The 72089-nt window shown below is 38.0% G+C and overlaps 4 protein-coding genes across 4 annotated transcripts; 2 read left to right on the plus strand and 2 right to left on the minus strand.

Moving 5' to 3' along the window:
• Positions 1–18520: 18520 nt before the first annotated feature.
• Positions 18521–20350, minus strand: LOC115919878 (toll-like receptor 3). Its single transcript, XM_030974452.1, has one exon. The coding sequence runs from the start codon at positions 20348–20350 to the stop codon at positions 18521–18523; it is 1830 nt and encodes a 609-aa protein (XP_030830312.1).
• Positions 20351–27097: 6747 nt separating this feature from the next.
• Positions 27098–28468, plus strand: LOC115919879. The gene has a single exon (XM_030974453.1). It carries the CDS (start codon positions 27098–27100, stop codon positions 28466–28468), a length of 1371 nt encoding a protein of 456 aa, XP_030830313.1.
• Positions 28469–28513: 45 nt separating this feature from the next.
• On the plus strand, positions 28514–30634 carry LOC115919880. Its single transcript, XM_030974454.1, has one exon. The coding sequence runs from the start codon at positions 28514–28516 to the stop codon at positions 30632–30634; it is 2121 nt and encodes a 706-aa protein (XP_030830314.1).
• A 19678-nt stretch (positions 30635–50312) lies between these two features.
• On the minus strand, positions 50313–53838 carry LOC105446013. The gene is made up of 4 exons (XM_030974886.1): positions 53622–53838; positions 52267–52314; positions 51632–51771; positions 50313–50977 (listed from the first exon to the last, which is right to left on the minus strand). The coding sequence occupies exons 2-4, from the start codon at positions 52295–52297 to the stop codon at positions 50606–50608; spliced, it is 543 nt and encodes a 180-aa protein (XP_030830746.1). The 5' UTR covers positions 52298–52314; positions 53622–53838; the 3' UTR covers positions 50313–50605.
• Positions 53839–72089: the final 18251 nt, after the last annotated feature.

Here is a 72089-nt window from a genome sequence, read left to right on the forward strand (position 1 = left end):
ATTTGGACAATGGTCAGAAAATCAGACTATTACTTACGGTTCCATGACACATGCTCCGCCGACGATTGCTCCGCCGACATTTACTCCGCAAAACGCGACAATTGCTCCGCGACATTTGCTCCGCGACATTTGCTCCGACGTCAAATGCTCCGCCGACAGGTGCTCCGCCGACAGTTGCTCCGCCGGCAGTTGCTCCGCCGACAATTGCTCCGCCGACAGATGCTCCGCCGACAATTGCTCCTCCGACAATTGCTCCGCCGACAATTGCTCCGCCGTCAATTGCTCCGCAAAACGCGACAATTGCTCCGCCGACATTTGCTCCGCCTGAAGCGACACTTGCTCCGCCGACATTTGCTCCGCCGACATTTGCTCCGCCGACATTTGCTCCGCCGTCAATTGCTCCGCCGACAATTGCTCCGCCGACATTTGCTCCGCCGACAATTGCTCCGCCGACAATTGCTCCGGTGACATTTGCTCCGCCGATAATTGCTCCGACGACATTTGCTCCGCCGACAATTGCTCCGCCGACAATTGCTCCGTCGACAATTGCTCCGCCGACAATTGCTCCGCCTGAAGCGACACTTGCTCCGGTGACATTTGCTCCGACGACATTTGCTCCGCCCAAAAAGTGTCCCATTAAATACAAATGCTACTAGTACTACGACAAATGCTTCGCCGACAATATTTTTTTTTCACGGGTTGTTTTTGTTTCTTTCTTTTTTTCTTCATTTTTTGAATGCATTTCATGACATTATGTAAATGAAATGAAATGAATGAATGTTGATAATGTGGGAGGAAAAAGCAGTTGCCTAAAAGTCATTTTGAATATACTGAAATAACTTTCCATCTATCACTGTACGTCCCACATAATGTACACTAAACACTCATTACATGTCATGGGAAGTTTTTTTTTTTTTTTAAGTAGAGCAGCAAGCCACATTCCCCAATACGCGCATACCTCCTAGTTAATTTCAAACAGGTCATCAATATGTAAGACCTGAAATTACCTCAATGAAAGAAGACTAATAACATGAGAGGAAAGAAAAGAGCAAAAAAGACAATCGTTTTTTGCTATTCCCCATAATGTTTGATTTAAAAAAATAAAAAATAAAATTATAGCTCCTTACGCAAGTTCTCCGGCGAAAGATAATTACTCCGCTCAAAATCTGTTTCATGTATTACTCATTAGCTGATCCAAAGCTCAAGGCTATCTCTCTCTCTCTCTCTCTCTTTCTCTCTCTCCCATGCTCCTCCTTTTCCTGTTTACACCGTTTTCTTGTCTTCTTTGCTCTTTTCTTTCCTCTCATGCTATTAGTCTTCTTTTATTTCCATCACTTCTTTTCTGCTCCCCTCTCGAGTTCTATTTCTCTCGTGAAATTGAAACATAAAGTAATACAATCATGTAGTACATTCTTGTTTAGAATAATATGTTCAATAATATCCAGTCCATTTTCTAAAGGTTTCTTTCCTTTAGTTAAGTGTATGTAGCTTTAATATATATATGTTAGTGTGCAAAACACTCCGTTTCATTCGAGTACTTTGTTTTCACTAAATAATTTAAGGGACTCACGAAGCCACCGGAAGAAGAGCAATTGGCTTATCATGAAGAACTAACATCAAACTGCAACAAAATGACTTGTATAAATGTGAATAAGCAGAAAGGCTGCCATCTCATTTTCCCGTCTGAATGGGTTCTCTTCCTTACGTATATAAGTGCCCTTATTTTCTAAACTTTTTTTTTTATATTTGTGTGTTTATTAAATTTTCAATCATATAAAAATTACATATTTACAAGTCATTGGTAATAATTAGACAAACAAAAAACCAATATGTATAAGAACAACTAACAATAATGAAAGGACAAGAAAGTTATAAAAAAAAAACATTATAGTAAAAAAAATACACTGTACACATATAAATCATAGTTTGAACTCCAGTGCATAAAGGGGAGTGAGGGGGCACAGGAATAAAAGTTAAATCAACATGAGTATCATAAGTCAAATCGCCATTTCTTAAAATGCGAAACAAGCTTGTTCCTTTTTTTCGCTGAGAAATATTCAATATCTTTTTGTTTCTTTATAAAACTCTTAAAAAGATCAACACTTGGTAAATCCCCCTTACTTATTTTCTAAACTTCCATGATGACCTATTACATTGTATAATGCTTTACCTAGTAAGATGCATTGATCGAGGTAATTTCAGGTATTACATATTGATGAGCTACTTGAAATTAACTAGGAGGTATGCGCGTATTGGGGAATGTGGCTTGCTGCTCTACTTTTTTTTTTAAACTTCCCACGACATGTAATGAGTGTTTAGTATAGTATTAATGACTGCTTTGAGAGAAATAGTTGTTTTATTACGCTCAAGGGAAGGTTAGAATTGTGCTATTCCCCGAGGCTTGCCGAGGGGAATAGCCCAATTGTAACCTTCCCGAGAGCGTATGAAAACAACTATTTCTCGAATATTAAAGCAGTCATTAATACTTTTATATGCCGAAAAAAAATAGACTAAAAAATAAAAAATAAAAAATACTTTTTTTTTTTGTCGAAGGTGAGAGTCGAACTCTTGCGTACAATGAGTGATGAATCTTACACCAACGCCTTACACCACTCGGCCATCGCGCGCTGTTCACATACTTGGCAGTTTCGTACAATATATAGATTAAAATGGATTGAAACCGGCTTCGGCGTGATGAATGCCCGATGAATGCTTCGCAAAAGCACACTTCTTTTACTTTTGCAATGCATATTGGCACGAACTTAGATCAAGATCTATCGGCAGATGTTGATTTTTTGTTTTTGGAAGTTTATTTTCGTCTTCATGTCAACAATGCAAGATAAAATTGTCGGTAAGATCGATCGAGATTCAATTGTATTGAAATTACCGACCAATCCTTCGCACACATACGGTATCCTCGATCGCTCAAACCATTTTTTAACATGTAAACCTATGGGGTAACCATGGAGGCTGACCTATTTTTTTAATAACCATGGTTATTAAAAATATTAAATGTTTTATGCATGGTTACCGGGAATTTTACAGGAACAGTTGAAGTTTATGAATGCAATTCGACCAATCAGATGGCTGGATTTCTTAAGTGAGGTATATAATATACATTATATGGGACGTACAGTGATAGATGGAAAGTTATTTCAGTATATTCGAAATGACTTTTAGGTAACTCCTTTTTCCTCCCACTTCATCAACATTCATTCATTTCATTTCATCTACATTATTTCAAGAAATGCATTCAGAAAATGAAGAAGAAAAAAAGAAACGAAAAAAATAGGTGTAAAGAAAATATTGTCGGCGAAGCATTTGTCGTAGTACTAGTAGCATTTGTAGTTTATGGGACACTTTTTGGGCGGAGCAAATGTCGCCGGAGCAAATGTCGGCGGAGCAATTGTCGCTTCAGGCGGAGCAATTGTCGGCGGAGCAATTGTCGGCGGAGCAAATGTCGGTGGAGCAAATGTCGGCGGAGCAAATGTCGGCGGAGCAATTGTCGCTTCAGGCGGAGCAATTGTCGGCGGAGCAAATGTTGGCGGAGCAATTGTCGCTTCAGGCGGAGCAAATGTCGGCGGAGCAATTGTCGCTTCAGGCGGAGCAATTGTCGGCGGAGCAAATGTCGGCGGAGCAAGTGTCGCTTCAGGCGGAGCAAATGTCGGCGGAGCAAATGTCGGCGGAGCAATTGTCGCGTTTTGCGGAGCAATTGACGGCGGAGCAATTGTCGGCGGAGCAATTGTCGGCGGAGCAATTGTCGGCGGAGCATCTGTCGGCGGAGCAATTGTCGGCGGAGCAACTGTCGGCGGAGCAACTGTCGGCGGAGCAACTGTCGGCGGAGCATTTGACGTCGGAGCAAATGTCGCGGAGCAAATGTCGCGGAGCAATTGTCGCGTTTTGCGGAGTAAATGTCGGCGGAGCAATCGTCGGCGGAGCATGTGTCGGGTTACCTTACTTACTCGCTCTATAGCTCTTAAGTCGATTCGACAATTAATAGTCGTTATTTTCCCACTTAAAGACATTTTCAAGCCCCCCCCCCCCTTTTTTTTTAGGGAAGGTCCAAAATAGTATTATCTTTCAAATGCCTTTGGAATTTAACCTTTTCATTTTTTTGGCCTGCAAATGGGACAAAGTACCTTGAAAGTAATTGTTCCTGGCTTGCAAGAAAAAACAAAGATTGGATGAATTCATCTGTTAGGCTTTGAGATTCAACTTACCTGCCGTCTTTCACCAGAGGATATGTATATTGTTTTCCTGCTCTCAATAATCCAACTACAATATGTCAAAATGTGGACAGTTCGCTCCGAAGAATATACGTGCACGGGTGTTTGATTCCCTCTTCCTGCACCCCTTGCCTAGCTCTTCCCAAACACCCTCCTCTCGTGGTCACCAATGACAAAGAAACCCTTTACATTTTTGAACAGCATCTATTTCGATGATTCATACCAGTGGTGAATCCAGGGGGGTGGGGGGGGGGGGGGGCTTCCCCGGCCAAAAAAGTAGGTTTAAAAAAAGATGGTTACGTTAATTTTACCTTTAAAAAAATGTATTTTTATTTTTTTGCTCAAGGGGGGGGGGGGGGGGGGGGGGGGGAGTGTTGAGTAAAAACAAAATAGAGCTCCATACCCCCACCGGTGACCCCACCCCCTCGACCCCCCCCCCAAAAAAAATAGTGCTCACTTATCCCCTCCCCCCCCCCCCCCCCCCCCGATTATTCGGCCGGTCGGCTGAGTCGCCGCGAAATATTTTCTCGGGCCCCTTCCCTTACTGCCGGCTGGATCCGCCCCTGATTCATACTTATCATAAGTATTACCCCTAGTAGTCTTTAACATCACGTTTTCAATAATGTAATATTTAAAGGTTCAATAGTCATGCTGATAACAACACCACTCAGGGCCATGCACGGTCATGCGCCAGGTGCGCCACGTGCCAGTGTGCATGAGTCACAAAAGAATTTGGTGGTAAAAGTACACTGACGCCTGATGACACAGCTGTGGTTAGAAAACAACATCACACTATGAATATGACAGACAAAGAAAGCGGACACAATATTATACAGTTCCTCAGATAGACAAAGGAACATCCCTTCACTGCTATTATGTAAAAATGTGAATATGCATGTGACACCTGTTCTACACATTTTTACATAAAAGCAGTGAAGGGATGTTCCTTTGTCTACTTGAGGAACTGTATATTTTGTCCGCTTTCTTTGTCAGTAATATTCATAGTGTCAATAAGCGAGTTCGTAATTAGGATTTGCGCATGTGCAGATAAAGGTCATTCGTACCCGAATAGACCAGTTCACGGTTAGCACATTACTGCAATGACCCCGAATATCCACAGATCCTAAAAACATGAAGAGGTCCCACTTTTTACATTTTGAAATAATCACTCCTACAGCGATGGAGGTGCTATATAAATAGTCTTTGTTTCCCCTTTTCAAAGAATACTTCCACCTGTGTATCATGGATGGCACTGAATGTGCATAAATGAATAATGTTACATAACTTTCATGATCACGTATCCAGTATTTCGTCTCCGTGTATTTCAAAATTTGTTCTGCAATGACCTTTATCTGCTCATGCTCAGACTGCAACCGTGAACTGGCTTATTATAAAACCATTGAGACGAATACTCGTGTCGTGCTCGATCATGAAAGTTATGTAATTAGTATTCATTTATGTACCGACAGTACATTTATCTGATACACAGGTGGAAGTATTCTTCTCAAGAGGGCAAACAAAAGGTATTCATGAAGCACCTCCATCACTTCGACAGTAAAATGCACAAGTGGGACGTATTCACCACCCCCACTCCGAGAACGGACGGACCCCATGCGTGTTACCAAAATGTCCTTTTCATAACAAAAGAAAAAGGTCGACCCGTATTGACTTTACACACCGGACTTTTGCTGAAAGGGGGGGGGGGGGTGCTGAAAAAAGGCTCGTATAACAAAAGAAAAAGGTCGACCCGTATTGACTTTACACACCGGACTTTTGCTGAAAAGGGGGGGGGGGTCACTTGGAACACGCATATGCGTACCCTAAATAACACTGAGTGGGGGGGGGGGGGCGGAATTTTGGGAACACGCATGGTATCCCTCCGTTCACGGAGTGGGAGGTGGGCGGGATAGTCCTTAACTACAAGGTAACCTCGAAGTGTAAAACCTCAAGCTAAACCTAAATGTTACGGACTTTCGTGTGAACCTAGCTACTAATAGCAAAGATTGGTGAATAAAGTTCACGAGTTCACTGCCCCGACCATTGACGTCTCTTTACACTCAATACGTTATTGTTCATTATTGTGTGACGAATTTCAGTATGATGCATAAAACACTTTGGACTCGAGCTGCGAATCAAATATTGCGAGAACAAACCATGCTTAACATATCAAAATAATTATATTTATCGTATTAATCAGTGTATCGTTACTTTGTTGTTAAAGTGACTCGGTAACATTGTTGAAGGTTGATCAAAAAATTGCTTAATTTGTGTATAAAATGTGTTACTTACTACATTCCTTTTACTGTACTAACCGGTACTAACCCTCTGACATGCAAAAAATTCTCAAACCACGAAGATATCTATGGTTTTATTTGAAGGCGTCACTGTGCAACACCTTCTACCAGTGATTGACAGTAAATTCTCCCAACAATTTTTGAATTTCCCAAACCGTTCTCCATGAAAAAAAAGACTTGAAACAAGCTATTAAACATCTGTCAACACTCTTTTTCTTCTTATCGAGTCACTACACAAGTCCCGTCCAGTGGTCCACACAGGCTTTGGCACGGCAATTCACGGCTTCCAGGTCATCTTGGGTGCATGGCTCTGGCAGGAGTGCGCAGACTAGCAGGTGTTCCATTGTCTGTTCCCGGCCGCATTCACATGCTGTTTCTTCGTCTCCTAGACCCCACCTCTGCATTCACCTTAAATGCCTCAGTCACACCTTTGCGTATTTGGCTTGCGTATTGCTGCGTATTTATGGCAAGCTGTTTTTACATTTATTTTCTTTTTTCTTGATATCAAGAATTACCATTGCTTTGTACAACAGAAAATTATTTCTTGATATCAAGAAATAGGAATAAATGTTAAAACGGCTTGCCATAAATCTGCAGCAATACGCAAGCCAAATACGCAACGGTGTGACTGAGGCATAAAATGTAATTAAATTGTAATAATATAGTTGGGAGAATTAAGGAATCGATCAGATCAGTTTTTCCCAATTTGTATCACTAATAATGGTCCGTTTTCACTCATATTTTCAGATTATCTTTAATTGTACATTTAGCATTGAAGTCACTACCTTAGCACCACTATCTCTTATCTGAACAATGTTACCAAGTCCCTTTGATACAGTTTTGGTATGGGGTCATGAATTTGGTTCAAATCAACATATTAGAAGCATATGTGATTTTACAATATTCAATGATTGTTGTACCGGTTGAAATCGAGTCTAAAGTGATGCAATACACCAGTTTACGGATCCATCAGTGCGCATGCGCAGACATAGGCGCCATTTTAATTGAATTCTACAAAAAGCCAATACACCAGTTTACAGTTGTATCAGTGCGCATGCGCAGACAGAGGTCAGAGGTTATTGGCCCAAAAATTGGGGCCAATAACCTCTGACCTCTGGTATTTATGCGTAAATTAAGATTGCGCCCATGCAAATGATGATGTGCGCGCACAACGCAGCGCGTAGGCAGTGATGTCATCATAATTTGCATGGGCGCAATCTTAATTTACGCATAAATACATGACCTCTAGGTCATTGGCTTTGTTTAAAATGGCGCACACAACTGTAAACTGGTGTATGACCTAGATGTCAGTGGTATTTATGCGTGAATTAAGATTGCGCCCATGCAAATGATGATGTGCGCGCACAACGCAGCGCGCAGGCAGTGATGTCATCATAATTTGCATGGGCGCAATCTTAATTTACCTATAAACCACTGACCTCTAGAGGTCATTTGGTTTGTTTACTCGCCAATTAAAATGGCGCCCCTAACCGTAAACTGGTGTATTGTAAATAATAAACCTTTTATGTTGTATAGCGCCCTCTCAAGACTGATATTTCTTAAGCTTCAAAACAATTTTTTGTTTTACTACAAGCGACCGATTTGCTATTCCCGTTTGGAAATTATATATTAGAACCGCAAATTCTGATATTTTCAAGGTCGCAGCTATTATGGAATGGCCTTAGGCGCTATTTGAAATTTACCGGGAGCACCAGTAAATGTTTGATTATACAATTTCTCAAAAGCAGGAATGTTTTAAGGGGCTGAATTTTCTAGTGCTTATTTTGCATCTACAGGGGCATCCAAATATATCAACATTTTAAAGAATTACTATCAATCCAATTTTAAAACTTTGCATTACCTTTAATTCTTTTCCAAAGAGTTTTTTCTCTATTTGGCTCGCAGGCCGCGAATAAGCGACTTTGGAGATATAAATAACCCCCAAATATCCACCGGTCCTTTAAACATGGAGAGGGCTCACTTTGTGCATTTTAGAATACTCACTGTCAACAGCCATGTACAATCTGGGGCTTGCTAATCGGCGTAAAATAATCCCTGCAGCAGTAAATATCTCATGTATATTTTACTTACACCATTAATTGTCCACACCCTCTTACTCGGACCAAGTTGACACGATTAGGTTAACACGACCTTCCACCGACCCAGTCTTACTCGCGTAACGTCTGAAAGTGGTGGCACCCGCACAAGTCGACATCAACCCACCTTCCGCATTTTAACCGTACGAAATCTAATTTCTAATTTTCTAATTGTCGATTGTAAAAAAACAGCCATTTTGAAAGGTCAATCATTTTCCCCGACGACATAAATATACGAATTATTTCGTCAACTTAGTCAGCATCATAACTATATATTTTAATGCAGGCGCGGAGCTAGGATATTATTTTAGGGAGGGCAGTAGTAAGCAAGCGAATCACTTGGGGGGGGGGGGGTGGGTGATAGGCCTCCAGCGCGATGCGTCGAAGCTTAGACGTTTCCTTAAATTATTAGGAAAAGAAGACGATTTATTGTATCGTTCTCGACTGTTAATCCTTGTTTGAATGAAGTTTCCCCCGTTTGGCGTTTCATTAAATTATTAGAGAAAGTAGACGATTCGTTGAACCGTGCTCGACTCTTAATCCGTGTCTGAATTCAGTTTCTCCCCCTCCCGCGCAAAGCGCGGAAGCTTTGACGTTTCATTAAATTATTAGAGAAAGAAGACGATTCGTTGGGCGTTTTCGACTCTTAAAGGTACTATGTCCCTTTTGCAGCCAACCTCAAATTCTGTAGAACTTTGCAGGAATTATGAATATGTCATGTATGTCCTATCTGTGAATTTTAAACGTTAGCAGTGTCCACATATTCAAATTATGCAAGGAAACCCGTTTACTTGCTAGACTTCACTGTCAGACACTATTTAGTGACTGACTGGCCTTTTTCTTCTTTGGTAATAACATACATGGAAAGAGTTGTGAAGGGTACATGAGCATTTGTCTACATCAATAACCCACTTCTTGTGATGGCCAAGATTAAACTGATTGAATCTTTGCGCAGCATAAAACGTATGACCATTCGGTACAATTGTCTGAAAATCAAGACTATTACTTTTGGGCTCTATAGCCCTAAAGTCGATTTGACAACTAATAGTCATTATTTTCCCACTTGAAGACATTTTCAAGCCCTACCTTTTTTAGGGAAGTTCTAAATTAGTATTATCTTTCAAATGCAGTTGGAATTTTAATTTTTCATTTTTTGGGCCTGCAAATGGGACATAGTACCTTTAATAAGCCCTAATAATTATTGTATGAATGAAGTTTCCCCCGCCCGAGAAGCGCGGAAGCTTTGACGTTTCCTTAAATTATTAGAGAAAGCAGACGATTCGTTGTACCGTTTACGACTCTTAACCCTTATTAGTCTGAATTTAGTTTCCCTCCTTCCGCACGAAGCGCGGAAGCTTTGACGTTCCCTTAAAATATTAGATAAAGAAGACGATTCGTTGTACCGTTTTCGACTCGTCTAAATGAAGTTTTCCCCTCCCGCGTATAGCGCGGAATTTTTGGCGTTTCATCAAAATATAGAGAAAGGAAGACAATTCGTCATACCGTTGTTGACTCTTAATCCTTGTTTGAATTTAGTTTCCCCGAAAATTTTAAACCTCTGATTTCTTTAGCTGATATTATAGGAAAGTGAAACTTCGAGAAAATACAAGTATTGTAGTCGTAGTCACTCTCGAAGTCGTCACAGCGGATAAAAAGCCACAGTTCGTAAGGAAAAAAACTTGTCGGCCGACCGACAATATACATCTCACCGACTTCAAACTTCTGCATTTAATATAGTACACAAGGATCGAGCAAGAATACCGACACAGCTGACCCGACACCAGGCGCGGATCCAGGATTTCCTAGGGGAGGGGGCCCAACTTTTTTTTTTTTTGCTCCCGAAAATTTGAAAATCGCGCCGGCCGAAAATTTGCTCATGGGGGGGGGGGGGGGTGTTGTTGGCCCTCGAAAATTAACAAATTTGCACCCCCCCCTCTCCCTTGAGCGCCAGGGGGGGGGGCATCCCCCAAAGAAGTAAAAAAATCACGTGTTTTACACGTTTTTTTCCCCAGGGAGGGGGGGTGCGGCCCCCCGGTCCCCCCTCCCCTGGATCCGCCACTGATTTATGGACCTGAGCAAGGCATTTGACACTCTTGACCATACAATACTTAAACGTAAATTGGAATACTATGGATTGAGGGGTCTTGCTATACATTGGTTTAAAAATTATTTAACAAATAGAAAACAATATGTATGTTATGATTCAAATGAATCAGAATTAGTATCTATAACATGTGGAGTGCCGCAAGGGTCAGTCCTCGGCCCTTTGTTATTTTTGATATATGTAAATGATATTTATAATTCATCAAATGTACTACAGTATATTGCATTCGCTGATGACACCAATGCATTTTGTTTCAATTCAGATTTTCAGATCCTTTTAAGAAATGTTAACGCTGAATTACCGAAATTATCAAAACGGTTTAGAAGTAATAAACTGTCTCTTAGTCTTAATTTAAAGAAAATAAACTATATATATTTTCAGAACAGAAGAAATAACGATATTCCTGACATTTAAATTACTTTGGATGGTGAATTATTGGAAAAAAGGATAGGAAAAAATTCCATGGTGTTTGATCAATGAAAATCTGAGATGGAATAATCATGTGCAATATATTTCTAAAACTATTTGACGTAATATTTGTATTCTCTGTAAATTGAAATAGTATGTCCCTTCAAATATCTTGTTTATATTATATAATTCATTAATACTGCCTTATATTTCATATTGTAACGTTATATGGGCAAATTCGAAAAGCAACGTTGACGCCATTTTACTGTTACAAAAGAAAGCCATGCGTATACGTACTGATTCTTCCCATCGCGACCACACCAATCCCTTGTTTTCAAAACTAAAAACTCTAAAAGCTGATGATATAAATATTCTACAAATAGCACTTTTCATGTTTCGCTTACAACATGGTCTACTCCCTTCATACTTTCCCCTATTGTTTAATTTAAATAAAACCATCCACTTTTACCCTACAAGGCAAACTGAAAAATTCCATTTAAGAAATCCAAAACCGCATTGGCTCTCAAATCCATTACACACGCCGGCCCGGACATCTGGAACTCTCTGCCTATTGTAATAAGAAACCTTAGGACAATGTATTCTTTTAAGAAGGCAGTTAAAACTATGTTATTGTCTAAGTATTGATCCTGTCGTGTGTAATTTTACTGTATTCATGTTCGTGTAAACATTGACCGTATATTCAACAATGATGTGTAATCGTCCATGACCTAGCATCGTTTATCCATTCATGAATGAACCTGCTTTCAATCAGCAGGTGTATGAGATTTATTGTATTATTACCAACGCTCCTTCTCTCCCCTTCCCTTTTCTTCTCTGCAAGTCACACTCTTTTTTATATATATTTTTAATTGTTGTATCTAATGCCTGGATTACTTTTGGCCTGCGATTAGTCTACGGAGCCCGCATCCTGCTCGTATCCCCTTTTCCGTGCGGCCCTTGTGCGGAGGCAGGAGGCGGTCGTGAGATTTTCGTACGGATTCACGGTCTCCGCAGCCTTTACGATTTGTTTCGCGAGAAGTTAAACAAATTTGAAAAATCGTAAGCCCGTAGCCCGTATACATGTCGTAGGTGGCATTGCACAATCCCCGCACGGGTATCGCCCGGAGGCCTCGCACTGATTGTGCAGCAAACGTACGATTTTTCGGTGAACATGGGGGCAAAAAAAATCGTACGGAGATTGTAGACTCGTGGGGCATTCGCACGGAAATTGCACAGCTATCGCAAGGTTGCTGTACGGTCACCACGCCTTCTCCGCGCAACCTTTGCACGGAAGCTGCACGGGCTCCGTACGATTTCCGTGCGGAGGCTGCGGAGACTGCACGGCTACTGCATGCAAATTGCACGATTTCCGTACAATCTCCGAGCAGCCTCTGTACGGATTTGCCCCGGCCTGCCCCCGAGGGCCAATACAATAAATTGCACGATGCTCTTAGATAATGTAAACACAAACATCGTAGCCCGTAGCCTCCTACGATGTCTACGAAAAATCGTAGATTAATTTATCGTACGGCGCCCGGGGCAAATGTAATCCAGGCATAAGTTGAGGGCTGAGGGCACGTCAAGCTACTTTGCTTATTTCTGTAGCCCTCCTGCATCTAATGTATATTAATTATGTTAATTATGCATTCAACATATTTGTTTAGTTTCGTTTATTATCTGTATAAAATTATATACACTTAAAATATTGTATCAAACCATATTATGTTCATGAAAATGTATGATAAAAAAAAAAAGATGCAGAAGCCAATAAATCAAATCAAATCAAAATCAAATATACTACTAGGCCTATATCTCAGAGACGGGGCTAGCTTTTTGCTGGGGGGGGGGGGGCAATTTTGGGGGGGTATTTTGAATTTCCGTGGGTGATGTTTTTCTGGCATCTACTAACATCTACAGATCTACTAATAATGTGTGGGTCTGGACACATGATGGCGTTTTTCTATGCAAATCAAATTTTCACTTGGCAGCCCAGGGGGATTTAAACCCCTAACCCCCTCCTCGTAGGGCCGTCCCTGTATCTGTATCTACTTCTACTACCACCACCACCACCACTACTACTACTACTACTACTACTACATGTACAACTTAAATTTACTTTGCCATTTAGCAGAGTAATACCCCAATGAATGAGCCTATTGAAATTTATTTTATATGCATACAACGCCGTGAGCACCATCTGAGATGTGAGGTAGTGCTTCATAATTATGTCATTGCATTTTTGTCATTATCATCGTTGTTCTTGTTGTTGATGTTGTTTTCCTTATCCTAGATCCGCCACAAAAGTTAAAGTTGATGTTTCTTTGTTCTACATGTTCTTTCTTTTCAAATACGATTAATTGTACTATTGATTATTTATATTTATTTATTTGTGAATTACTACATGTATTACTTATCATTATATTGCTAAAATGTATTCATTGTTATTTTTGTTATTGTTTATGGAAAATGCAGAAATGAAACTTGAAACTGAAAACTGAAACATAAAAACAAATCTGATTTATTCAAACTGTAGAGTAACAACACGACACGGGTGGATAACTTAATGAAGTATAATGTAAAGCAAGTTGTTACGAGAGAAGTGTGGATATATGACAGACAATATACAAAAAAATACAATGTAACATGTGAGGAGCCTAAACAAAATGCAAAGCTTGTACAAGATCGGGCTCATGTGAATACAAGCTTATAAAGTCTGATTATTCAGTAAGAGGCGAAACGGTAATGAAGTACCCAATTTAAGAAACAGTTAAATAACGAAAAAGGGAGAACAAACCTCCGAGTAAGGAAAGAAAAGAAGAAGAAGAAGAAGGAGAAAAAGAATCAAATTAATTGTCATGGCATGATAATCTCTAGGCCTATACATTACAAACAAAATTGTCTCAAATCTTTTCAACCATGGCATGGTTAATGCATAACAAAAATGAAGAGATTGCCACGACAGCCTTCTTAACTACACTGGGTTTGCGAAAAAAAGATTGTGTATTAAAAACAAAGAATCATGTACAATATCGAAATGAAATGTATCAACACATTGCACTTTTGTTTGTATGATATGTACACATAATTCATTCAATTACGGTGTATGGTACACAAATCTATACAGGCCTACCACGATACAGGGAGGGCGATATTTTGTCACAGTGCCATCTCCAGATAATTTTAGAATACTATATCATATGTGTTTAAGTACGATATAACATAGAATGTGCTCCCCTTCTTCTCCCCCTCTACCCTGAAGATGACTGGACATGCCTGGAAATAACAGACCAACCTCGTGATTATTACCCTTTTTTTCACTTGTCAATGATAACACTTAAATCGAAAACGAAAGTGGTTGACACAAGTCTGCTTTATCTGTGTGTTAAAACATATTCAACTGTTTTAAGTAAATTCATTAACTTCGATCTGTAGTAAGTCATGTACAATATTGAAATGAAATGTATCAACAAATTGCACCAACTATTTGTAAAATATCAATACATAATTCATTCGATCATGGTGTATTGTATACAAATCTATACAGGCCTACCACGATCCAGGGAGGGCGATATTTTGCCCCAATGCCATTTCATTCGAATCATTATCATCATCGTCATCTTCATCTTCATCATCATCCCATCTGCATTGTCAATTTCACCATCATCAAAATTTGTATTTTCAATTACCTATCCGTTTCTGCTTAGTAAATGTGTTAATATATTTCATGAGTTTTGTCTGGGGCTGTCGTATTATCAAGCAATCCGCTTACAATGACAGTCCTTCTTCCGCAAATAATTTTTATAATGTTTGAGGAAATTTAGTATTTATGACAGTTTTTCAGTTAATCATTTTTCAAAATAACAATTTATATATATATATATATATATATATGTGTGTGTATTTGCTTATTTATGATTCATTGTCATAAAAATACTTATTGTACTTTATATTATTATTGTTATCGAAAAACTGTATACTGACATGAATGCAGAAGAAAACTAAATCAAATCAAATCTCCAGATAATTTCAGAATACTCTATCCTATTATGTGTTTAAGTACGATATAACACAGAATGTACTCCCCCTCTCCTCCCCCTCTCTACCCTGAAGATGACTGGACATGCCTGGAAATAACAGACTAACCTCGTGATTATTACCCTTTTTTCACTTGTCAATGATAACACTTAAATCGAAAACGAAAGTGGTTGACACAAGTCTGTTTTAAAGTGCTTTAAAAAATATACAAAAGATTTATGTGAAGTCATTAACTGTGATCTGATAAACATTTGTGGTGTACAAGATAATATCGACTCTGGAACTCTGATAAATCATTTTGTCTCAATGCAGTATAGGTAAAAGGAAATAATTATATTAATATTTTGGGTTTATGTAGTTCTTAAAGGAGAAACACACCCTGATTAAAAATTGGTTTTAATAGAAGCACAAAAAAATAGAGAAACAACAAAATTAATAAAAAAGTTATGAATCTTTCAAAATCATGACAAAAAATTATGGAATCTTTGAGACAAATTGGCAATGTGGTCAGAAATTGTGATATCGCTCCCCTTGGGTTTTTCTTCAATATTTGTCCGCCGACAGTTACTGTCAGCGCTGACTAAATTTGACCAATCAGAGGCCTGGAAAATAGTCAATGACAATAGAAATGAGATAGGAATGAAAATCAAATCAAAACAGATCAAATCAAATCGAATGCATGTAGTCAGTAAACTTGATAAATGTTCCTCCTTCTTAATTTGGTTTTTGCGCTTTCATTTATCTTGATTTGTTACAATGGGAAGCAAATTCCGATGTATTAATGGATAATTATTGTGAGAGAGAGAGAGGGGGAGGGGGTGGTAGGGAGATATATGTCAATAATAATTAAAATGTGCAACATCTTATACGAAATCACCCAATATTGTTATTTAAATACTCATTTAATTTTATTGAACAAATTTTTCGATTTAGATGAATGCTGTTATTACATTTATTAGGGAAAACGGAATAGAGATTGTCATTTTGATTTTAAGGTTTAATTTCATCTCTTCCAATACATATTTTTATGCTTAATTTTAATTTTTGTGATAGAAATGTTTTTATAGCAAATGTTAAATACTTTTTCGCTCAAAAATTCTTTCGCTCAAACAACTTCCATTCTCTCCTTTTCACCGTCTTGGTCTTTAATTATAATAGTGTATTACTAAATTAAACAAATAACTTTGTTTTGCAATTTCGATTTAATCTTGCCAACGCTAAATAATTTCTGCAAAAGTTGACTTACAATATGTATTTTAGTTTTGTATATGTTTATATATCTCTATATTCTAAATTTGTTTGTAAATTGAACATTTTCAGACTGCGAGCTGCATGTTTGATGTGTTTTGCACTAAACCAAACCAATTCAATTTAAACCAAATAGTTTGAATGAAATCCTTGAGAGTTCACTGCTTTCGACTATGATCGAGAAAGATGGTTCATAACCTATTTCTGTTAAAAACATGTCAAACTCTGTTTCCTTATAGCAAACTAAAAATGATAACGAGGCAAAGTGTTTTTGATATCTACAATAAAGGCTATGAATATCATCAACAAAGTTCACCAATTAATTCATTACTTCAATACGTAAATAATAATATCGTGTCTAATGCTGCGTTTTCCACTTTGTATTCTAAAGGGATAGTTTAGTTCTTGTTTAAGACCGCAAATGCATTCAAAGTGCATGCTCATATTCTTATTTATGACATTTCTAGTGCCCTTTTAGAACCTAAAATTGGTATGAGTGTAATTTTAGACCCTGAATTGGGTAAATTCAGATTTAATACGGTCATACCAATTCAGCTCCACTATATAAAAAAAAAAAAATACAAAATACAAAATTTAAAAAAAAAAAATAATAAAAAAAAAAAAAAAAAAAAAAAAATCGCTGACCATTAATTAATTTATTTATTAATTATAATACAAGGGTCGGCTAGTTGTGCGTATTATAACCAACATGAAAAAGCCAACAAAAAGCCTATATTGGCATTGGCTGGATTAAAACGTACAAGGCGCTCTCTCGACTTTCAACGGCTGGTTCAAAATTACCGAATATTCGTGGGGCATCACAATATTAGAAATGGTTATATTTATGGGTATTTTAGTCGTCTCTGAACCGATTTTGATCATACAAAGATGATTTTGTCATTTAAATTGATATTCTTTCAAATTTGACACTCAGTTTTTTTATTATCTCACAAAATAATTATTTTGTGTAGCGCCCTCTGCAACAAAACTCAACTTTCCCTCTAAAGATACCATATCCCTTTTGCAGCCAACATCAAATTATGTAGAACTTTGCAGGAATTATAAATATGTCATGTATGTCCTATCCGTAAAATTTAAACATAAGCAGTGTCCTAGTATTCAAATTATGCAAGGAAACCCTTCTAGACTTCACTGTCGGACACTATCGAGTGACTGACTGACATCTTTTTTAATGTGGGAATAACATACATAAATGAGCAGTAACACGTACACGATATAACTACCACCTCTCTATAAAGGCCAACTGTCTATTGTGGTCGTGTATTTTGTCTCAGTCGAGAAAGGCCACATCTCTACATTGGCCACCTTTTCCCGTTTCCTTGTATTGGATGGCCTTAATGGAAAGGTTTGACTAAAGGATTATATCGAACGTAAACAAAATATTTTTCAAATCAAATGTACACAAAATGACATTGTTTAGTATGATAATGTAAAATGATTTGTAATCAATCAAATTACACATGATATAAAATAATGTATACAGGAACCTCACTGCCGAATACATTAATAAGAATATTAGGTCACCTCGATACAAGGACATGACGACAGTTGGACATCTCGCTCTCAAATAGAAGGACATTCAAGCATATTTGTGCCCAAATATGGAGATATTCCTGCCAAAATGCAATTCGAGCGAGGAAGCCTCAATTATCTTGAATGATACCCGTATCTTATAAAGCACTTTTCCATCAAAAAAGTTTGAACAACAACAAAAATCGATTACAAATATTAGCTCCTGAAGAAAAAAAAAATGTTATAGCATTTTGTTTTCATGAAAAATTACATTATTCTAAAATATTTTGTAATATGTAAATTTTTTCTCGCGGCATTCCTATAGATGTCTTGCGGCACCCCGTTTTCAAACGCTGGTCTAATATAATTGAAATATATAAAATAAAATCAACGTTATAATGAAGGCTTTTGAGTTACAACATGTATCTCTGGACTACAGTTCTTTTTTTCTTCTTTTTTTTGTTGGGGGGGAGGGGGGAGGGGCTCGATGATTATTGTTTTTAGCCCCCTTCCCCCCCCCCCAATCCCAACAGCTACATAGTCTATTTCAATGTCAATTTTAAATACGGATCCACATCAAACATGTTGTTCGTATTGGTTGCATAATGGTTCGTCACCGGCATTTTGTTCGTCGTTGGCGCCCCTTTCGTCGTCACTATTCCCTTCCGGCACCATAGTTCGCAGAGTAGCTATAAGTTGCCCCCAACATCTGTCTTCTACCGTAGGATCCCACTCAAGGTAAGCCACGTGATTGAGAAGCATCCTCAGAGTGTTGTTCATCAGGTCTGGTTCCAGGACTTCCATCAGGATCAGGATGAGACGTTGTACTCCATGATCCATCTCATCTTCCAGCATTCTCGTCGAAGCCATCTCAAGCTCCAGCTTACACTGTCCATTCTGCATGAAGCGTTCATTGATGATAAATATGACGGCACGACTGACATCTTGGGCCGAGGAAACATTCTCCAGGAGGTTAGAACCCAGACGGAAGTTGCGGAAGGAGAGGCAGAGATCGAAGCCGTTCTCATCTTCGAGACGAGGAAGCATCTCATCTTGGACGAATGGCTTATCGTCTTCGTGATGGCTGACATAGGCATCGAAGATATATTCGAAGTTATTCCTCTGCACAGCTCCGTTATTAGCACGGCGTTGAAAGTGGATCCCAAAGTGATGGTGGTATTGGTTAATCAGACGAAACTTCCATATTACGAAGGACACAATGACAAGGACAAATGCAACAGGGATGAGAGTAACGGGAACTACTATCGCATACCATGGAGTAGAATCGTCAGCAGGATCAGGAACATTGGACGGGGTAAGATCGGGAGCCGGCAAACAATAAGAATTGCTGTAGAACTCCAGGAGGGGCTGTCCACTACTCTTACACCGATATGGTCCTTTGCCAGGGGGAGGACTTACGGTTATGAAAGGTATGTAGTAAGGACTCCTCGTTGTACTTGGTGGCTCGGGTAGACTAAGATACCAACTTGCAAACGAGCAGAGATCTTTTGTACAATTAAACGGATTTCCATCGAAATTTGCGACAGCTAGATCCTTAGATGTCATGAGGTTATCAACAGCATCTGAAGAAATTTCAGAAATGGCACAGGACCCCATTTCGAGAGTCTGGAGCTTTGGCATTCCCACCAAGAACAAGAGATTCCTTGGATTGTCCAAGAGCTGATTATGAGACAGGTCTAACTTTTTGAGAGACTTGAGAGCGTGTATTGCAGTTGGAACTGCAACAAGTAGATTGTAACTAAGGTCTGATTCTTGTAAATTATGTAAACCCATAAAAGTGGTGTCGTGTAAAAGTCTGATGCCATTATTCGACAAGTAAAGGTGTGTTAAATTTGCAAGACTGGCAAATGCATTAGCGGATATATCTAGATCATGGAAATTGTATTTGATAGTCAATTTGCGAAGACTGCCGAATTGCGCAAATGAATTCGCTGGGATGTTCGTTATTTGTTGATGTACCAGATGTAATTCCTCCAGAGGTGTCTTCAAGCGGGATAGCGCTTTAATAGGAACATTTGTCAAAGAGTTCAATGTCAGCGAAATGTACCGTAACTCATTAAGCCCTTCGAAAACAAATTCACTTACGAAGGTAACTGGGCAATGATCTATGACAAGCCTTTGTAAAGCATTGAAGCTTTGGAACGTGTCGTTACCAAGTCTTAATGTTTCGTCAAAAATTAAAATTTCAAGTGATGTGGTGTTCGCGACTTCGTCAGGAATGGTGTAATTCAATGCTTCTGTGAAGTCAACTCCGCTGCAGAGTATGTCAGGAGGATAACAATCGCAAAATTCGTCACAGAAAGAGACAGACCTAACTCGTCCGACAAAAAGCAGATAGCATATACCAAGAAAGATTTCTATGACGATGTTCTTGCCGATGTTCATGATGATATTTGATTGTTTGTGACGATGTCTATGACGATGTTTAGATACCTTTGCCGATATTTACAACGAAACTTGTGTAAATAAACTGATAGCGCATCGATCTGTTCTGCTGAGCGTCATCTGTAAAATGTAAAACAATAAGACAAATTGTGTCAATGGGAGTGATCTGGTAGCAAATGAATAAGTTAGCAGAGTAACAGAGCGTGCAAGGACACAATAATGGGGGGAGGGTGGGACTTATACCAGGTGGATGAATGAAAGGGGGTATGGGTGCGACCATTGAGCTATATGACTATTTTTATCCGCTCCTTCAAATTTTGCACTCTTTTGCATATCGTAATAATGCACGACACGTAGCTGATTCAATGTTCTCACAATTTTTTGATTACAACCCACTTCAAGCAAGCATAGGTTCGTCATAATGAGATATTTTGTTTGTGCACATGGAAACTGACGACCCTTTAACTAACTTCACGTGATAAATAACACAGTCATTAATATTTGTAAGCGCCAAGTAAAACCTACATGAATTATCATATCCCTTTGTAATAAAAGAAAAATTTATAAGGATTCTGAACCAATTTTCTTACCCGAATGTCATCAAACGAATCTGGCGAATCCAATTAGGCGCTTAGACGAGCCACGAGGAATGGTGTGAGAAATAAGCATAGCGTGTCTCAGTATCGACGAAATCGGAAGTCACAATATTATTAGCTTTGTCAAGTGCTATAGAGTCCAGACTGGCGGTCACCTATTCGAAGAGGGCAGATGGGTAGTCGCGGCCCCGTTTAATTAATAACAAGAATTAACAGTTTTGACTTTTTTAAATGTTGATGACATTATTGTCGAAAGAATAACTATTGATGTAGTAGGAGACCAGCCTGTAGGTCCCGTGACCAATCTCTGGGAACAAAGGTTTGAAAGTGTTTTTGTGTTGCCTGATGAATACCAAACAATTTTGACTTGGGCTGCCTGCTTTAAAATCCCAGGCATTTTCGTGAGGGGTCAACAAAGGTCACACAGGGATAGAAATTCAAATACGTCCAATCGTGTCAATATTCATATCAAATTACTCGTCTGGTCATGAGGCTTCCAAAAATGTATAGTTTGCTATACCTCCGACCTTAAATGAGGGCGCTATGGTAAAAAAAACGTTGAAAGGTCAACACACTTTTGACTGGTGGTCAAATTCACCAACACAGTGAACCTTATCAATATGCATTCCAAAAATGTATAGGTTGTTATACCTCCGACCTTAAATGAGGGCGCTATGGTCAAGAAGGTCAATGCACTTTAGAAATTCACCAACACAGTTAACATCGTCCGATTCTAATGATGTTAGTTTCTAATAATATGTTTTCTGACATAACAAGTTCAACTAAGCAACTTTTAAAATTAAAAGTAGTTGCCATAACCTTGAAATTTCTGCCAAACCCAAGGATAAGAAGTTGTTAGATGTTTGTCACCGAAAAGGCAGCCATTTCTAATGTACATGCTCAAGGTAAGCACTTTTACTTTTGAAAGTTGCATAGTTGAATTTGCCATGTCAGAAAACATAATATTCGATGTTCTGTGTGAGCTACGGCTCTGATCCTCCCTTTTGGACGGGGTTGGGGGTAATAGTGAGCACTAATTTTTTTTTTTTGGTCCTCGAAAATTTGAAAAATTGCCCCCCCCCCCCTTGAACGCCAGGGGGGGGGGGAGGGGGGGGGGGCATCTCCAAAAAAGGGTAAAATTAACGTTAAAAAATGTAAAAATACACATTTTTTTCCCAGGGGGGAGGGCCGGGTCCCCTTGGTCCCCGCCCTGGATCCGCCACTGCCTGACACAGTAACATATTTAACCGTGTCTTTCTTGCTTCCTCGATGAGACGACTCCACCCAACAACCCCCTCTCTCTTTTACTCCCACTCCTCCTCTCTCAGGCTCTTACCTCCCGTCTCTCTCCTCTCTTTCACCCAGTTTCTTCGTTTTTCCTTTTCTTTCTTTTCTTTCTTTTTCTTCTTTTCCCTTCTTTCCTCTTCTCCCTCTTTTTCTTTTCTTTTTCCCGACGGCAGCGCAATTTTACCAACAATATCTTGACAGGTGGGGGGGGGGGGGGGGGGGTGTCGCACCCCACACCCCCCCCCCCCTTTGGATACGCCCCTGAAAGGGAGGCGTAGCTAAAACGTCCACCATCGTTAAGGCTGTCACTACTCCGATCTTTACACCGACCTCACCATATTTACCCCCGGCTAGCTCTCAACACAACCTTTACCCCGGGGTAAATTGCCATCGTCTGAACAAGACTGTAGTGATGGAGGTGCATCATGAAAACCTTTTTTTGTTCTCTAGAAAGGAGTACCTACACCTGCGTGTCAATTAGCCATGTTCAGACGGGGGCTTCCTAGTCGGCGTAAAGCTATGGTAACAACCCAAAAAAGTAGCCTGCTAGGCGGCCGGGCTGCGAGTTTTTAGCCAATTTCGCCCGGTCACCGCTTGTTTTTAGGCCTCCTCACTTTTTACTCGTCGCCGAAAATTCTGAGATGCAAAGATGCAAAGATTGCTGAGCGGTCGCCGACCGGCCGCCCAGTGACCGACTGATCGCCTCTCGGAGATCAGTCGATCACTGGGCTGCGAGTTCAAAATCGGTCGGCAGGTTTTGTATTGACCTAGCGGCTTCGATATTTGGCTTAAATCGCTCGATTAGGTCAGTGCTCGGGCGGCGACCGCCCGGGCACCGAGCGTATTTTGGTGCCCCGCCAATCACCGGCCGGCCGCCGGGCAATTTCTTTAAAATCAACCGGTGGCAGGTGGGAGACCGCTCGGGAATCGATGGGTCATCACTCGGTCACTGCCGGGACGCCGCCTGGAGATGCTCCCCGATTTCGCCCAGTTTTACCTAAATTCGATCGGCAACCGGCGGGAAATCGACAGGGCACCGCCCAGGGATCGCTTGGGCTCTACAGCTTGCCGGACTTCTCCAAAAATCGTTGGGCGATGCCTAAACTTCAGCGGCGACCGAGCAGGCTACAAATCGGTCAGTCGCCGCTCTGAGTTGTGACCATAGCTTTAGTTAATACCTGCAGCAGTAAATATCTCATGTACACTGTTGGTCATAATGGTGGAATATTTTTTTTTTACCCCGATTTATGGAAAGATTTCAACAATGATTTATTCCTAATAGATCTAGATAATACACTGTCGCTCAGAAAGGTGGAATTTTTTTAAATTCTATCCCAATTCATGGAATTATTTTAAAAATAACTTAAAAATACTAGATCTAGATAATAGTATACATCCTCAGATTTTATTGAATAATAATTTGCCAATGTGTGTTTTGCGTGACTGCTAAAGCATGTATATGCTACTTTGCTTATCAACTAGGGGACCTATGCCCTTAAGTCATAAATGAGAGTAATGAGGATTAATGCCCCACAAAAGGGCACTAATATAGCACATCGATACGGTGTTGATCCTGGGGCCTCACAGTTACAAGGCCATTGCTTTGTCACTGAACCATGACTGTACGCAGCGGGGGCTAGGGTAGGGGGCAGTTTCCATTAATAAAATTAAAAAAACACAGAGAATGCAATAAATTTTCAATAATTTATTGCATTTTACCCCGGTCCCCAACATAAACAAATCCTCTGGACGGCCATGTATTATGGCTCAAGGAATGGGCACACAGAAGATGTTTTTTATGTTGGGGACCGGGGTAGAATGCAATAAATTATTGAACATTTATTGCATTTTCTGTGTTTTTTTAATTTATGGAAACTGCCCCCTACCCTAGCCCCCGCTGCGTACAATCATGGTTCAGTGACAAAGCAATGGCCTTGTAAGTGTATTTGATTTAGTCCATTCATTCATTCATTTGATTTAGTCGACCAAAAGGTTAGAGCGCCATCTTCGGCGACAGACTTTTATAGACAGAGTTTCAAAGTCAAACAATGATCAATGAAGAACAATGGGAAATCAATGATTAATTGCAACATATTCTTAGCTGCAGACAAGTTAATTGACAAAAAGGAGGCAAGAAGGTCAGTACTTCAGCTTGCAGTGATTCAGTTGTGGGAAATGTGTGTATAATTATGATATTAATGCCATAACTTTGAGGCAGGTGCCCATGTATAAGAATTTATGTTGATGAATCTGTGTATAAGAACTTAAGTTGTATTAATTTATAGAAGTGTGAAGACTATTCAGGAAACACAAAGAAATAGTAAGGTTAAGTAAATGGCAAGGTTTGGTATAATGCCTATGGGTCACGCCCAAATTTGTATTAAGGAACCTGTAATTATTACATGGATAAGGAACCTGTAGTTATTATTGCATTTTAATTAATGCCCATTTTTGTTGTTTGTTTTCTCACAGTTTTCACGGAGTGAAAAGAACGGTGTTGAAAGAAAGGAGTCAAAGAAATGAAGCTACGCTCATACCAAAGAATAAAAGAAACACTCCTGTAAAAACCTTGTTAATTTGTCGTAATTGATTGGCTGCAGTTACAGTGAAAACTTCCGGCTCTAAGATTGGTTTATGTTCACTGTCGACAAGATGCCAGAGGAAGAAGAGGCTAAGCGAACGAGATCCGACCCGAAGCCAACCGAACTTGGACTCCAGCACCAAAACGACCAACGTGAACTGGAGTTTCGTTATTCATTAAGAGGTTGGCGTCAAGCGGCCAATAAGTTGAGAGCTGCTTTAAGTGATGAAGAACTCGTATTGGTTATCAAGCAACAGAGAGATGAAGTCCAAGCTGCTATGGACAAGGCAACAGTAGTTCAGGATTCTCTCAGCAAGATTAAGGTGTCCTTAAAATTGCATGATGACAGCTTCGACAAGATTGAAGAGGTGGAGGAGCAGCAGCATGCAGAGCTGATGAAACAAACCCACGAAAGAGTGAAGGTTCTACAAGGAGGCTCTGTAACCCAATCGACGTTATCCAGACACTCCTCTAAACCTTCTCCAAAACGACAGAATGATTGTGAAGAGTGGGTCAACGCCGAACCAAAAGATGACCCACCTACGATGGAGAAGATTAACCCAAGAGCTCAGGACATTGAAACGGGAAACACGTTAGCAGCGAGTTTAGTGGACCAGATGAGGATAAGTCAATTGCCCCCTCCAGAGCCCACTCAGTTCAATGGAAGTCCCCTCCAATATCCAACTTGGAAAAGAAGCTACGACCTCCTAATAGAAAGAAGAGAGATAAACGCAGCAGATAAGTTCTATTATCTTCTGAAGTACATAAAGGGCCAACCCTTGCAACTGGTACAATGATACGCATTGCTAGGTGATACCAACTCTTATGCTGCTGCGAAGATGGCCCTAGAAAGGAGGTACGGATATCCCTTTGTCCTGTCTAGTGCCTACAGGGATAAATTGGACTCTTGGCCCAGAATCAGCAACAGAGATGGCCAAGGTCTTCGAATGCTGTCTGACTTCGTGAAACAGTGCTGTACAGCAATGACAACCATCGGAAATCTGGCTCAATTGAATGATGAGAGGGAAAATAGGAAGATCTTGGCTAAACTCCCAGACCACCTGATTGTGAGTTGGGGTAGGAAAGTTGCTCATTGGAAGAAAACTCATGGAAATTTCCCATCATTTCATGAGTTCAGTGACTTCATTGAGGAGGAGGCCAATATCGCATGCGACCCAATTACCTCTTTGTATAGTGTAAAGGAGCTGAAGGTAGACAAGCAACATCCATGTTGGGCGCAACATCCATGTATGCCTCGACAGATCAATGCCCTCAGCATCCAAGAAAGGGAAAGAAGCAGGAGTATGTATGTGTGCTCTGTAAGGAAAACCACCAACTAGGAGTTTGTAAAAGGTTCCTTTCAATGACTTTGAAGGAGCGAAAGACCTACGTACGAGACAATGGACTGTGTTACAGTTGTCTCATAAGAGGACACACATCAAGAGAATGCAGAAGGAGAGACACATGCAGTGTCTGCAAACGGCGACATCCCACTTCTCTTCATGAAGACTGGAATCGGAGTAATCAAGTACAAGAGAGAGATGATGTGAGAATGGAGTTCCAATCGTCTGATCATGAAAGTTCTAATGCAACAGAAGAACTCCGGTCATCAAGTTCTCACACAACAGTAAACCACATGACCTTGAAGAAACAGGCTGTAAAGTGTTCAGCAGTTGTTCCAGTCTGGATATCACAGAAGGGCAGATTTGATGAAAGGCTGATATATGCATTATTGGATACTCAGTCGGACACCACATTCTTGCTGGAATCTACCAAGGAAGCCATGAATCTACAAGGTTCAAAGGTGAATCTTCTTCTTTCTACTATGTCCAAGAAGGATGAGAGGATCCCTAGTGAGAAAATTCAAGGACTCACGGTTCGTGCTCACAACAGTATGAAGACGATTGATCTCCCTGCAGTCTATACACGAGACATCATGCCTGCAAATAGGAAGTATATTCCAGTGCCTGAAGTGGCTATGTCCTTTCCTCATCTGACTGAAATTGCAGAGGAACTGCTACCACTACAAGACTGTGAGGTAGGATTGCTGATCGGATATGATTGTGCACGTGCTCTAATTCCTCGCAGCATAATTCTTTCTCCTGATGATGATGATGGACCCTTTGGGATGAAGACAGATCTAGGTTGGTGTGTTGTGGGTATATCAAGTCAGAAGGAGTTTGCTGTCAGCCCTGACGACAGAATAGGGTTCAGTCATCGATTGATCACCTGTGAGATACTCCCTGAGCTGACTGAAAGCAAAACTGCAACCAAGAAAAGGTGATGTTCTCACACAACGTCACCATCAAGGAAGAGATAAGTCCTTCATCGGTGCTGAGGATAATGGAAGCAGACTTCTCGGACCTAAGAGACAACAGCGAACCTTCCTCACATAATGATGTCAGATTCATGAACATCATGAAGAATAATGTTCGCTTAACAGAAGATGGACATTACGAAACTCCACTTCCCTTCAAGGAAAAGGAACCAGATCTGCCAAACAACAGGTGTATGGCAGACAAGAGACTACAACATCTCAAACGAAAGTTTGAAAGAGATTCAAACTACCACCGTAGATACACAGAGAAGATGGAAGCACTCTTAGAGAAAGGGTACGCAGAGTTAGCACCAGAAATCAAGACAGCTGATAGTCCAGTCTGGTATATTCCCCACCACGGTGTTATACAGCCCAACAAACTTCGGGTCGTATACGACTGCAGTGCACAGTACAAGGGGGAATCCCTTAACGATTATCTTCTCACTGGACCAGACCTGACAAATGCTCTCGTAGGCGTACTCTGCAGATTCAGGAGAGACGAGATTGCATTCAGTTGCGACATAAAGGAAATGTTTCACCAATTCAAGGTGAGAGAAGACCACCGTGACTACTTGAGATATTTGTGGTGGAAAGACGGAGATATTCTTCGAGAACCCATTGAGCTGCGTATGACTGTCCATTTGTTTGGCGCATCTTCCTCCCCAGGCTGCTCCAATTTTTGCTTGAAGCAGACAGCTACTGATCACGCAGCCGAATTTGGAAATGATGTGAAGGACTTCATCCATCGGGATTTCTATGTGGACGATGGATTGAAATCCGTTCCTTCTACAAAAGATGCTATCGACCTAGTTTCGAGAACAAGACAACTGTGTAAGAAAAGTGGACTGCATCTACACAAGTTCATATCTAAAAGCAGAGAAGTAATGGAATCTGTTTCGGAGCCTGATAGAGCGAAGGGAGTCTCCAAGACGGATCTTATGGGAGTTGATTCACCCATGGAAAAGGCTCTGGGAGTTCTATGGTGCGTTGAGTCCGACACACTTAAGTTCAGGCTCACTCTACATGACAAACCCCTGACAAGAAGAGGAGTCTTAGCAACAGTTATGTCAATCTACGATCCATTGGGTCTGCTGGCGCCAGTTGTACTGCGAGGAAAACAGATCTTGCAAGAACTATGCAGGAAAGCAGTAGACTGGGATGATCAACTGCCTGATGAACAGAGAAGCAGCTGGGAGAAATTGAGAGCTGATTTGCATAATCTGGACTCAATCTCCATACAAAGATGCTACAAGCCTGCACATTTCGGAGAAGTAAAGACAACGCAGCTTCATCATTTTTCTGATGCCAGTACTACTGGTTATGGCGAGTGCACATAACTAAGGCTGACTAATGATGAAGGAAAGGTGCATTGTACACTCCTGATGGGGAAGGCCAGAGTTGTACCTCTCAAACCAATCACTGTACCACGTCTGGAGCTGACAGCTGCAGTTGTTTCAGTTAGAGTCAGTGCATTTCTTCAGAGAGAGTTTGTACCTTCAGACACTGAAGAGTTCTATTGGACGGACAGCAATGTAGTAATGGGCTACGTTAGTAACGACTCGAAGCGCTTTCATGTCTTTGTTGCCAACCGTGTGCATCAGATTAGACAACACTCTTCCCCCTCACAATGGAGACATGTGGGTACACAGGATAACCCAGCTGATATTGCTTCTCGAGGAGCTACAGTCAACCAACTCCTGTCTTCCTCTTGGTTTACTGGCCCAAAGTTCCTGTGGGAGAGCAACGCAGAGAAGTTCATTCAAGGTGATAAGTTTGACGTGAAGTTGGATGATCCAGAAGTGAAGAAAGCTCATGCAAACGTTGTACATGGTCACTCTAAGCCTTTTACCTTTGAGATCGATCGTTTGGACAGATTTTTCTCTTGGCACAGAGCTAAAAGGGCAGTAGCAAACTGCATGAGACTGAAGGCGCATTTGAGAAGGCGATGTCGAGAGCGAGGTCTGAGCAAGTCATCCACCACTGGAAAGACTTCATTCCATGGTGAGCTACAGAAGCTTACTACAAAGGAACTCAACAAAGCACAATGTGAAATACTGAAGACCGTACAGAGAGATGCATTCAGTAATGAACTGACAGCTATACAGAACCAGTCTGGTAAAGGTAGTGAGATGAATGCAAACAAGAGACACAGGCGTAAGCAGCAAGGGTATAGTCGCTTTCATCGTCTTGACCCTTTCATCGACGCTGATGGGATACTGAGAGTAGGTGGACGCCTAAGTTCTGCTGAAGGTTCCTATGAAAGTAAGCATCCAGCTATTCTACCTCAGGACCACCATATTACAGAGTTGATAATACGACATTGTCACATTCAGACAGCTTACCAGGGACGAGGTATGACCATCAACCAACTGAGGTCCAGCGGCTTCTGGGTCTTATCTGGGAGCTCAACAGTCTCTAGACTCATAAGGAAGTGTGTCACATGTCGTAGGCTACGTGGCGAATCTCAATGGCAGAAGATGTCAAACCTGCCTAAGGACAGAGTTGAGCCTACACCACCCTTCACATACAGCTGTATGGACGTGTTTGGTCCATGGGTAATCAAAGAAGGCCGAAAGGAACTGAAAAGGTACGGCCTCCTCTTCAGTTGTATGGCTTCTAGGGCTGTGCACATTGAGACACTAAATTCGATGACAACCGACTCTTTCATCAACGCTCTTCGACGATTCCTATCCATTAGAGGTCCTGTGCGCCAGCTTCGTTCAGATAGAGGCACTAACTTCATCGGGGCTGAAGCTGAGCTAAGAGAAGGTAGTAATACACACCAGGACAAGATTCAGGAATTTCTTCTGAGGAGAGACTGTGATTATATTCACTTCAAATTCAATGTCCCTTCGGCTAGTCACATGGGAGGTGTATGGGAAAGACAAATACGCAGTATACGTCGTGTGCTAGAAACATTGCTGTATGAAGCTGGACAGCAGCTTGATGATGAGTCCCTGCGCACCCTCATGAACGAAGCAGCAGCTATCGTAAATAGCAGACCTCTGACTGTCGACAATTTGAATGACCCTACACATCCTGAGCCCCTGTCACCGAATCATCTTCTGACGATGAAAACCAACGTGCTGTTGCCGCCTCCAGGACACTTCCAACGAGAGGACTTGTACTCTAGGAAAAGATGGAGGAGAGTTCAGCATCTCGCGAACGAATTCTGGAAGCGTTGGAAGCGAGAGTTTCTCCAGAGTCTCCAATCACGTCAGAAATGGACTTGCCCACAGCGTGAAACCTGTATAGGTGATGTCGTAATAATGAAAGACGACAATCCAAGAAACCAATGGACGCTAGCCAGAGTAGTTGATGTTTACCCATCCTCGGACAATCATGTGCGTAAGGTTAAATTGGTGACGGGTGAGCCCAAGATAAACAGTCGCGGGAAGCGAATCTTCCAACAACGTTATTTCGAACGACCAATACATAAGCTTATCTTGTTAGTCGCGCATGAAGACCAGGGGAAATTCCCTGACAAGGAGCCACAAGGCTAGGGGGTTGAACTTGGTTGACAAGGAGCCACAAGGCTGGGGGGTTGAACTTGGTTGACAAGGAGCCACAAGGCTAGGGGGTTGAACTTGGTTGACAAGGAGCCACAAGGCTAAGAGGTTGAACTTGGTTGACAAGGAGCCACAAGGCTAAGAGGTTGAACTTGATTGACAAGGAGCCACGAGGCTAGGGGGTTTAACTTAATTAACCTAAAGTAATAATTGTTATGTCCAAAACGCCATGTCTAGAGATTGAGCCTGGCATTGGATAACAAGGAGCCAAGGGGTCTGAATTAAGACTAATTTATGTTATCGTTTGATATTGTTCATTGTGTCTGAAATTGAAACCAATTTGAATTTTCGCAGACATTGTGTTTGATAAATGTGATTTCAACCCAAATTCTAAAGTCTGAAAGGAAGAATACCTTCAATTTTCTAAATGCCGCCTTGTTTTATGTATATGTATACTGGTTTGATCATAATGCTAGAGTCTGGATGTAAGACTAAATTGAAATGTTTAAGGTTAAACATGCTTTATTTTCTGAAAAGGTCAACTTGGAATATAAAACTATTCCCTCGTTAGTAAAGGTATATCTGTGTCTGAGATGAAAACTACATCTAAGTGTCAAGTGAGACTATATTTAAGATTATTCATTTCAGTGTAAACTTACTAGGGTCTGAAGTCAGACTTGTAACCTTGTGACATTTCATTTGTTTGCAAAATGAATTGTAGACATAAGGTTGATGCTCATTAAATCATATCTATGTGTCTGATGCAAGACTAAGGAGTAAATGTTATTTAACAAAAATTATACATGCATAAAATAATTTTCAAGATTAAGGGCTGAGACTAATTTGAAACAAAATTTAAAGTCATGTATTACTATACAATACATGGATGGTGTTTTGGTTAATACAGAGTCAAATTTATGCATTAGTTTAGATTCTTGATCTCTGAACATCTGTTATAGAAGGATTAGAATTGAACATTATAAGTTGTAAAATCAGTTAAACTTATAGATTGAAGCTAGTACATGCAGCTAGTAAGTACAGCGAGATGCATTACATTTACTTCTAGATGTGCTTTGTATATATACAAAGTTAGAAATGTTAGTTCTGTAGAACACGTAAGAATTATCGCAGGTATGTCAAATAGTTTATTATGGTAAATAAGTTGTACTAATTTAAAGGAGCCATGTAAGTGTATTTGATTTAGTCGACCAAAAGGTTAGAGCGCCATCTTCGGCGACAGACTTTTATAGACAGAGTTTCAAAGTCAAACAATGATCAATGAAGAACAATGAGAAATCAATGATTAATTGCAACATATTCTTAGCTGCAGACAAGTTAATTGACAAAAAGGAGGCAAGAAGGTCAGTACTTCAGCTTGCAGTGATTCAGTTGTGGGAAATGTGTGTATAATTATGATATTAATGCCATAACTTTGAGGCAGGTGCCCATGTATAAGAATTTATGTTGATGAATCTGTGTATAAGAACTTAAGTTGTATTAATTTATAGAAGTGTGAAGACTATTCAGGAAACACAAAGAAATAGTAAGGTTAAGTAAATGGCAAGGTTTGGTATAATGCCTATGGGTCACGCCCAAATTTGTATTAAGGAACCTGTAATTATTACATGGATAAGGAACCTGTAGTTATTATTGCATTTTAATTAATGCCCATTTTTGTTGTTTGTTTTCTCACAGTTTTCACGGAGTGAAAAGAACGGTGTTGAAAGAAAGGAGTCAAAGAAATGAAGCTACGCTCATACCAAAGAATAAAAGAAACACTCCTGTAAAAACCTTGTTGTCGTAATTGATTGGCTGCAGTTACAGGCCTCGTAACTGTGAGTGTTTTTATGCCTCCGCCACCGAAGGTGGTGCCGGAGGCATCATGTTTTCGGGTTGTCCGTCCGTACGTCCGTACGTCCGTCCCGTTTGACCGTTATCACAATATCTCAAGAACCATTTAAGATTTAAACTTAAGACTCGGGAATAGTATTTATCACCATAGGAAGACGATCTGATTAGATTTTGGAGTACGTAGGTCAAAGGTCACAGGTCACAGAGGTCAACTTATGAAATTCCTTGTATTGAGTTTGTTAGCGCGATATCTCAAGAACCATTTGAGATTTAAACTTCAAACTTAAGGATAGTATGTATCACCATAGGAAGACGATCTGATTAGATTTTGGAGCACGTATGTCAAAGGTCAAGGGTCACAGAGGTCAACTTATGAAATTCCATACATTGAGATTGTTATCATGATATCTCAAGAACCACTGGAGATTTAAACTTCAAACTTAAGGATAGTATGTATCACCATAGGAAGACGATCTGATTAGATTTTGGAGCACGTAGGTCAAAGGTCAAGGGTCACAGAGGTCAACTTATGAAATTCCATACATTGAGATTGTTATCATAATATTTCAAGAACCACTGGAGATTTAAACTTCAAACTTAAGGATAGTGTGTATCACCTTAGGAAGACAATCTGATTAGATTTTGGAGCACGTAGGTCAAAGGTCAAGGGTCACAGAGGTCAACTTATGAAATTCCATACATTGAGATCGTTATCGCGATATCTCAAGAACCACTGGAGAATTTTCACTTCAAACTTAATGATAGTATGTATCACCATATCATAATATCTCAAGAACCACTGGAGATTTAAACTTCAAACTTAATGATAGTGTGTATCACCATAGGAAGACAATCTGATTAGATTTTGGAGCACGTAGGTCAAAGGTCAAGGGTCACAGAGGTCAACTTATGAAATTCCATACATTGAGATTGTTATCATGATATCTCAAGAACCACTGGAGATTTAAACTCCAAACTTGTTTAAATTGCTCTATGGCGGAGGCATCATTTTCGACTGCGCGCAGTCAAAATTCCATCTAGTTTTTTTTTGCGTGACTGCTAAAGCATGTGTATGCTACTATGCTAATCAACTAGGGGACCTACGTCCTTAAGTCATAAGTGACAGTAATGAGGATTAATGCCTCATAAAAGGGCACTAATAAAGCATATCGACACGGTTTTGATCCTGGGGCTCACAGTAATGAGGCCATTGCTTAGCCACTGAATCATGACTGTACGCAGCGGGGGCTAGGGTACGTCGCCGCCCCCATAAATACAAAAAAAAAAAAAAAAAGAATATGCAATATTAAAAAAGGTTGTGTGCACCTGTACGGTTGCCCCCAAAACAGCTCTCTTCAAGTATTAAGATTTAGTGGATATGAGAGTTTGTCTCTCTTATCGGTTACTGTCAACTTGTTTATATTGTAGTCAGGCATCTTCTAGACAAATTTTGTGGATTGTTGATGTTGGATCTTGCTAAAAGTTGAAGCTGATCTTATTGTGAAGCATCGCCAGTTGATTTGTACAAATTAGTCTACCATTTTGACTTACATGTATACGCAGTGTCTGTAAAACCTACTGTTGGAGTGAATAGAAACCACCTCATTCATGCTACAGCGAGGACTTAATCCTGTGAACTCACAATGGCAAGGGGAAGGATAAGCCTCCTTCTTTACACTGCCCTCCTATTGACCCTGCTACACTGTGAATGTAGCTACACCACAGGCAATGCTAGTGCGATTAACTACAACATCAAATCAGAGCCATGTACAAGTATGTGCAGCTTTGACACACAGAAGTTCGCAGGAGCCCGCATAAGGTATTACAATAACTCTTCTGCAACTTTTCAAACTATTCTTATGACCTGTGGAGATGTTGATCCCAACCCGGGACCTTCCCTTGTCCAGCAGGAGAGTGGGTATGATTTGATGCAGGTACATAGAAAGATATATGATAACAACACCCTTCACGCACTTAATCAAATCTCTGGTAACCAAAACCCTCCAAGACTTGACAAGGACGTCTGGAACACCATTCATGACTTGGGAATATCAAAGAAACGGAAAACACACAGGGGAAGAAAGCAAAGAAAGACCTATAACATCCCTGTCATCATCACAAATAGGACAAAGCAGCAACAGCTTAACAATATCCGAATTAGAAAGATTGATAAATCAGTGCTCAGGGATACATGTCGACCCACCACCAGGTCGTGTCTACCAGCTGTGATGCTCTTTAATGCCCGCTCTTTAGCCAACAAGTTTGGTGAGTTTGAAGCCACTCTTTGTTCAATGCAAAATGTTCCTCACCTCATTGCCAGCACAGAAACATGGTTTTCCCAGGACAACCCGGCTTCTGCATATCAACTTTCATCATTTAAACAGTTTCACAAAGATCGTAACGAACGAATAGGTGGTGGAGTTCTTCTCTATGTGGACAAGAATATAAACTGTTATGAAATCTTCAAAGAACATGTACCCGAACATCTAGAGGTTTTGTGGGTTCGTCTACGATCATCTACTACTATCCGCCTTTCAAGAGATATATATGTTTGTGTACTCTACTCCCCACCTCGGTCTCCACATAAAGACCAACTGAGTGATCACATCATAATGATGATTGATAGGGCTCGAACCCTGTCGGAGAATGCATCTTTCATAATCCTTGGTGATTTCAATGACCTTCCTACGGATCATTTGGAACAGCTCACCCTCTTGTCCCAAGTAGTAAAAGAACCGACCAGGGGAACATCCATCCTGGACAAATTATTGACAGATCTCGGGGATTGTTATAAAGAGCCTGTCATTTCAGCACCCATTGCTTTAAGTGACCACTCTGTTATTACTTACTTTCCTCTGCTCCTTATTCCACCACGCAACACTACAAAAATATCCTTCCGACCATTTCGTGATTCCTCCATTCGCGCCTTTGGTCAATGGATCACGCAGATGGACTGGTCAGAATATAAGGAATCCACTGATGGAAACAAAATGACTGCAAATCTTCATCAACTTCTAGACACAAAATATCGGCAATACTTTGATCTTATCACAGTCAAACGACGTCCCAACGATAAACCATGGATGAATGATGCCATCCGCCGGGCCATTACTCAGCGCAATATCAGCTATACGCGAGGTGATGACTCATTTCGTAGCGTAAGAAATAAGGTACAAAGAGAAATCAGCTCTGCCAAGAAAAGTCTCTATAGCAGGAAAGTGGAACATCTGAAACACAGTGAACCTGGGAAATGGCACCAGCAAATTCGCCACCTAGCAGGACTTAAGAAACAGTCTCTCAGCTTTCCAGCCGACAAATCCGACTTAGAGATTGCAAATGAGATAAACGCTCATTTTAGCCGGATTTGCTCAGCCCTTCCATCTCTCGACCTGGATTCGTTGCCGGATTACCTCACTACTCTGACCTCTACACCGACCTCACCATATTTACCTCGACCCTTACCCCGGGTTAAATTTCCATCGTCTGAATATAAATAATGATTACATTACTTTTATGAACGCATATCCAGCAGTCGTCTAGATTAGTTTCACGGTTTTTACGAATTACCTTTACATGCGTATGCGCAGATCGTATCTCCGAAGTGGCTTATTAGTAAACAACCATTTGGTATTAGAGGAGTGTGCAAAATAACGATGTTCCGTAGCATGAATTGTCAATTGTATTTTATAAATGATTTACTGATTTTGGTGGTTCTCAAGTGAAGAGGGATTTTTCTTTAGATACTGAATAGCCAAGTATAGGAGGAGGCTTGTTTCCGCGTCTGTATGTAGATAGAGGTCTTGTGTTTTTCTGTCAAATTGCTATAATTATTACTACTATTACCACTACTTTTGTTGTCATTATTATCATCTTTCATGGTAATAGTAGTATAGTATAGTTGTAGCAGTAGTAGTAGAAGTTTGGTAGTAGTATTGCTACAATAACTATCGTCTTAATAATCATCAGCATCAGTAATATTAAAACCATTTTCATAATCAATCCAAGAAATAATACTGTTTACAAAGCACGATCGTGATTTTAGATTGTCATCACCGCGCTCCTAAACAGGGACTTTGGAGAAAAGAAAAGTGAAGAAATATCCAACTTTATTTTTTGTTCACTTCCGAAAAGCGCTTGTTTTGGAGTATCAACCCCTATAATATCTATAAAGATAAATGAATGTAATTATATAAGCAACACACGGAAATTTAGCACAAGAAAATAATTTGCTCGCTCTCATTTACGTCAAATTATACTTCGTTTCTTTTTCCTTTTCGTGACATCCTATCCATAGTGATTTGTTGAAATGTTGATCACACATTGTGTTATTTAAAGTTTTTGAACACTCTGATTAATTCCATCAGCAATAGCTGTCCAATTTTTTCAAACACATTTACAATATTTCATGGGAGCTACACTCTTAGGATAATCAGGAAAAAAAATCCTAATTTTTAACCAACATTGGGCAGCAATCTAACTTGTAAACTGTTGGTTAATATCTACTCAACTGGTATCTAAGTGCTATGCGGTTAATTAAAATGTATAACAGCTTTTCACCAATCACATTTAACCCAACTCTCAGTTTGCTCAATCATTTTCAGTTGGTAATTACCCAACTAATTTCACTTAATGAGATATTTCCCTATTACTATTTTACCGACTGTAGAGTATGCTTACGGAATACACAACTATTTTACCCAATCCTTTATTTTGCCAACTCAATTTTTATCTATATTTTAGCTAACAACTCTAAATCCGAGGTCAACGGCTTTATATCGAATGAGAAATATTATTCAGATAATTTACATACGACGTCACGTGACAAATGGATTATTACGTTCAGTGAGTCGTCATCAATTATTAACATTATTAGTAAAAAAAATTTCAACAGAAAATTGTAATTGGATTTCAAATACCAATTAATAAAGAAAAACAGATAGATAACAATGGTAAAAATTATTAACACAAATTCAAAGAAACTGTAGAGTCTGATACATATATATATATATATATATATATATATATATATAAATGATATATGTAAAAAACCTCAGAAGAAAATTAATGTAAGTTTATAAATAGAGAAGTTTCAAAGGACAATAACAGTAACAAATTGTGCTATTACGTATCAGCTTGTTATGGCCCGGTCCCACTGGCCGATGGACACAAAACGTATGCATAAAGGACACAGCGGACGAGCACAATTTCCGGGACAAAATTTGCGAAAATGTGCGAAAACAGAACGGAAAATAACGGACGTGGGTAGTATGTAGCGGGAATGTTAAACGGATGTTCATCGGAAGCCTAGCTGATGAAAGCGGATGGAAGTGGATGACAGCTTTGAATACTTTATATACGAGATGCATACGCTTACATCCTTTCTATTTCCGTGCTACTAACGATGTATAGACGTTCCATGTACCTTATCTTTCCTCCCTCTTTCCGTTTTCAGCTGCAGCGGATGTGAGTTGCAAGGATGCCCAGAGGATGCAGAGAGGATACAGCGGACGTTTAACGGATGATATTGGACATATAACGTATGTTGCTCGTATTTGTCGCGGATTTACATCGTACACGGCGGAAGCTCATCCGTTCTAAAAGTTTTGTGCAGCTCAAAACTTTTTGCGCGGATGAAATCACAGTGGATGGATGCTCAAAGTAAGACACACCTAGTAATTTACGCCAGCACCACATTTCGACCGCCTCCAATCGTTGAATGTCCTTCCTGGTGAGTGTTCACGTCTCAGCCCCATACAACAATACACTCCATAATATAGACTTCACAAGACGCTTTCTCAAACCCCACCACTCATGTCAAAGGTAGAGAAGGTATTACACCAATTAAATGGTGGAGTATCACATGTAACAGACAACATTCCAGCAGAGCTGTGAAAATCGTCTGGGCAGGAGGGTGTAGATTTGATTGGGCGTCTGTGTACCCAAGATCTGGAAAGAGGAAGAATGGCCAGAAGACTGGTGTAGAGATATGTGTGTGTTCTACTATCAAAGAAGAGAAATCAAACAGAGTGTCCAAACTATCGCACTATCAGCCTAATCTCACATGGAAGCAAGATCATGCTAAAAATCATCATCGGCAGGATAAAGATCAAGATGGACGAGGAGATTTCTGTTATGCAAGCTGGTTGTCGAGAAGGCAGAGGGACAAGATATCAGATCATCAACGAACGGAATGTTATTGGAAATGCAAGGACCACAAACATCCACTGTAAATGTGCTTCATCGACTATTCCCAAGCAATAGATTGTGTCAGCGATAATGAGATGTGGGAAATTATGCAGAGGATGGGTTTTCCAAAGCACATCATCGACTTGATGAGAACACTCTACACGCATCAGGAGTCATCAGTTAGAACGAGTGGAGGTAACACCGACTGGTTCAGTATAGGAAGAGGACTTCACTAAGGTTTAATTCTTTCACCAAGCCTTTTTATTGTTTATTCGGCGGAAATAATGAGGGAGCTAGCACTGGAAAGGTTTGATGGAGAAATCTTCTTTGATGGCATAAAGATCACCAACTTCAGATATGCCGATGACACTACACCCATTTGTGCAAGCAGGGGGGAGTTGAGGAATTTACTGCAGCATATGTCAAGCAAGCGAGTGAAAAGAAGGGTCTGCTATTGGACACCCAAAAGACCACAATAATAGTTGTGGACAAGGCAAGGACAGCTGATGCATTTATCTTAGAGGGTCAGCAGTTTGATAACCTAGTATCACTCATCGAAGCGACAGTACTACTAAAACTAAACGAAGACTGGCAATTGCAAGGAATACCACTCAGAACATGATAAGGATCTGGAAGAGTAGAGGAGTATCCACAGAGCTGAAGCTATGTCTCCTACGAGCGACAGCTTCAGCCATTGTTTTTCAACACTTACAGCTGTGAATCCTGGGCGCCAACCAAAAAATGACAGAAAACGCATAGATGCGTTTGAAATGTGGTGCTATAGAAGTCTTCTAAAGAAATCCTCACAAGAAAAATGATTGGGTGCTTGGAAAGATTGGTTCACGCTTGGTGGTTAGAGATCTCATAAGAGAAAGGAAGCTAAAATATTTTGGGTACATGATGAGGAAGGAAAACAGCAATGAGAAGCAAATTATTCAGGGTGCCTTGGAAGGACATCAAGGTCGAGGTCATCCGACAATAGTTTGGACAGATGAAATAAATGTCTGGTCAGGTGGAAGTATGGCAAGAGCTACAAATATAGCTAGAGAGGAAGATTGAGGTAGGCCACAGCAGTGCCTATGGACATCATCTGACAACGAGAGAGAGAGAGAGAGAGACTACAGCATTATTCCTACGAATATTAGTCACCCAAAATCTTGACCATTAGATCTAGGGGGATTTATTATAAATACAACTAGACAGTCAATTCCAGTTCAGAAGCTGTTGCAGTTCGAAGGAGAAACTACTTGTTGGAGTCCTACACGAAGTATTACGAGTTGTTCGTCAGAATGCTACATTCAGCTTTCGGTCAACACCATGTCAAAATGTCAGCGAATCAAAATGTGTTCCAAAAACAATTGAAAACCTATCTAATGTCTGAATTCCTTATTTAAGACGTAGTGTATTTCACAATCTGATGTAATTAACGTTGTTGAATTATATTTAATTATGTCATATTATTTTCGTTCAATGTACTTACCTTGTTAGGCGCCTTGAGCATCTCTTGGGGTGGATATGTGCGCATTATAAATGTTGTTATTATTATTATTATTATTAAGTGTTGTAGAGGGTCCAGGCCTTGTGATTCAACATTGGACAAGTTGGAATCAATATGAATCGTTATTAAACACCAACGAGAAGTTATGAGTTACCATTATGTTTATGTTCTAGTATGTCTGTAAGTTATGTATTATGATTTCGTTATGATAGATGTAGAGAGTATTTCTGATGTGCTCAAAATAAGTGGGGTAGAATATTATCGCTTTAATCAATTGATTGCGTTTGTGGTAATATCACATGACAGATTCAGAAACAGAATTCACTCTAAAAGCATGACATCATCCCAGCCACAAGGTGTTGCTCGATTCCCACATTGTGACAGTTGAATTGTTCAAAATGAGTGGGACAAAATTTCGGAAAGTTTTAAGCCAAAATGTATCGTTTATTTTTACTTAAACTTTTTGATTTTAAGGAGCTGTCAAACGCAGTGCTTTAAACATGTCAAACAAGCTTATTTTATTATTAATTATCTCGGCTACAGCCCACGAGACCGAAGAAAACGAGACCAACAACCCATAAGACGGTCGTTCTCGAAGAATTTCTAACAGCATTTTGATGGTTCACTCGACCTACAGTTAACGAGACAGACACCTTACTGGAACGACAATGTAGATCTTCCAGCCCGTCTTAAAGCTGTTTAATGCATGGTTCACTAGACCTACAGACAACACGACAGACAGTGTACTAGACTGACAATGCAGGTCTTGTTGGCCTCCTGGTAGCTTTTGGATGAATTACTAGACCTAGGGTCAACGATACAGACATCCTATTAGATTGTCAATGTAGGTCTTGTGGGCCTCCTGGTAGCTTTTGGGTGGTTCAATAGACCTACAGACAACGGGACAGACAGCCTACTAGACCGACAGTGTAGGTCTTGTTGGCCTCCTGGTAGCTTTTGGGTGGTTCACTAGACCTACTGGCAACGATACAGACAACCTACTAGACCGACAATGTAGGTCTTGTGGGCCTCCTGGTAGTTTTGGGGTGGTTCAATAGACCTACGGTCAACGGGACAGAACGCCTACTAGACCGACAGTGTAGGTCTCGTTGGCCTCCTGGTAGCTGTTGGATGGCTCACTAGCCCTACTGGCAACGATACAGACAGCCTACTAGACCGACAATGTAGGTCTTGTGGGCCTCCTGGTAGTTTTTGGGTGGTTCAATAGACCTACGGTCAACGGGACAGAAAGCCTACTAGACCGACAGTGTAGGTCTCGTTGGCCTCCTGGTACTTTTTGGATGGCTCACTAGCCCTACTGGCAACTATACAGACAGCCAACTAGACCTACAATGTAAACGATATCGTTTCTAAATGTTATGGGAGAGCAAAGCGAGCGAAGAGAGCGAGGAAAAAGTACACCTTATTGTCTTCAAATTGTTCTGTCTTTATGAAAATACATAGTGGTTTCTCATGTATTGTTTTCACGAAATTCAGGTTAATTTTGATAATGGATCCAAAAATAGATCTTATACACTATAAACTAATTTCTCACTAGGCACCCCTGGTTTCAATCGCTGCTGCCGGTGTCCTAGGGTATATAGTGACAGATCTGATATTTTAGTCGACTGTTTCCCCTAATGCATCACGTGAAATCAATCAAACACTAGTATCGCTAGATGGCGCTGTGGACTGTGAATCCAGCGTAATGTGGACCCATCTCTCTCCATGACTGCTTATTTATTAAATCGGGTGCAATAAATGAAGAAAATATATAACACAACGTAGTGCACCAGAAGCATAGATCTCTTGTTTTAGTAGCAGTATGCCGATAGGCGCAATATGTAATTTATTCTTTAATTACAGAGTCACAAGGAGTGATGAATTATTTGGTTCCTGGAAAATAGTGTAGGAATTTACTCTTGATAGGCTTGATGGTTTGTGTAATTAATTTTGAATAGCCTAACCACAATTATTTGAAATAATAGGATGTATGCATTAAATTATATGCAATAAGATAGCACTCAATGTTTTATTTGAAAAGAATCCCTCAAATTACAGTTTACTTTTAATTAAAATTAACAAAGATACTAAAGAATTTATTGTCAAATAAGTGCACACATTGATGTAGGGATTTTAATGAAGGTGAACATGAAATATGCATGACACATTATTTTATGTTAAAGCAAAGAATTGAAGACCATTTATGTAATAGTCTAGTCGACATGAAATATATTTTTTGTTTCTTATTTCTTGAACCGGTTTGCTCGAGCAATAAGCATTCGTGTCGCAACAAGGGTTTTCACTGTATGCATCATGATCGATGAACTGACTGTATGATTAGTGAACTTTAGATTAACTGGTTATAACGTCAAATTGACAGTACATAATATTAACACCCGACAATGTGCCAATCACGATCATATTCTTATCAATGTTATACAGAATATTAAAAACAAGCGATATGTTATGATAGCGCAACTATTTTGAATAATTTACTTTTAAAAGTGAAGCAAATATGTATCCACATAATTATTTTCTTCATCTTGCCGTTAAGTCATGATACTGAGTGCTGAAGAACATTTTTTCATTTTGGATAGCAAAAAATAATGACCTTTTCAGGTGGGCTGTATAACGTACAGACCACCTTATAATTTCGTTAGAATTGCCTTTATTTATTATTCTTTATTTTTCTTATTTCTAACCACTTTTTTGTGGACAAGATAACTTGAAAATGGCTGGATCAAATGCCTTGAAATTTGGCACACATATGTATAGGCATATGTACAAAGCACAGATTTTGTTCAACCTCGACCTTGACTGATGACGTCATCTAGGCGCCATTTTGTAAAATTTTACGAAAATCAACTCATGATCATATCTTCATAACCAAAAGGTATTTCTCATTCATATTTATCATGATCAAAGTCAATATCCGTCCGGTCAATTTAAGGCCAAATAACGCGCGCGTGCGCGTACGTCCGCGCGTAAATGCACGCGTAAAATTTTGAAATGCTCAAAATCATCTCAAAATCATTTTGCATACGTTTTAGGCCATTCTAAGCATTTTATAAAAAATCGCGCACACGCACATGCGTGCGCGTTTTCGCGCGTAAAACTATTGCACAACATAGAATTGCCTTCTTTTTTTTCTTTCATAATATTCCACATACTTTTACAAACAAATTGATAGTATGTTTATCTCTTTATGACTATTAATGACGGAATGATCGACCGTTTAACATAAATTTCCGTGCGTGCGAGCTCTTGTAATACATAGGATATATGGGCAAAACCATGCCTATGCAAAATCCATTGTAGCTCTTTAGGATGCAAGGTGACCCCAATTTTTTTTCATATTTTGATTAACTATGAATTGGAGATATGATTTCTTGTCTCATTTGACCCTCAATTAACTCATGACGTCATCATAATGGCCTCCGAACTCAAAATTTCAATTTGCATATTATGACGTCAGCATATTTTTGGCAAATTGATTGTATCTTTGTAAAAATTGATCGATTTTCTTCAAAATTTTGATATGTTCTAGTTGAGACAATTTCTAACAAAAACATCACTTTTATCCTTCATTTTGACAAAGGCATCATGGCGTATTTTTGCGATTAAAGGAGGCATGTCAATTTTTCACATTTTGCGTGTATTCTCTATGGGACATGACTTTTTCTCAAAACTTGATTCTACATTCCCGTCTTTCGCGAGCAATATCTACGTCGTTTTAGCTTCATTTACGCTGAACTTCGAGTATGTTGTAGCTGAGACAAAAAGCTATCTCAATTGTTCCCTTCATTTTGTCTCAATTTTTTGTTGGATCAGCCCACCTATACTTGTTCCAAACAAGTATTACAAATCTAGTTTCTTTTCTTTTCTCACAAACTCTGAGGTACATATTGGTCGAAGATATCCAAAGCACCCCCCCCCCCCTAGTTCTTAAGGGAAATGTATTTTCCTTTTGAAAGCAAAAATGCTCAATTTAAATTGACCTACTTTTGGATGACATCACGGTTTGCAATGATAAACCGATTGTTCGAGAAGATTTGACCAACATTACTTTACGGCACTGGTTTTTTTTTAACACTACCAAATGTGTCCACAATAGGGTCTGAAATAAAATCATGTTTGCTCACTTCAAACATGTATTTTTAGGATCAGGACTTTTCATATTTTTGAGAAATGCAAATTTTGGACCTTAATCTATCTCCTTATTTATTCACCAGATATGAATACTTTGAGTTTTTACAATTTTATTGTGAACTATAGCATTTCTAATAACTGTGATATAAAACTCATTTGCTATTAACTTCACCAACAAATATGTTGGTCTTTAAGAATATGTTTCAGAGATTATTCATGCAAATTTTTGAGTTTCTATCTTGAAAAATACAGATTTTGTGTCCCTTGAAAGTGAAAATAGCTCCAAATTAGGGTTTTGACAATAAAAAGTTTTTATTTCAATAGGTAAAATACTTTTTTCTTAGGTCAAACTTATTTTATTATAACAACTGATGATATAAGTTAAATACATCCAAAAAAATTGGGGAACCAGTGCATTGCCTAATAATTTTCATATGTCACACCACTGGTGTTTCGGACGTTACACACTGTTAACATCATAACTTTATGCAAGTTAATTGCTTTTCTTTAGGTATTATTGACCTACCGTAAGTTACATTAATTGTTTGCAGAAAAATATTTCTTTAAAATTTATTGAAAAACTTGTGCAGTTTTAATTAGTTTTGCACATATACCTAGTTTGTCTTCATCGACTACTCAATTTACGTAAGGTATTCTGTTCATTTTAGGAACGTGTAGTTAAAAATGCTTATGTGATCTAACAAAGTGAAATTTGGAGCTAATAGCAATTGTAGTCATAACAACTCCTAGAAAATTCACTTACAAACATACTGTCTTTTGCAGGTTATGAACAACAGTGTACAAAATATGCCATAGTTTGTTTGGGATGTTACAAGATGTCAACATTTCAATCAGATCATCAATTTCTACAAACTTTACAACATAGATGTTTAATCGGCTTGCTTTGTACTTCGCCTTAAACTAGATACATGTAGTGTGTCATTCAATCATATCACTATAACATACATGTACAGTGTGTACAGTGTAAGCAAAACATTACAAAAATACTTTTAACAAATAAAAGTATACAAAAGTATCCCCAGCCATTTAAGTAATAAGAAATATGGGAATCCTAATTCATTGTACATCCCGATAATTTTGCATAAATTTGAGGAAGATACTAGGGTATATCTTTAGGATCATGAAATGTTCATTTACATGTACATTTTGTTATGAGGGTCAAGCATTTGAAAAGTATTTGTACATAAGGCTAGTACATTTGAGGGTAATTCATCCAATGAAAGGAACAAATTATGAATTAATTGATTTTGAAGAGGCCACACCTTATTTTCATGTTCATGCTTTAATTACCCCACAAATTGGTAATCCATTTTCTTGTCATTTAGAAATTTGGCAGATCTACAGCTATGTGAACATTATATTGTACAAGTTTCTATAATAGGAATCGGATACTGATTACTGATTATTGTTTTATAATGGAAGCCTTTGTGCTCATCAATTGTACATGTATGTAACCAATGAGTGTGTCATGTAGTGTGCAAGCCAATTTCATAAAATTGCTTGATAAATTGTTATCATTATTAAGCGTAAACGCCAATTCCAGTTTTGGATAATGGCAGTAGTAATCCTTTCTACATAGATTAGTTACATGTACTGAGTGCCCTTTTTAAAATGTATTTTCAGATGAAAATACATATTTCTCATAAATTTTTAGAAAAACATTTTAATTTGCTTGATTTTATCAACTTCATATACCTGTATCATATCCATGTCATGACACTGTGTACACTGGGTATTGCTTAAGTGTGTGATTTTGAGTTTTGTAACCTACCAGATAGTGTAAATTGACCATACAATCTTTGGTTATATGACATCATTTGGAACAACCTCTATACAAATGAAAACCTCATGATTTGCAAACACACACCAATGTAAATAGCAAAAGGAGAGGTTGAACTATTGAAATTTGCTATTCTCACATCTATCATTGCCCCTCATTTGAACTAGTTAAAGTTTAATGTAACATCCGAAACGTGCTAACAGCATAACAGAAAGTGCTGTTAAAGTGGCTGAATATTTGTTATGAGTCACTTTTGTTGAGATTTTTTCTGATAAATTACAATTAAGGATATACTGAAGCAGCCAGCCATGCCTTGCATCACAAAGTGTGGCTTCAATATTTTATGTTTTATAAGTCAAATTTGCAGAAAATTTAGATATTTTACGGATTATTGGATTTTTGGCATCATATTTCTACACATTTTTATATTTAAATCTAAATAAAATCATCAAAATAGTGTTTTTAACAGGAGTGTCCATTGTGAAATGGTAACTTGCAGATATGATCGAACATTAGGTGAAATTTGTCGACTTTGTGTTAACAATAAAATTGTGTAACGTCCGAAACACCATTCTTGTGAATACAACAAATTAATGGATTTGAAAGACCTGATTTGTGTTTTGACTTGTCTTAAGATTTATAATAACTTATTTCATAATGATTTATTCACTCTAGATACCTTAAAATATGGATTATTATCATTTTATTGGTATTTTTTGTTTCGGACGTTACATTTGTTTCGGACGTTACAACTGTTAACGGAAAATTGGTTTTAACTATAAAATAGTATTGAAGTTATGTATTGCAAATTTCTTTGTTTTGGTGGGTAGCTGCCATGAGATGTTAACAAAATGTTATGATAGATATATTCTGCTGTTCATATATTTTCTGCTACTTCAACTTGAAAATTGTTTCGGACGTTACAAAACTGTTTACGGAAAATGAGACGACTTTTTCAAATTTTGAGTATATTTCTAATATAAGCGCTACTACAATGAAATTATATTTTCTTTAAATATAATCACTTGGAGCAACTAATAAACTAATAAACTAACTAAACTAATTTAGATTACTGTTAAGTTTCTTTAAGATCCACTCATGCTCATTAATCATCAATAGACATATTGTTTGTGGCTATATATTTTTTTCAGCTCTTACCAAAATGGCAAGTCAATTTTGTTACGAAATTCCGTAAACAATTTGCTGTTCAGGGATACCTCATGCGCATAAAGCAACGATGACATTTGTTTGTTAAGCTATGGGAGGTTAACCTAGGTCAATGCTACAAAAAAAAGTTGTAACTGATTTCTAATTCTTTATCTTTGTAAAGTTTCAGGCTCTCAAAGGGCCATTTAGCTATTTGGTCATAGTTAAAAAAAAAAAAAAACAGTGCCTTACCCGGTAAAACATTTGGGCAATATACGTTATGTTAAATTTCCTGAGGCCAAAACATTTACCACTGATATTTGCATTTTGGCTGTTCGACCTGCAACTTCTAATACAATCTTTATCCAATGTCTGGGTATAGGTTTTCCTTGCATCATATTGGGTAAACTATAAGATTTACTCACTGGTATTTTTGACCAACTATTACTTGTCCATCAAACTGTACCCAACTTGATGACATGGAATGTTAATATTGGGCAGCATATCAACCCAATAGTAGTAAGTACTGTTGGTACAAATTTATATGCCCAATTATAATGTAAAGATAATCGCAACAAACTGGTCAAGCTCTCTTTAGCTAAATTGGTTAAAAATAACCTTATCATTTATTAATATCTAGCCAACCAGTGGTTTCCCAACTGAATTTACCGTGTGTATACAAATATATGTTTAATATACGAACATAACTACAAGAATATTTCAAATAGTGCTTTAAGTTTGTTGTACATTCAGATGCGGTATCAGGTTCAATGTTTGTAAAAAGTCCGTATCTTTTAATCAGCTAATTTTAGATAATACATTTTTAATCTGCCACTATTACCTATTGATTATTCAACACCTTTACAAATAATATTTATATCCTGGTGTTGATGAGTGTGAATTATGCAAACGTCTATAGTATTTACTTTTCCATTTAAACAGAACTCCTCCAAAGGACATCAAAGGTGTGAACTTTTCTACACCTTCCCCTGTTTTGTAACACCTGTTCAATCTTACAGAGATTGGATGAAATTGGTATCTAAAAATGGTCACATTAATTAAGAATTAAAAAAAAAAAAATCTTTCTTTCTGGCTAGAGCCACACACAAAAATTGCTGAACATCTTTCTACAGAAGATATTGAATTTTTGCTTATCATAGGTCTTTAATGATAATTCGGTACTAAAGTGCAAGACATACGCCTTACAAGGAGAGAAATTGTAGATATTAAATGCCGATGAACAGCATAGATCAATTTTAGTGATAAATAATAAATTGAATTGTAAGTTGTCTCTATAGGTTGTCATCCTTGTTACATTTAGTTGCAAACAGTAATACACGTACATGCATGCTCGTACCCAACCTTCAACCAATTCTCAGATGAGCCAAATTTCAACGACAACCTAATATTATCTACTTCTCAGAGCCTATAATTCAACAAAGTTTGTTGTAGAAAATACTAACCACAAGACAGGACGAAATTGTTGGAGTTCAAAATAGGGTAATATATTTTAAGTTTGTTGCTGTTGTGATGTAATTATTTGTCTATTAAAATATTCAAAGATACAAACAATAATTAGCTTATGTTATGTTCCACTCAATCATTGAGTTATTAATGTAAATATGTATTGAAATTATGGAAATAAAAATGAGAAGAAAAAAATGACATTTAATTATTAAACAAGCGATAAATGAAGCACAAAATACTACAACATGTTTATTTGAACTTTTTATTTCATCCAGTAATTTTCTCTTAATATTTAACAGGGTAATCAAATATAAACATGTATATCATTTTTTTAAACATATTAGTATGACTCATAGAGGAAAGATGGTGCATGAAGGAACTTGTGATTATTGTGATTGAATTTTTTAAACAAAATTAAATTAAATTATAGTGAAAAGGAAAAAATAGAAAGATGATGGAGGGGAGAGAGAGAGAAAAAAAAAATAGACAGAGAAGAGGATAATGCAGAGTACCGCATAAGTTTCATGCAGCTGAACTGCATGCATGACGGCACGTATAACACTATTTGACATTAGAATGCCAAGGTACTTGATGTTTTATGAACATCCCTACTACCTTTCATCACATTAACCAATTACTAATACATTTCAATTGTAGTGAACTGATATTGTTCGAATGATAAAGAAATTCGTTTTACGTATCGACAAATCCTGAAATAAAGTTTGATTTAGATTATTTTACTTTTTTCCAATTTTAATCCAAAGAACAGTGGTAAAGACTTTTGTGATATAATTGCATGTATATCATTCCATACCTCAAGTCGTTTTTACATAGATAATTTTTTTTTCTTCATACAATTTAAAAACAAATGAGTAATAACTAACAAATGTCAGTAAATCATGAATCAGTAATTTAACTTAAAATTTACTACTTCTTAAACAAATAGCCAAACAGCAACAAGAAAGTGGAATATAAAATTCGAATTTACCTGAAATATATTCATTCGACCGTCTTACAACATCTATTCTACAATGGTTTCGTTATTCCCCACGACATGATGATAACTTTTCGGGATAATTGTATTTATATCCAACACAAATCAAAACATGCTTCTTAGATTTTTGTTTCAATATCGAGATGATATGGTCCAATGCTACCTCTAATACAATATCACAACTTCAATCGATGCAGTCATTCTAAGATAATATCAGGACCACGCCTGATTATATTTGTGAATAAGTAATGAAATCCATTGTTCTATACATCTTTGTTAAACTGTAATCTTAGTAACGAGTGTTTGGCTGCGACACTATTTCACACTTCCCCCTTTTCAATATATATGCCTTTCAATCATAATTCTTCACAAATTATCATTTGAAATGAAAACTCAAAGACGATGGAAAAGTAAAAAGAAAAGGTCCTAATATATGTACAGATGCATGTAAACATAGTCCTACACATATGTTTAAACAATTATCATCATGTAAGCTGCTACAAAATGTTTACCAGAAAACAAAAAGAAACGTGTTCCTTTAAATAAAAGAAAATAGATAAGTGGGTTAATGAATCTATAAATAGACCAACTTGCCAAAACCTGTTATGGAAATTGTTATATTTTAATCTTAAATTACTGTTATTACTTCCATTCCAATCAATTGGTTCTAAAGGCGCTTATTCATTATTGTTTTGGTTTGGTTCGGCTTTTGTTTCCATAAAACAACACGATATACATACAAATGACAAGACAAATACAATTGTTTACAAAGATAAAGCTGAATTGCTCTAATCAGAGCCTTTGATGCGATGGCTCTATTCTTCCTACAGGTCCAGAATCAATGCTTGTCAATAATAGACAAGCATACATTCACATTGTCAGAATAAGGTATCCTTCTTCATCCTGCAAAGTTTTACAGCTGATGCCAGTGAGCTCTTCTTCTTCATGCAGTAATGTAACATTTTCTTTCATATTGGTCGAGGGATTCGGGAGAACATAGCCAAAATCGTCAATGTCCCAAATGTGTCTTTCATTGCTGTCATTACTGCTTGAAGGAATGGTCTCGTAAATTATTGTATTACGATCGGTTTTCGACGGGTTTTCACCTAATTGTCCTACCGTATCATGCGGATGATTCCTTGTCAGAGCTGGTGACATGGCACCGCCTATAACTGACGCTACCGACACGTTTTCTTCATCTTGAGGACTGCGACCTCTCATGTCCAAGTATGTGTGGATTATCTGGAAAGAAATTGGTTTTCGCATTATTTGTTATTTTCAAACTGGTAATTGATATGGCATGAGGGTAATATAACAACCTTGCCCAAAACATAGGCCTACCAACAAAAGTGTGGCAGGAATAAGTAAATCAATAAGAGTTGGTCATGGATACGAAATGGAAAAACTGAACCGTCCTAAGAAATGAAAGAAACGAATAATTTTATAGACAAACAGTACCATCCTAAAACTCTCTTAACTGGCTCCCTGCTTAACAGCATACAATGTACAAAATACATATCGCGCACAATATGACCTGGCTCCTGAGTATATTTCATCTCTTCTAACACCCTATTCCATATGTCCTTCTGGCTTAATTCATCTAAAAATATCAGGAATTTGCCTCAGCAGTTCCATCTCTACGGAATAAAATACCGTTTTCTCTTCAAACTTTCAGAGCCATACTTAGGACCCACCTTAAGCTTGCTGTTTACAATTACGTTTGCCATGTTTTTGTTATATACTTTCATCGATTAATATTGGAACTTTTAATTGAATTTTTTTTTGCAGGCGCCTTGAGCATATCTACAAATGGTTCCCCGGTATTTCCATATGTCATTCCTTCTCTAAAAAATAATGATGTTGGGGTTCCTTTGTTGCCTTAGGACCCTAACCTACCTGTGAATCACTCCCAAGTTTGCTTGAAAAGTGCTTCCAAATCTGAGGGATGATCCAGCAAATCGTCACGGCAAGAAGAACCAGAAATAAGACCGCTGTCGATCCGATCAGTATTGGTAATAAGATGTAGGTACAATCATCTGGGATTGATACAACAATTGTAATTGAACAACAACAAAAAACAATTTAATAATGCATTAGGATAGAAAATAAGCAATGTCAATAAAATGCGCCCTAAGCACGTGTCACTATGTAAAACCAGTAAGATCATTGCAAACATTTAAATTGCATTTACGGTATGTATAATTTTATTTTGAAGTAGGTGTATACTTTTTGTGTAAATAATTAATAATGAGAGATATGACAATGGCGAGAATATATATAAAGTAAGAATCATAGATCAATATATATCATATATCAAGCAATATGGCCAAAACTTGAAAAATCTTCCTACGACAATTCAATTCACACGCGCTGGGGATCCAACTATATTTATATCCATATAAAATGAAGTGAACTGTAGGACCTATTTATGATAATAAATAGCCATGTTTTTTGTTCTTTGAATATCTACATTAGAATTATGAAGCCATTAATGAAATTATTTAATCTTTTTGTAATATTCAGATAGTTACCATTTCCTTCGTTGTTATATCCGTCGGTCATAATTGTTGTTTCATGATCTGTTAAGTAAATGTAATATTGTTTAACGAGGCTAAATGTGATTTTATCGATTCGTGCACCAAGGGAAAATTCATGAATCAGGAGCCAGATGAATAACTTATTTAAAGAAGTTGAGATTTGAAGCTTAAACTATTTCTTCTGAGCAAGTTACAGCACATAATTGAAAGTGAATTCTCCCTTATATAATTTGGTTAATATATTTATACAAATTTACAAACAAATTTGATTTTAATGCATCAACAATTTCTGGGTCCATATCACACGCTCCCTTTTTGGGGCTTTTTATTCACAGGGGCTTTGTTGAAAATACTGATGAAGGACACGCATCCTTGTGTGAGGAAGCACATTGATAGGGTGTCAGACAATAAGAGCATTTACTGGTGATGAAATAGATATTTATTCATTATTCGTCTTTACCACTGCTGGAATCGATGTTCTAATCATACATGAAATGGTCAATAAATATATATAGTGATGATGATTCGCAGAAAGCGGAAGGTCAACAGAGAAGAGGAAAATATATGAACCATCTACTCAAACTCACTGACACACACACACGCACGCGCGCACACACACACATACACACACACGCGCGTTTATATATATATATATATATATATATATATATATATATATATATATATATATTCATATATACCAACTAGTTCCATTAACAGGAATACAGTTTAGTTAACCCTACATGGTACATTGACCGGACATCATAAAAACTGGTATATTAACCCTAACCCTAACCCTGACCCTGACCCTAACCCTAACCCTTAATTTAAAAAAAATATTACTAATTAAACTAATGACTAATGATTAAACCAATTGTTTCTTGGGGGTCTTTAGGTTTCCCCTGCTTGCAATAGTACGTAGAGGGCAGCACTTCTTTCGTTCAATCGTTAACAGGACACATTTTCACTACATATATCCGTCTTATAATGTTGTAAGGTAAATATATATATATATCGTCATAAGAAAGTGAAATGAATAAGTTGTGTTGGTCATTGTTCGAAATGGGCTTCATTGATGAAGAGGACAGTTGTCATTGATTGATTACTTTTGGTTTCATTGAGTAATGTTTTTAAAAAATCAAGAGACCTTGAGAGCTTTTTTTTCTTTAACTTTCACTTTCTCCTTATCACGCTTATGGTTTATATTTACTTTAACTGTCTACTCACAAGTTTAAATGTAATCCTATTCATATCATCAGATGAAGGATACAAAATTATTTTAGTCGATTGGCAGCTCGCCAAACTTTATGACAGTAACAGAAAAATATGAGAATCATTGTAATATTTACCGTTGAAGGACTGGGTGGAAATCTCTGCAAAAAAGGTCGAAGTGGAAGCATAGTCTTTTTTTATTTTTTTTTTATTGAAATTGTCTTTTTTATTTTTTGGTCACTTCACAGTACATTGATTTGACAAATGATTTACGCACCAGTGAAAATGAACATTTGATTACATAATACATTGAACGTTATACAGCTTATTTACCTATCAACAACAACAAAAAATCTTTCTTATCTGACAGTAGATATCCATTGGGCCATACCCTGCCACCTGCTGCCATGGGCAGCTTTTTTCTCATTGCGTATAGAAATGTATCTCTCCATTTTATACGATTTAATCAATAAGGAAATGAAGTTAGAAATATTGGTTTAACTAATTGCATCTATTTAGGTAAATTGTTTTCTTTGCAATTATTAATATATGATTAAAAAGAATATAATTCTTCAACAATATACCAAGAATTACCGTTTTTTCGGTTAAAATCGAGAAATAAAACATAGCAGTGGCGGATCCAGGGGGGGGCCGAAACGGCCGCGGCCCCCCCTATTGGCGGCGCAAAAAAAAAAAAAAAAAAAAAGAGGAAGAAAAGAAGAGGAAAAAAAAGGAGAAGAGGAGAAGAAAGAAAGGAGAAGAGAAAAGAAAGGAGAAGGAAAAAGAAAAGGGAAGAGAAGAGAAAAGTGAAAATGAAAGATAAAGAAGAAAGCCCAACTCCCCCCCCCCCCCCTCCCCCCACTCCGGGGTCGGAGGGACCGAATTTGTGTTCCCAAAAATTCCGATAAAGAGTTACTTTTTTCACGCAAAAAAGTCCGGCCCGTAATACACAAAATCCGGCCCGTACTGACTTACACCGGAGATAGAGGGGTGCTTTCAAAGAGAGGGAACATACATGTGCGTACCCTATACTGAGTGGGTGGGGGGGGGGAGAGAAAAGTCGGTGAAAAAGGGGGAAAGACAAGGAAATGGCGCTAAGTGACAGTAGCGACGGATAAGGGAAAACTTGAATCGGGAGATTTGGGGTCATTCCAGAAGGCTTGGCAAACGTTATTGAATAGAGGGGGCCGGGCCTGCCGCATAAAATCTCGAGCCGCGGATTCAAAGTTAAACGTAAAAAACAGCCCCTGCACTACAAAGGTCATCACTCTTTAGTGAGTAATTTGAAAAGGGCACAATATTTGTGATGTCTTTTAAAAAAAAGCTATATACTCAACAGTCAAATTTTAAATTAACGGTAGGGCCGCTTCATAACTCTTATTTTGCCCTTCATTTGGATTCAGCTCATACCAACTCGCTTGTGCTTGTATTTGAACTCATGTTGGTAGTAATCATGGACAGGGGCGGCAATCCTGGGCCCGATAGGGAGACATGTCCCCCAGGAAATTTAGAAATATAGCTAGAAAGAAACATAGCGGAATTTTCTAGAATGCATAATTTCAACATTGCAAAATCTCGCTTTGTCGCTACGCCCCGGCCCTCGCCCGATTACAAAAAACTATGATATGACGCTCCCGGCCGTGATTTTTTGTGTGCTATCACAATCATGATTGTTTCATTTTCCCTTTAAAGCAGGCGCGTAGCCAGGAGCGGTAGGGGCAGTTAGAGGACATAGGACGAAAAAGGAGCAGACAAAGAAAAAAAATATTGAAAATAGAGAACGGTACAACGAATCGTCTTCTTTCTCTAATAGTTTAATGAAATGTCAAAGCTTCCGCGTTTCGCTCGGTCGGGAGGGGGGGGGGGGCAACTGAAATCAGACAAGGAATGGTAAAACGAATCGTCTTCTTTGTCTAATAATTTAATGAAACGTCAGAAGTTTACGCGCTATGCGCGGGTGGGGAGGAAACTGAATTCAAACAAGGACTAAGAGACGAGAATGGAACAACGAATCATCTTCTTTCTCTAATGATTTAATGAAAAGTCAAAGCTTCCGCGCTTCCCGCGGGAGGGGGAAAACTGAATTCAAACAAGGATTAAGAGACGAGAATGGTTCGTTCGTTCGTGTCTCCTTAGATCAAGATAGTAATGTAAAGTTCCTTAACTTAGAAGTAAATTAAATTAAATTAAGTTCTTCCATCGCTCGATTGCTGCAATGGCCGTTTCATTAACAAGGGACAGGTCTTCATCTGTGCAACCCGTTCCGCCGCACTGCAAGAGGTGGTCCATCGTCTGAGTCTCTCCGCAGTCGCAGAGAGTATCTCCTTCATGGGCATAGCCCCATCTTGCCATATTGACCTTACACCGTCCCATTCTCGTCCGCATTCGATTTAGGCATTGCCACTCCGGCCACTTCAGGTTAAGACCTTTGATGAGTACGGGCTTGACTGATGGTGGAGGATTCTGTTCAGGTGGTGGGACAGAATCGAGGAAGCTGTGTCGGGATATAAGTCGTTTGTGGGGTTGTAAGTATCCGTGTAGCATGTGTCTGTCATCTGTCGCCTGCTTCATCCGTTCCTTTAGGCAGGTGTTAGTGCGCCTTTGGTTAGGAGATCCAATGCCAGCGAGGTGATATATCTCCTCAACTTTTGTTGGTTTCAGACATCCTGTTATCTTTCGATATGTGTTATTGAGTGTGGTGTCAAGCTTCTTCACATGGGCTGATCTGCTCCAAACTGGGCAAGCATATTCTGCGGATGACATGCATAGAGCAACAGCTGCACTTTGTACAGTTTTGGGGTCAGCGCCATAGTGTGAAGATACTAGCTTCCCGATGATGGCATTTCGAGATTCTACTTTGCCTATTGTCTTCTCGATATGTTTCTTGAAGGATAAAGTGCGGTCAAGTTTTACACCTAAATACACTGGATGCTCGCAGTGGTTAAGTTGCACATTGTTCCACTTTAGCTTCAGTTCTCTCTTTGCCTCCCTGTTCTTCAAGTGGAAAACACACACCTGAGTCTTGGATGGGTTTGCCCGTAGGTAGTTTGCTCTGTAGTACTCCGAAAGGCTTGCGAGCGCTGTGTTGAGATGGAGTTCAACAGCTTCGAAGGTACTATGCTGGGCTGTGATGCAGGTGTCATCTGCATAGATGAAGTTTCGAGTGTTCTCTGTTGAAGGGATGTCAGCAGTGTATATGTTGTAGAGTGTTGGCGCCAGGACGCCACCCTGGGGGAGACCGTTTTTCTGTTTCCGCCATCTGCTCTTCTGCCCATCCAGTTCGACAAAGAAGCGTCTGTTCTGCATCATCTTCTGAATGAATCTGGTGAGTTTGAGGTCATTTGTGATGTAATTTAATGAAAAGTCAAAGCTTCCGCGCTTCCCGCGGGAGGGGGAAAACTGAATTCAAACAAGGATTAAGAGACGAGAATGGTACAATGATTAGTCTTCCTCCTCTAATATTGTAATAAAACGTCAAAGCTTACGCGCTACGCGCGGGCGGGGAAAAACTGAATTCAGACAAGGGTTAAGAGTCGAGAATGGTACAAAGAATTGTCTCCTTTCCCTTATAATTTAATGAAACGACAAAGCTTCCGCGCTTCGCGCGGAAGGGGGGGGGGGAACTCAATTCAGACAAGGATTAAGAGTCGTGAACGGTACAACGAATCACCTTCTTTCTCTAATAATTTAATGAAACGTCAAAGCTTCCGCGCTTCGCGCGGGAGGGGGGGGGCATTCAATTCAGACAAGGATAAGGAGTCGAGGACGGTACAAAGAATCGTCTTCTTTCTCTATTAATTTCATTAAACTATGAAAGGCCAAAGCTTCCGTGCTTCGCGTGGGAGGGAGGGGGGGGGGGTGATTTTAGTCAAGTAATAAGAGTCGAGAATGGTACAACAAATCTTCTTATTTTTCTAATAGTTAATGAAACGTTAAAGCTTTCGCGCTTTGCGCGTGAGGGGGAAAACTGAATTTAAACAAGGATTAAGAGACGAGAATGGTACAACGATTCGTCTTCTTCCTCTAATAATTTGATGAACCGTCATAGCTAACGCGCTACGCGCGGGCGGGGAAAAACTGAATTCAGACAAGGATTAAGAGTCGAGAATAGTACAAAGAATCGTCTCCTTTCCCTTATAATTAAAGAAAACGTCAAAGCTTCCGCGCTTCGCGCGGGAGGGGGAGGGGGGGGGGGAACTCAATTCAGAAAAGGATTAAGAGTGAAAAATGGAACAACGAATCATCTTTCTCTAATAATTTCATTAAACTACGAAAGGCCAAAGTTTCCGTGCTTCGCGCGGGAGGGGGAAAACTGAATTCAAACAAGGATTAAGAGTCGAGAATGGTACAACAAATCTTCTTTTTTTCTCTAATAATATTAATGAAAGGCCAAAGCTTCCGCGCTTCGCGCGGGCGGGAGGAAACTGAATTCAGACAAGGATTAAGAGTCGAGAATGGTACAACAAATCGTCTTCTTTCTCTAACATTTAAAGAAAGGTCAAAGCTTCCGCGCTTCGCGCGTAATGGGGGGGGGGGGGGGGGGGAGGGGATAGCAAGCTGCCCGAATATGAGTTTTTGATATCTTTTCTAGTTTATTTTGGTAATAAATAACACTTTAACAAAATACATATTAAGCTCAAATTGTTGCTCGGTCGCTTCGCTCACTATTTCGAATTGTGAAACCAGAAAATTACTTTTCGGGCAAGAGGCTATGCCCCCCTTCCCCCTCCCCCCCCCCCCCCGATGAAAATGTCAAAAATTGTACCGGTATGGTGCTTCTAATATGACCTTGTCAGTATTGGTATGTTGAGTTGAAAAAACGGTCTGCGCAATTTTCAAATTTCCGGCCCCCCCTATTGGAAAATCCTGGATCCGCGCCTGCATAGTCAGCTCTTTTCCGAGCTGATTTTAAAAATATTGTACTATTGTACATTTCCAAAAAAAATGTTCAATCGTTTCATTTTCTAGGTCACAAAAGAACATAATTGGGAACTAATGACTTTCATTTTATACAGTTTATAATTCAAATTCAGAATATTATTTAATACCTCAAACTGAAATTCTCTGTAAATTACATCAATTGTAGTTGAAATGATACCTGAACGAGCCAATAACAATTCTGTATCTGAAACATCATATCTATTCTTTAGTCTAAACGTACTGACTGGGCATTCATATTTCTCTGCGATCAACAGATCATAAAATTGTTTGCTTTTTATTCTGTTCAAAAATATCAACTCGGGGGGTAAAATAATATTGGGAGTAATATAATTTTTGAATGGATTTGTATAAACTATTTTAGGAGTATTTATCTTTGATAACGAAGAGTACACTCCCTGTATCCTAAAGTAATCATTTGCATCTTGTTCAAATAACCTTTTCATGTCACCTTTTTGCTTTAAATTGCCCCCTTCCGTGAGGATGTCACTAAAAAACACCATTCTTTTAATGAAAAGTTTTCGAAAGAAAATCATATCTGAATTTACTTGTAATTGTCTATTCTTCCAAATAATCTGGAATTTCGTACTATCTTCTCTGTTTCTCACATTGAGAGAATTCCATCTTTCTAAAATACCTCGATAGAACTTAGGAATGTTTTTGTCTAACATTTTATGACTTTAGTTACAATTAAACAGGAACAAACCACCGTTCTTTTTAAGATAATATTTAAGAATTTGAAACCATCCTTGTTTATCGGCTTCTTTTATTCTTTGAATCCAATATAATTGTTGTGCGCTGGCAGATGACTGAACATCTACCATCTTAATTCCTCCCTTTGACAAATCTTGGATCATTACATTCCTTCGAATTTTATCAGGTCCATTCCAAATAAATTTGAAAAACATACTCTCCATTTTCTTTAGGAACCAGTCTGGTAATAACAAAGATGAAAACAAGTACATAAATTTTGATATTCCAAAGGATTTGATAATTTGAATTTTTCCGAATAAAGTTAAGTTTCTCATTTTCCACATATTTGAAGTGACTTGTAATGATGATAATATTTCTTCTGCTTATTTAACCTGCGCGGAATATGATCCGATACCTACATAAGTACCAAGTACATTAATAATATTAACAAAATTCAGGCTGTGTCGGAAACCAGCGTCTGGTACATATCCAACTTTCAGTATTTCTGTCTTACTTAGGTTTATGGTTAAACTGGAACATTTCTCAAATTGTTGGATAATATCAAATAATGAGTTAAGCGATTTTACATCTGAACAAAAAGAGCAAAAATCGTCTGCATACAGAGACAGCTTTAATTCACTCGTACCTACGACTTCTCCTCTTATATCTACTGAATTTATGATGCGTAATGCAAGTGTTTCTAAACAAATTATAAACATATAGGGAGAGAGGGGGTCTCCCTGTCTTACGCCTCTTGTAATCGGAAAATATCCTGTAGATTTTCCATCACTTAAAACGCAACCTTCTACATTTGTATACAAAAGCTTTTACCCATTTAATAAAAGATGCTCCAAAACCAAAATAAAGTAAACATTGAGACATGTTATCATGGTCTAAAGAATCAAACGCTTTCTTAAAATCTACTGAAGCAATGAATTCTGTTTTTTGTTCAGTACAATGAAAATGGAAAACATCATGTACATTTCGGATAGCTTCTCCTATTGCCCTTCCACGTAAAAAAGCATATTGATCGGTGTCAATTATTTCGTCTAAAACTTGTATTATTCTATTCGCCAACACCTTTGAACATATTTTTTGCGTCCACATTAATTAAAGATATTGGCCTATAGCTCTCCAAAAGACGTTTATTTTTGTTCGGCTTACAAATTAAAGAGATAACACTTTGTTTTTGATTAGTAGATAGCTCGGCCTCCTGGTATGAATAATTCAAAGAAATAAGTAAAGGTTTTCGTTCCCCGGTGACTTTCCGGAATGCATTTCCAATATTACTTTCTTACATTCATGTTCAGTGAGAAGCCCTTCGCATGAAAAGGACGACCTCTCAGAGAGTTTCCTCCGTCCTGTTTTCAAAAACAAATTTGCATTTTCGTCTGTTGTGTTTACCTTTTGCTTTGTATAAATCTCTCTATCGAAATTTTTTATACTTTGTAGAATTTCTTGTTCATCTTCAATGATATTATTATCTTTCGAAAGCTTTCGGATAGTAGAATTTCCTTTTCGCTGTTTTTCCAGTGTAAGAAAATATTTATTACTTTTTTTCCCCATATTCAATCCAGTTTGCCTTGGATCGAACGATAAGGCCTTCCGTAACATGATCATAATATTTTTCAAGAGCTTTTTTTAGCTTCTTGGTAGTTTCTAATTTGTTCAGAGTTCATATGTAACTTTGATTCCAAGGTTTGTACCTCTTTTTTTAATTTTATTATTTCTGCTTTTAGCTCCCTAGCCTTATGTTTACTATACTTCTGTGTGTATCTTAGCATTTGGTATTTCAGGTAACTGACTCTGGGGTCAGAAATATTTTTTGTTTGTGTTAACCATAATTGGAATTCTTTACGGAGTTGTGTTGCTCATTGTTCAAAATGGGCTTCATTGATGAAGAGGACAGTTGTCATTGATTGATTACTTTTGGTTTCATTGAGTAATGTTTAAAAAAAATCAAGAGACCTTGAGAGTTTTTTTTTCTTTAACTTTCACTTTCTCCTTATCACGCTTATGGTTTATATTTACTTTAACTGTCTACTCACAAGTTTAAATTTAATCCTATTCATATCATCAGATGAAGGATACAAAATAATTTTAGTCGATTGGCAGCTCGCCAAACTATATGACAGTAACAGAAAAATATGAGAATCATTGTAATATTTACCGTTGAAGGACTGGGTGGAAATCTCTGCAAAAAAGGTCGAAGTGGAAGCATTGTCTTAAATAAAAATAAAGAAAGGGAAACATTTATTAATATCAGACGGTTATTTCATATAAGTCTAATTCAGTAAAATACGTTTCTTTTTCAGCGATAGGGGAGGGGAAACCATAAGGCGTAGTTCTTTTTTAACTGTCTCGTAAAATTTACTCATATATATATATATATATACTAAGGAGTTTGATGGTAGGAAGACGATGTTGATGAACATTATCCAGAACATTACAGTAGAAAGTGGATAGTGTAGCAAAAACAAATAATGTAAATATCCACGACACAGAACATTAAGAGAAATGTTAAGCATTTTTTGTGTCTGGATTGTGCGAACCTTATTGGTGAAATGGTTCAAACAGCTGTACATTATGTGCGGAATTAAACAATCTGACGTAACTTAGTTAACTCAAATTCAATTCTATATTAGTGAGTGAACGCTTTCGCACGTTTTGTGAACATTCGTAGAAATTATAATTCAGAATTGCATGCTTATGAATACATTCCCTTTATGTTTTTTAAATGATAAAGTACAAATCACTTCCAAAGTCAATTCAAGAATGTTAAAGAATAGGAAGCAGACACCAGGAAATTATGTGAAGAATCACTTGGCCGACTAAATGTTAAGATTGGTAGAAGCTTAATTTACATGTTATGATCTTTGCAATGAGAGGAAACTTTCTGTATGAACAGACACTTGAAATTTCCTTTTTTTATCAGTAATGTTTCTATGTCTTACGAACAACAAAAAGAAAGAATAGTCTTTATGTAGGAGGGGGACCTTCTGTACTTGCTGCGAAGTTAAATGCAGGCGCTGTTTTTTTTTCTTTCAAACTCCTACTCTTGTGTCGCCACTTGGAAATTTTTAATGGGCCTTTTATCCTTACCACATACACGCCTAACAATGAGTGTCTCTCATTGGGCAGGATTTACAGTTAAAACAAGAATTCACCCTTAAAGTGGAATAATGGAAGCAGGAAAGAAAAAGAAAATTGTATCGTAATTCAACTAATTTGAAGCTTTTATGTCCGCTGAGTGGGCTCAACGAGCGGCAACTCTAGTGCTTACGCAATTACGGGGTTTCGTTTTCGTTCTTTTTGTTTATCTTTTAGTTTTTGACAGATATATATATATATAATACTTTTGAACTTGATAGCACTCTCAAACACGAGAAGAAAAAGAAAAAGAAAAGATATTTAAAATTGTTTCGGTTTCACAAAAAGCTACAAGGCTGCTATTTATTTAGTGTACTTCGACTGAACAATATTTTGAAACAAGGAAGTGAAAGTGCGGTTGAAAAACCAATTGCTTTGAATATTTTGTAATATGTATATCTAATATCAGATTTTGTTAAACAGACTGAAAACATACTTTCAAAGCTTAAGTGGGGCAATAGATAAACTTTTGAGGTCATACTTTAAATCGAAGCAGTGCTAAAATTAGTCAAAGGCATGTATAAGCAAAAAAATGATTATAACGTGTAATAAAAAGTGAATGATAAAAGTGTATCATAATTATTGTTACCTTCCTGCATTTCCGTAGTACGATAACTATGCATTGACCCTACAGATACAAAAAAAAATAAGGAAATAGCCTTTAATTATATTCTTACAAACATACTTCATGAATATATTTATATATACGCACGCAAACACACACGCGCGCACGCTAAAACACACATATAAATACACACATATATATATATATATATATATATGTATGAACACAATTTGGGAGGTGAATTGTAGAATACTACTTTATAATGGAGTCATCTTGTCCTATAAGTTTATTGACATGAATGCCAGGTTTTGATTCTTTTACTTTACCTCCAATCATCTCGCACGTGGAGAGTGAATCGTTCCATTTGGGAAAGTATGGTGATGATCCCGGCACACATTGCAGGGTTCCTTTGCCTGTCAGACTGTATCCATCCATACATGTGAGATGAACGATAGAACCAAACCACGTGATCTTAGAATCCCAAGATCCACCAATCGTGTCATTCAGCTCCTCACAGAAACCTACAGAAGCTATGAAGAAAGAAGTATGATATCTTATTCATTTGGAGAAATAATTACGTAGCTCTGATTTCATCTAAGGAAGGGTGTCAATGAAATATATTGTGTGATCGTTTTCACATTAAAGATTAATTTACAAATAAAAATAAAAAATAAAAATCCAAGACAAAGATCAAAATATTGGCAAATTTTAATACTTAACGCATATTTCATATGAACAAATAAATGAATACATAAATGAATGAATTAATTGAATGAAATGAGTGAATAAATGAATAACTTAGTAAATCCATTTTTAAAAATAAATAAAATACTTCTCCTTCTCGAGTCATCACACATTACATAAGGATACAGTGTTCTGAAAGGAGGTTTGAATGTGTTTCAGCCACTTCCCGTACCATCTGACCCTCACTTGTCAGTTCTTAAGGTGTAAGACACTTAATTTATCAGGTGAGCTGTATAACGTACAGACCACCTTATATTTTCGTTAGAATTGCCTTTATTTATTTATTTATCAGGTGGGCTGTATAACGTACAGACCACCTTATAATTTCTTTAGAATTGCCTTTATTTATTTATCAGGTGGGCTGTATAACGTACAGACCACCTTATAATTTCGTTAGAATTGCCTTTATTTATTATTTATTTTTCCTCTTTCTAACCACTTTTTTGTAAGCACGGTAAATTGAAAATGGCTCAATCAAATGCCTTCAAATTTGGCACACGTATGTATAGGCATATGTACAAAGCACAATAACGTTTTCAACATTTACCGTCACTGATAACGTCATCTAGGCGCCATTTTGTAAAATTTTAGGAAAATCAACTCATGATCATATCTTCATAACCAAAAGGTATTTCTCATTCATATTTACCAGGATCAAGGTCAATATCCGTCCGGTCAATTTCAGGGTCAAAAAAACGCGCGCATGCGCGTACGTCTGCGCGTCAATGCGTGCGCAAAATTTGAAATGCTCAAAATCGTCTCAAAATAATTTTGCATACGTTTAAGGCCATTCTAAGCATTTTATTAAAAAAATCGCGCACACGTGCATGCGCGCGCGTTTTCGCGCGTAACACCATTATGCAACATAGAATCGCCATTTTTTTCTTTCATGATATTCCACATATTTTTACAAACAAATTGATACTATTTGTATCTCTTTATGACAATTAATAACGGAATGATCGAACGTTTAACATAAATTTCCGTGCGCGCGAGCTCTTGTAATACATAGCATATATAGAAAAAATCATGCCTATGCAAATATCCATTTTAGCTCTTTGTGATGCACCGGGGCCCTCATTTTTTTCATATTTAGATAGAGGATGAGTCGGAGATGTGATTTCATGTCTCATATGGCCATTAAGTGTATCGTGACATCATCATAATGGCCTTCGAACTCAAAATACGAATTTGCATATTATGACGTCAGCATATTTATGGAAAATCGATTGTATCTCTGTAAATATTGCTCAATTTTCTTCCAAATTTCGATATGGTGTAGCTAAGACAATTCTCTACAAATTTTATTTCACGATTTTTCATTTCGACAAAAGCATCATGGCGTATTTTTGCGATTAAAGGAGGAATGTCAATTTTTCACATTTTGCGTGTTTTCTCAATGGGACATGATTTTTTCTCAAAACTCGATTCTACATTTCCGTCATTCGCGAGCAATATCTCTGTCGTTTAAGCTTCGTTTACGCTGAACTTCGAGTATGTTGTAGCTGAGACAACAAGCTATCTCAAATGTGCCGTTTATTTTGTCCCAAATTTTAGTTGGACCAGCCCACCTATACTTGTTCCAAACAAGTATTACAAATCTAGTTTATTTTTCTTACATCTAACCACTTTTTTGTAAGCACGATTACTTGAAAATAGCTCAATCAAATGCCTTCAAATTTGGCACACATATGTATAGGCATATGTACAAAGCACAATAATGTTTTCAACATTGACCTTTACTGATGACGTCATCTAGGCGCCATTTTGTAAAATTTTACGAAAAACAACTCATGATCATATCTTCATAACCAACAGCTATTTCTCATTTATATTTATCATGATCAAGGTCAATATCCGTCCGGTCAATTTCAGGTCAAATAACACGCGCGTGCGCGTATGTCCGCGGGTCAATGCGCGTGCAAAATTTTTAAATCCTCAAAATCGTCTCAAAATCATTTTGCATACGTTTTAGGCCATTCTAAGCATTTTATAAAAAATCGCGCACACGCACATGCGTGCGCGTTTTCGCGCGTAAAACTATTACACAACATAGAATCGCCATTTTTTTTCTTTCATAATATTCCACATATATTTACAAACAAATTGATACCATATTTGTCTCTTTATGACTATTAATAACGGAATGATTGACCGTTTAACAACAATTTCCGTGCGCGCGAGCTCTTGTAATACATAGCATATATTGGCAAAAACATGCCTATACAAAATCCATTGTAGCTCTTTAGGATGCAAGGTGACCCCAATTTTGTTTCATATTTTAATAGAGTATGATTCGGAGATATTTTTTCATGTCTCATTTGACCCTCAATACACCAGTTTACAGTTGTGTGCGCCATTTTAAACAAGGCCAATGACCTAGAGGTCATGTATTTATGCGTAAATTGATTGCGCCCATGCAAATTATGATGATATCACTGCCTGCGCGCTGCGTTGTGCGCGCATATCATCATTTGCATGGGCGCAATCTTAATTTACGCATAAATACCAGAGGTCAGAGGTCATTGGCCCCGGAACAGGGCCAATTTGGCCCTGTTCCGGGGCCAATGACCCGAGGTCAACTGTCTGCTCATGCGCACTGATACAACTGTAAACTGGTGTATTAACTTCTGACGTCATCAAAATGGCCTCCGAACTCAAAATTCCAATTTGCATATTATGACGTCAGCATATTAATGGAAAATTGATTGTATCTCTGTAAATATTGATCGATTTTCTTCCAAATTTTGATATGTTCTAACTGAGACAATTTTCTACAAATGCAGTTGCTATTATTCTTCATTTTGACAAAGGCATCATGGCGTATTTTTGCGATTAAAGGAGGCATGTCAATTTTTCAGATTTTGCGTGTATTCTCTATGGGACATGACTTTTTCTCAAAACTGGATTCTTCATTCCCGTCTTTCGCGAGCAATATATCTGTCATTTTAGCTTCATTTTTGCTGAGCTTCGAGTATGTTGAAGCTGAGACAATAAGCTATCACAAATGTGCCCTTTAAATTTTAATTGAAACAGCCCACCTATACTTGTTCAAAACAAGTATTACAAATCTAGTCTTATTTCTAACCACTTTTTTGTGATCAAGATAACTTGGAAATGGCTGGATCAAATGCCTTAAAATTGGGCACAAATATGTATAGGCATATGTACAAAGGACAGAAATTTTTTCGACCTTGACCTTGACTGATGACGTCATCTAGGCGCCATTTTGTAAAATTTTACGAAAATAAACTCATGATCATATCTTCATAACCAAAAGCTATTTCTCATTCATATTTATCATGATCAAGGTCAATATCCGTCCGGTCAATTTCAGGTCAAATAACGCGTGCGCGTATGTCCGCGCGTCAATGCGCGTGCAAAATTTTTGAATGCTCAAAATCGTCTCAAAATCATTTTGCATACGTTTTAGGCCATTCTAAGCATTTTGAAAAAAATCGCGCACACGCGCATGCGCGCGCGTTTTTGCGCGTAAAACTATTACACAACATAGAATCGCCATTTTTTTTTCTCATAATATTCCACATATTTTTACAAACAAATTGATACCATGTTTGTCTCTTTATGACTATTAATAACGGAATGATCGACCGTTGAACGAAAATTTCCGTGCGCGCGAGCTCTTGTAATACATAGCATATAGTGGCAAAAACATGCCTATACAAAATCCATTGTAGCTCTTTAGGATGCACGGTGACCCCAATATTTTTTCATATTTTAATAGAGTATGATTCGGAAATATTTGTTGATGTCTCATTCGACCCTCAATTAACTCATGACGTCATCATAATGGCCTCAAAATTGCAATTTGCATATTATGACGTCAGCATATTCATGGAAATTGATTGTAACTCTGTAAATATTGATCGATTTTCTTCCAAATTTTGATATGTTCTAGCTACGACAATTTTCTACAAATGCAGTCTCAATTATTCTTCATTTTGACAAAGGCATCATAAAGTATTTTTGCGATGAAAGGAGGCATGTCAATTTTTCACTTTTTGCGTGTATTCTCTATGGGTCGTGACTTCTAAAAAAAATGGATTCCTCATTCCCGTCTTTTGCGAGCAATATCTCAGTCGTTTTAGCTTCGTTTACGCTGAACTTCGAGTATGTTGTAGCTGAAACAATAAGCTATCTCATATGTGCCCTTCATTTTGTCTCAAATTCTAGTTGGACCAGCCCACCTATACTTGTTCCAAACAAGTATTACAAATCTAGTTATTTTCTGGATTTTCCATTAGATGGTTTGAAGGACAGTGAGAATTTAGACCTGCAAGGGCATCACTAAGCGAACTTTCAACCTCTTCAAAGGATTTGTTCTGTCTAGCGATGTAGAGGTCACCGGCGAACAGGAAAATCCTCGTACTGGTGTACACGTTGAATATGAGAGAAGCGAGGACGCTTCCTTGAGGAAGACTGTCTGTCAGAGAGGGCGATTTGGATCAGATTTTGTCAACCTCACATCATGTGTTGTCTCTTGGTCCAATGTGCCATAGGCTGCAGAAAGGCCAACAAAAGCTGCTCCGGTTAATAGCCCTTCCTCGAACCAATCTACAATGTAATGTGTGAGGTTCAAGAGTTGGCCAGTAGAGGAATTTCCTTGCCTAAAAACTGCCGGCTTATGAATAAGAATCTTATGTACAACAGGGGCAATGCTGCTAAATACACATGTAGAAGTCTTTCGAAGAGCTTGAATGTGTGGCATAGCAGAAAATGTAGCTCTTTGCCAGGCTTTAGCAAGGCAAGAAATAAAAATAAGTAACGAATAACTAATACAAATTTGATTATTGCATTTCCCTATATAGGCTCCGGAAGTCGTGTCCTGGACATGATTAAGCTTATGATTGCGGTAATCTAAACATAGTCTAGTATTAAGCGTACAAATGTCATATCTAATCTTGGCGTTAACAATGTCAGAGATAAAATTGCCAGATAAACATAAAGTGTCTTATTTGGGCCAGAAATGCATGTTCCACAGTGAAATAAGAAACTGGGGATACTCTTTTCTTCATTATGCCGTACAAATAACATTTTTAAAGCTCTCAAATACATTGTCCTGGCAAACAGATGGGGAAATGCCGCTGGAGCTTACATTATTCGCCTATTTCTAACCAAATGATATATCCTCTCAAACATGCATGATACTATAAGTATAGTTTCGTGAATTGTCCAACTTGTTATGTTTTATACAGTGCGTCCCAGAAAATACGAAACGGAGAATTATCGATTTTTGTATCATAACTTAATCACACTTATAATTAATAAATTACATATATGTTTGTAAAGCGTAGGTCCTCTTCTTTCGTTTGATGCAACTCATATGATTCATATTTCACCCATGAGTGATTGAAAACAATTTGAAGAGAAGAAACCAAAAAGTCATTTGGCGAGCGATATCTGAATTTCGAGGAGAAAATCACATTTCTAGAAATTTCAATTTCTGCCTTTTCATATGACACCTCAATCAGGAAAAATGAGCAAGGAATAACATAGTTCTGTTTTGTTTAAAATAATGCTTGCATTTCCATCTTTCGATTAAACGAGCTCGTATTCACTGGCTGCCTACCGTAGCAACAAACAGAGTTGAGAAAAGACTTAACTCCGTTTCGTTGACGATCAACCATGCATCAAGTCTTTCATCTTCTTTGTGCGTGGCTGACGCACTTTATATCAGTTGTCACCGCAACTGAAGAATCTGAATGTATGTCAGAAAGTTTTAGGACTGAGAAAGTTACAGTTTCAAATATCATCCGCGTTAGTTACAATGCCTGCAAGTCATTTTACACAGTAAATACTTTGCATTAAGCTATTAACACGATCTCAATATTGAATCTAATAATATCATGTGTATCTTCACCAATGGATTCAAGTTGCTTTATTTTGTATTTGTTATACACCTATAGGCTATAGGTGTACAAATGGATTCTCCCCAAAGATTGCTTCGGAATGTCTGTATTTTTTGAAACCGCACATGATGTCTTGAATATTCATTGTCAGATGCAGTAAAAAAAAAATTATTTCCTTTTGATCTTGAGAGATAAAATGGACTTAAAAGACTCAGGTGATGTATGATTCACGAAGATATAGTAGAGGTTTTTAGTCAAGTGGTCTAATCACTTGACTTGGAATACAACGTCACAAGTTTGATCATCAGCACAGCACTTGTATTCTTGAGCAAGGCATTTAACTATGTTGCTCCTCTCCATCCAGGTGTTAAATAGGTACCTGTTAGGATGCGATCGTCAGTGTGATTGAATGAGCATGTACTTCCTTGTCAAAAGGGTGACTTGCTGGAATGTTCCCAAGGGAGTGGAGAGTGTACACTGTATGAATTGTAAATTGCAGGATTGTAACAGAAACCAGTGACCGAGGCAAGCGCTAATTGGCTGTAACTGTGCTTTAAAAGTAACAGTTATTATTATTATCATCACAATATGTTGATTTTCAGTTTCTATGACCATGCATTTCCCTTGCGAAAACTTTTAAGGAATCAGAAATTAAATAAGGCTAAATAATTTAAATCACTGTTTGAGGTGTATAAGATGAATTCTCACAAGAAGAGGAACTGAGTGGACATAATGGTAATTATTAGAAGAGGTAAAATAATCTGTCCCCATTTCTTTTTAAGTAGTATTCATGCTGCTGGAATTGCTCTGAAATTTGATTATATTTTTTAATTTTTTGTTTTGTTTTGTTGTTGTTGTATGCAGTCCTCTAAGTTCATGTGAAAAACAGGTTGTTTGTACAACTGGTGCAAAGCATGGATGTGCACGATACCGTTTAACTATTACTTTTTCATTATTTTGAAGGGAGAAAAAAATTAAATAAAAACTTTGCTTCAAATTTTAAAGCAGAATTCATCATGAGTATAATGTGTACTTTTAAGTGTAATTAAATTATAAGTTTAATTGTAATTGTATTATGTTTACAGGCCGTTTTTAAAAAACCCAAATGACATTGTTTTGACACAATTAACTATTAAGACAGCATCATGTTACATGTGTGTGAAATAAAGATTAGGACAAAACAAGTTCTTGCCACAATTTTCAATAGTGTTGTTTGTGTTTTCTAATTTTAGTTCTGTAAAAAAATCCATGTATTCTCTTATTTAAAAGATATTTAGGGAATAATTGTGAATCCTATAAACTATTCTTTTTCACATGTAGTTTACAATGTAGCGTCATATATTTGGTTATTATTGTTTCCTTGAAAGGGTTTTTGACTTTTGTCCAGAATTTTTGGAAGCCTGTATTTATTGAATAGTAACCAGTTTTAATAATTTATATTACATTTTTTATAAATCACCATTATTCTGTTGTTGTTGTTTGTTTGTTTGTTTGTTGTTGTTGTTGTTGTTTTTTTTTTTTTTTTTTTTTTGGGGGGGGGGGGTAATAGTGTTCATCAAACATATTTCATCCCCCCCCCTCCTCTCCCCCACCAGAATAATAATTTTCAAGAGAAAAACAGGTGGAATAATCTTTAAAACACATGTGTTGAATGAAGCTAAAAGTCTCAAGATCATTCATAATACAACACAAATTGTTAGCAAATTGGCAATACCTAGGATTGTCAAATTTAAATCCATGACACTTCGGTATGCATTATGATTTAATCAGTTGCTTGGGAGAAAAATTTTGAACATGGATATAAGTGTAATGTTTGTGTAGACAAACCTTTGGGAGCAAGCTAGGTTCTGATATGACAATTACATTTACAGATCTGCTCTGCTTACATGCAAGTAATATTTACATTGAAGTAAATATTCAAATTGAAATGCAGTGCTGTTGGAAAGTTGTAAGAGTTACCATAAATTTCATTTTTATATACTGAGTATACATCTGTACATGTTTTATGAAACTTTAGACTGTGTAATTTATGGTGCTATATTTTATACTTGTATTTTGTTTTGCAGACATTTCATTGACAAATACTTCATTGTGGATAAGCAGTTGTAAGTAAACAATTCATTGATACGAATAGGTTTTATTCATTTAGCCAAAATTCAAAATTGAAGAAGAACCAATATTTCTTCAAGAAGAACACTGTAGTTCATTCAGGTGCATACAAACAGTATTGTAGGGCAGAAATTTAATGGAGCCCCAAATTTCAGTACCTAAGATTACCCCCTTTTTCTCTGTTGAATTGTCTGTCACAGAATTGTGTACGTTAAAATTAAATATCTCCATCAAAATAATCAGTACGGACTCCTCACGTAGGTTAGACTCAGTAGACACTCTTAGCTGTATGTATACTAGTAAAAGTGAAAGGATTTTGATTGTAGCCTATGTCTACAAGGGTCTGAACCCAGAGGCCCGAATTCACAAACAAGGTTTGTAAAAACACATCAAAACGCGTCATACGACGCACATTAACCTAGGTTTGTCGACAAACCTCCTTTGTGAATTCGGGCCTGTAGGGTTGTACCACGCAGTCCACGCTAGCTGCTGCAACGATTGCTCAGTGTTAATTTGTATACAAACACAGAATTCCT

The sequence above is a fragment of the Strongylocentrotus purpuratus genome, unplaced genomic scaffold (genome assembly GCF_000002235.5).
Source record: "Strongylocentrotus purpuratus isolate Spur 01 unplaced genomic scaffold, Spur_5.0 spur5_scaffold_7, whole genome shotgun sequence".
Lineage (NCBI taxonomy): Eukaryota > Metazoa > Echinodermata > Echinoidea > Camarodonta > Strongylocentrotidae > Strongylocentrotus > Strongylocentrotus purpuratus.

Excerpts from the sequence above, each read along its gene's own strand:
- LOC115919878 (XM_030974452.1), bottom strand. The coding sequence starts at position 20,350 with ATGAACATCGGCAAGAACATCGTCATAGAAATCTTTCTTGGTATATGC.
- LOC115919879 (XM_030974453.1), top strand. The coding sequence starts at position 27,098 with ATGTTCTCACACAACGTCACCATCAAGGAAGAGATAAGTCCTTCATCG.
- LOC115919880 (XM_030974454.1), top strand. The coding sequence starts at position 28,514 with ATGGGGAAGGCCAGAGTTGTACCTCTCAAACCAATCACTGTACCACGT.
- LOC105446013 (XM_030974886.1), bottom strand. The coding sequence starts at position 52,297 with ATGACCGACGGATATAACAACGAAGGAAATG. Across the intron at positions 51,772-52,266 it reads ATATAACAACGAAGGAAATG|ATGATTGTACCTACATCTTA; the intron begins GTAACTATCTGA and ends TATCAATCCCAG. Across the intron at positions 50,978-51,631 it reads AACTTGGGAGTGATTCACAG|ATAATCCACACATACTTGGA; the intron begins GTAGGTTAGGGT and ends ATTTCTTTCCAG.